Raw genomic sequence first — 72,089 nt, forward strand, 5'->3', positions numbered from 1 at the left:
GAAGAAGCTGGCTGAACGCACTCAACTGCCCCGTGAATCATACACCTCGTACATTGAGGACGTTCTTGCATTGTGCAAGCGGTAAACTCCGCCATGTCCCAGACCGACCAAATACGCCATATTATCAAAGGCATAAACACCATAGCCTTTAACGCTCTTGCTACGCAGAATCCTGCGACGACCCAGGATGTCATCACCATTTGCCAGCGACTTGAGGAACTCCAGTCTCTTCGCCTTTGCTACGACACCTCGGACATTCGTCTTCCTGCGGCCCTCGACTTACGTACGCTGATCCGCGACATCGTTCGTGAAGAGCTTCACGGGCGTTACTCTTCCTGCGCTCCGGAATCTCCTCTGCCTTCTGCTCCAAGCAACTTGCGGGACATCATTAGGCAAGAGATAGCGTCCGCGTCACGTCTAACGTGTTCCGACGGTCCCTGCACTCGTCAGGTCCCAACGTACGCCGACGTTGCGGCGCTCCCGGCAGCCACCACCGTCTCAGTGCCTACACCAGGAGACCACGCATCTGTGGCTTCGTTGACACCGCCGATGCGTTGTCCAGCAATACTACACCACTCCGCGTCCTCCTCGACCCATCTGTTACTACTGTGGCTATCGAGGACACATCTCCCGGTTTTGCCGAAGGCGACAACAGGACGAGCAACGCGGCTACGCTCCCGAGGAACGCCCAGGCATCCGTCCAACTACGAGCTACCAACGGACGCCCCTACCGACCTTCTCTTCGCCGTTCACCCTTCCTCCTTACTATGTTGACGTGCCTGTGAATTCCCGTGAGTCTCGTCGCAGGTCACATTCTCCACGTCGCCGTTCAGTGTCGCCTCTGCGACCCGCCTCCCATGTCACGAACGCCCACTCGGAAAACTCCCCGATGCAGTTTTAGGAGGGGAAACTGCATCCACCGGACAGCCACCAATTCCTCCAGAGCGCCCGTCGAACTTGTTAAGCGTGTTAGTTGCAGGTGTGCGCGTCGAAGCTCTCGTGGACACTGGCGCTGCAATTTCCATTATTCGCGCTGACTTTTGTTCTCGCCTCCGAAAGTGACCAAGCCTTACTGCGGCCCATCTCTCCGTGCCGCGACAAACGCCGTCATTCGTCCACTCGCACAGTGTACGGTTCGTGTTTTTATAGATGGTATTCGTCACCACATTGTCTTTGCGGTATTCGTGAGTGCACCCACGAACTCATTTTGGGGTGGGATTTTTTGTCGTCAGCGTCCGCTTCCATATCTTGTAGTCAGCGCCTAATACATCTGAACGCCCACAGATGACTCTCTCCCTCAGCACGAAGAGCGCATTCGCCTCGTCACCACTTCAGACTACGTTCTTTGGCCATCCAAGGAAGAAAGAAAATTATCAGTGTCAATTCCAGCAACATTGTGGATGGCGACGTGCTCATTTTACCTTACAGCCACACCCTATGTCGAGGTATTCTGATTATTCCTGGCCTTATTCGCTTCGCCCACGGGTCTGCCTTCGTTACTGCGTTAAATCACACACCTGATCCCAAGATGTTGCCCCGTGGATCAACAGTCACTTGCGCCGTGACACTCATCCGGTTGCGATTGTTGCCCTTCCGACTGTTCTACCCAGAGTAAGCTCGCCGCCACTTCATGCCTCTTCCCCACCTCTGTCGGCAACCATAAGCCCTGACCCTGACACCTGCTCAGACTCAAGATTTGCTTGCCCTGTTGAATCGACACCGTTCTTTTGTTCGACGTGAATTCGCCAGTCCTCAGCATGACTACCGCCACTACTCATCGCATCCAGACTGACGGCTCCCGTATTATTCACCGGCGCCCATATCGCGTGTCTCTGGCAGAGCGCAAGATCATCGAGGAAAACGTCTCAGACATGCTTCGACGAAACATCATACGTCCTTCCCTCGAGCCCCTGGTCCTCCCCAGTTGTTTTGGTACAGAAAAAGACGGACAGTGCGCTTTTGCGTCGATTACCGTGCGCTGAACAAAATAACGCGCAAAGATGTTTACCCCCTGCCACGGATCGACGACGCACTGGATTCGTTACATGGCGCCGAGTATTTTTTCTAGCCTTGATCTCCGATCCGGCTACTGGCAAATACCGATGTCCGAATCTGACAAAGAGAAGACCGCTTTTTCCACCCCAGACGGGCTGTACGAATTTAATGTCATGCCTTTCGGACTATGTAATGCGCCCGCTACCTTCGAACGCATGATTGACAGTGTACTGCGTGGTCTAAAATGGAAAAGCTGTTTGTGCTATCTCGACGACATAGTCGTTTTTTCGTCCACGTTCTCGCAGCATCTGCAACGTCTTGAAGAAGTCCTAGCTTGCCTTGCAAAGCTGGCCTCCAGCTAAATACAAAAAAATGCACCTTCGCAAGCAAGACGATCAAGGTTCTAGGGCACTTAGTCAGCAAAGAAGGGATTCGACCGGACCCTGAGAGCTTGCCGCCGTTCTCGACTTTCCCCGTCCACTGCGTCAAAAAGACCTCCGCAGTTTTCTCGGCTTGGCTTCTTACTTCCGGCGCTTCATACGTGACTTCGCAGCGCTTGCGTCTCCACTCCACCAGCTACTCGCAAGTAACGCGCCCTTCGTTTGGTCCGAAGACTGTGAAAGTGCGTTCCTGGCGTTGAAGCACGCCCTTACATCCGACCCGGGTACTGTGCCACTTCGATCCAGGCGCGCCCACCATCCTCACACCGACGCTAGCAGTCATGGTCTCGGTGCCATTCTCCTGCAACGTGACAACACCTCGCGAGAACGAGTCATTGCTTATGCCAGTCGTGCTCTCACCGCTGCAGAGAAGAATTACACCATAACAGAGCAGGAGTGCCTAGCTGTTGTTTGGGCAGTACAAAAATTCCGCCCATATCTCCATGGCCGCCACTTTACCGTCGTTACTGACCACAACGCACTGTGCTGGCTTTCGTCGCTAAAAAAACTTATCGGGCCGCCTTGGTCGCTGGGTGCTTCGCTTGCAGGAGTACGATTTCGACGTCGCCTATAGATCCGGAAAGAAGCATCAAGACGCTGATGCTCTATCTCGCTACCCTCTGCCCAGCCATGATATCTCTACATCACCTCCTGCCACTGCAAGTGCTTTATCCATCGCAGCACTCAGTTGGCTAAGATCTAGCAGCCCATCCGTACTTGTGTCGCACCAACGTACCGACCCATACTGCCGCACTATTTTGGAGCGCATCGAAGGTTCTTCTGCTCCTCCGAACGCCCGACTTCGTCGACAGCTTAACCAGTTCAAGCTTCACGGTGGTGTTCTACATCGCTATGTTTACCACGTCGACGGCAACAAATGGGTACCAATCATACCACGTTCTCTACAACGTGAGGTTCTTCAAGCATTTCACGATGATCCCACAGCCGGTCATCTAGGCTATCATAAAACCTATGACAAAATACGAAGCCGCTACACCTGGCCTGGCCTCTCTTCAGCCGTTGCCAAATATGTTGCTTCCTGCGTCCATTGTCAAAGCCGCAAACGACCCACGACTGCTCCTTCTGGTCTCCTGCAACCTCTTCCTTGTCCCGCCTTGCCATTCGAAGTCGTCGGGATAGACTTGTACGGCCCCCTACCCGTGACATCGAATGGGAACCGGTGGATTGTGACTGCTGTTGACCATCTAACCCGCTACGCGGAAACAGCCTCGCTACAATCTGGGGCTGCCACTGAAGTCGCCGATTTTTTTCTGCGCAGCATATTTTTACGCCACGGAGCTCCACGCGTTCTGCTCAGTGACCGTGGCAAAGTCTTCCTTTCGTCTATTCTTGACGAGGTTCTGCGCGCCGCCAACACCATTCACAAGACAACTTCTGCTTACCATACGCAGACCAACGGCTTGACAGAACGCTTTCATCGCACCCTCTCTGATATGATTGCAATGTACATCGACCCCGACCACTCGAACTGGGACGCAATCCTGCCGTTCGTCACATTCGCTCATAACACGGCTACGCAACGCACCACCGGCTTTTCTCCCTTTTTTCTAGTCCACGGCCGCTCGCCGAATTTCGCTCTGGACGTCTCGTTCCTTTCGGCTCCCTCACCCTCCGCAGGTCCTTTATCGGAAGTCCTTTTGTCTCGCCTCGCACACTGCCGTCATCTGGCCCGAATTAACACCGGCATCTCCCAGGAAGCTCGCAAGTCTCGCTACGACTCGACTCACCGTGCTGTGACTTTTTCCCCTGGAGACGAAGTTCTTCTATGGACTCCGCTGCGCGTTCCAGGCTTATGCGAAAAATTCATGAGGCGCTTTCTTGGACGTTACACGGTCGTTGAGCAAACCTCCCCAGTTAATTACCGTATCTCACCTCTTACAACTCCTTCCGATCACCGTTGCCGGGGGACAGAAATAGTGCATGTTTCTCGCTTAAAGCCGTATACCCGACGCCTTACGTAATACTGTCACGCGGCCAGGCGGCCGCTTCCAGCGCGAGGGGGAATTAGTGTGAGCGCAGCAAATCAGTGACGCTTCTTTGTCATCTCGACATATCATCATCATTGTAGAACAGCTCGAGCTAGACTCGAATAAAGCGGTTCCTCATAATATATATATATATATATATATATATATATATATATATATATATATATATATATATATATACATATATATATATATATATAATAACAAATTTCCTAATGTATCGAAGTATCTTAAGATACAATTGGAATGTATCGTATCGGATACAATCGGCGTTGTGGTATCTTGCATCTGTATCTCAAATACTTCTTGCCTGAGTCTATTGTATCGTATCGCGATACAATTTGAAAGTATCTTTGCCCAGCCCTGATACAGACTTTGGAAGTAAAATATATTCTAAACGTTTGCTACGTGCAACACTTCGTGCTGAGCGTGCTTGCTTACAGAGGAAGGCTACAGCAGGCTTTTTATAACCTCAAAATTGGGTGACACCGCGTCTTTAACGGCCTAGTCTTTCCTAGACCGGCCCGCGGTTCTCTTGTAGGCGAAATTCCATGACAAGTTTTCATCAGGGTAGTCAAAACTAAAACTGATATCCCACACTGCAGCATGCTTCATAATCATTTCGTGGTTCTGGCGCGTAAAACCCAAGAAGTCAACTTTAAAGGAAAATTTGCTCCCTAGCTTCTTCCACCCACATTATTTAAGTTATTTAAGAGGAAAGAAGAATTGTTCGAGGGGCTCATCTAACAATTAAGCTACGACGGAGGGTGCTCCCTCTTCCACTTTGTTGGGTATTTATGTGAGTTTGATCCCTGGGAGTGTTCAGGTCCGTAATTATAAGGTTGCGGGTTCGGATCCCACCGACGGAAAAGGTGCTTTTTCGCGACCACTTGAATTCCTTTCAATATGGGTTATAATTATTGCAGTTAAAAAGCAACAAATAATGTCCCCAATGTTCTATTTGGCTTAATTGGCTGTTTGTTCTCTAACAAATGAGCGAGCTCCTCGAACGATTCTTCTTTCGCACTTTCATAGCAAGGGCTTCGTCCTGCCTCGTGACGCCTCCTTGTAAAAAGAGTGTTTCACACTCGCCGCCTTAGCTACAAGTGGCGCTGGTAACACTCTCAGGTACTAAATGCACATAGATACCGCACAGAGTGGACGAGGGAGCGCCCTCTCTCGTAATCCTTTAAGGGGTTGTGATGTCCGATTTATGACAGAGATAAATAGGAACAGCAAATTATGCAAACGAACAAAATAAAGCGACAAAGTAACATATTCAACATACATACGTAAACTCAAAACAGAAAATAGAAATAAAACTAACAAAAGTTGAAATTATGACAAATGCAGTAAAGCGAATACGGAAACAAAAATACGACGCCCGACGCCTACAGACAGTTAATAATTGCAAAACACACAAAGAAATGCCATCTTGCGTTCATTCATTCATTCATTCATTCATTCATTCATTCATTCATTCATTCATTCATTCATTCATTCATTCATTCATTCAGTTTATTTAGACAAAAGGAAAGTTTGCCTGGGTTGAAGGGACTAAAGGCAGATTACCTCTGCCTGACTAGGGTCCCTCCACCCATACATTTGCTCAGAAGCAGTGCAACAAAAATACATATTTCCCATTTTTGTCGGGGGAACATAAAAGGCAAATTCAAAAACTAGAAAGCATACCTGAAGACATACAGTTTAAAATATCACGCGAGAGCCAACACCAATTTGCCCCTAGCACGACAAAAAAAATATGTAAAAAAAAACTGACACCATGAGAATATTAAGTCAGAAGACAAATTGCTATACAGACATACACATTTGAAAGAAAAGAGACTTTTACACAATATTACAAATGTACAAAAACACTAAAAGAAATATTTGTAATAGATAATATAGTTAGGGCATGGTACAAGAAAGGAAGTACACCTTAACTTTTTTCTTCAGACTCTTTTTAGCATTACTTTGTTCTAGAAGTTCACGGATATAGCTGTTGTTGTGTATTAGATGAGGTATTTGATAAGATAAGGCTTGCTTTCCGTAAGTTGTCCTAAATGAAGGTAATCGAAAGCGGTCAAAGTGTAGATCATAGGGAGCTTCGCTTGGGTAGCAATCAGTTGTCTGAGAAATTTCAAACTAGGGCGCGTTTATCATTTCTAAATTGGACATTCCGTCTCGGTTGGACATTCAGTGTCGTTGGACATTCTGTCTCGTTGAACATTCCGTCTCGGTTGGACATTCAGTCTCGCCGGTCACGTGATCCATTGACATTCAGGCTCTGAATCCTAAAGTGGTGCCAAACCTGAAGGAAGAGCGCAGCTGGGTAGCCTTTCCAATTGTTTCTCTTTATTTATTTCGACATTTCTTCTTTTTCTTTCTCTGCGTTTATCTATTTTTCGTATCTGTTTCTATTTCTTTCTCTACCTCTTTGTTCCTCTTTCTGTTATATCGTGCATAATAACTATTGCAGCATTAGCGGAGCCATCACTGTTTCTTCCATCTTCCTCCCTGAGGCGGCCGCCGAGCGCGTGCCACCTCACAGCGCCGTAGTCGGTAGCAATGCCTTACATAACCCTTTCTATCTTTATTTTCTTTCTTTCTCGCTTTCTGCGTTGCTCTGTTTTTTTCTATCTCCCTTTCGTGCCTGTTTCTATCTCTTTTTATGTCTTTCTCTGTCGCTCTTTTATCTGTATTTTCTTTCTTTCTTTTTGTCTTGCTCTGTTCTTTTCTATCTCTCTTTTGTGTATGTTTCTTTCTATCCATATCTTTCTATCTTTTTATGTCTTTATTCCCTTTATTTCTTTCTTTCGCTTTCTTCCTCTCTATCTCTCTTTGTATATGTTTTTCCGTCTTATCTTTTTTTTTTTTTTTTTTGGCTCGCCGCCATCGCTTCGCGGCCGTTTCTGAGGCTAACCGTTTCCTTCATTTTTAGCGGACCAGGGGTGAGTAGTGGGATTTACCCAATTTCTGTGGCACATACCCGTTTATGATAGGCCGCACAGTGGCACATACCCGTTGAGATGATGACAGTTTTCTGCCATCGACTTACAGGGAACGATTTGCTAAACAGCCTCGCCGTTAACAAAAATAGAAATAGATCGGGTTGAAGGTCATATGCACACTGAACCACTACTGGTCCCGTGCAGGGGGTTGGGAGTCCTCCAAGCGTCTCAAGCTTCGCACCACTGCGGCACTTACCACCACCCCGAAACCGGCGAGACTGAATGTCCAACGAGACGGAACGTCCAACCGAGACGGAATGTCCAACGAGACTGAATGTCCAACGAGACTGAATGTCCAACCGAGACGGAATGTCCAACGAGACGGAATGTCTAACGAGACTGAACGTCCAACCGAGACGGAATGTCCAACGAGACTGAATGTCCAACGGGACGGAATGTCCAATTTAGAAGAGATAAACGCGCCCTAGTGTGAAATTTATCGGACAACTCATTCATTGGGTTAAGATAGCCTAACGCACGATCGCGTTTGTGTGTGTGTGTGTGTGTGTGTGTGTGTGTGTGTGTGTGTGTGTGTGTGTGTGTGTGTGTGTGTGTGTGTGTGTGTGTGTGTGTGTGTGTGTGTGTGTGTGTGTGTGTGTGTGTGTGTGTGTGTGTGTGTTTTGCAAATATCGACTGTCTGTGGCGTCGGGCGTCGTATTTTTGTTTCCGTATTCGTTTTACTGCATTTATGATAATTTCAACTTTTGTTAGTTTTATTTCTATTTTCTATTTTCGGTTTTCGTATGTATGTTGAACATGTTACTTTATTGCTTTATTTCGTTTGTTTGCATACTCTGCTCTTCCTATTTATCTATGTCATAAATCGGACATCGCAACCCCTTAAAGGGGCCGACAATCAACTTTTGTGGTACCCGTTTTCTTGAGTGCAATGGGCAGCTTACCGGTCAGAGCTTCTAATCACGGAGTGGTAACGCGGAGAACGCCGTAAAACATTTGTAATGAGAGTTTTTCGATCTGCGGCGATTATGCAGTCTTAATATCACATGCTGCAAACAGTGAAAGGCAAGGGCGTCCGCAGAAATTTTTCAAGGGGGGTGCATCCATGGGGGGGGGGGGGGTTCACTACCGTGACTTGACCGGCAAGGTTAGTCAATAATATGTAATAACGTGCAAAGTTGGCTGCAATCCTGAAGGCCGTTTCACACGGATATGCGGACCTTTTGTGTGCTAAAGAACGTGTGCAGCTTATTGCTACTGCATAAAAAGATATTATCCGAAATTCCAGGGGGGGGGGCAGCCGCCCCCCCCTTGCACCCCCCTCCGGACGCCCATGGTGAGAGGTGAGCGCGATAGCGATTATACGCCAGCAGTGGTGACAAGTTATGCCCTAAGTATGAAAAGGCAATGTTACGTTTGCAAAGCCTGCGGTGCCGCGACTACTGCTTTCTAGCCTATTAAATTATTTTACAATAGTTACAGCGTTTTTCTGGGGCTTCTTATAGAAGTACTTTGGCCGTACACAGGTCGCTTTATCACATTTTAGTCAAGCCAAGCCAAGCTAAGCCTTCGAAAACGAAACAAGTGGTAGGATACACCAGCAGTGCTGTTCATGAAGTGGTAGCAATCCTCCACAGAACAGTAAGTCGATGGCATTTTGCGAGCAGCAGCGCAAACTCGCGTGCTACTCTTCAAAAGTCCGATACGACGAGAGCAGACGAGAGTCGAGAGTCGAGCTACGCGGGAAACGCCGCCGGACGCCGCGCGCATGCGCCGCAGCCTCCGTTTCACTGGAAGCCACGAAAGCAGCGCCGCATCTCATGCTTTACTTCTTTTACCTTAGAAACAAACGGGAATTGACAATAACATACATATTCAAATTTTCAGCCCTCGTTCTGGTGCGTGTAAAAGCATTAGACTACGTACAACAAAGTGCTTAAGACTGCATACGTCTGGTTCATGGCGCTCGCGCTAGGCGGCGCGACATACCGGTTTTTGTTACTTTTAAACGCGATTTAAAAATATAAATTCTACTCAGATCGCGAAAAGTATTCTGGAATCTGTCACTATAATTCGCGGCCTTTTCATTTCCACCAGGTTCTAATCACCCGTTCTGGCCAGTTGTCGGTCCCTTTAAAGGATTACGAGAGAGGGCGCTCCCTCGTCTGCTTTGAGCGGCATCCATGTGCGTTTAGACTAGGGCCACTCGTAGCTAAAGCGGCGAGTGTGAAACACTATTTTTGCCAGAAAGCGCCACGAGGCAGGATGAAGCCCTTGCTATGAAAGTGCGAAAGAAGAATTGTTCGAGGGACTCGCTTATGTGTTAGAAAACCAACAGCCAATTAAGCCAAATAAAACATTGGGGACATTATTTGTGGCTTTTTTTAACTGCGATGTAATAATTATAACCCATATTGAAAGGAATCCAAGTGGACGAAAAAGCACCCTTTCTGTCGGTGGGATCCGAGCCCGCAACCTTATAATTACGGCGACGATTTGCGCTGGCTAACACTCCCAGGGATCAGACTCACGTAAATACCCAGCAAAGGGGACGAGGGAGCACCCTCCGTCGTAGCTTAAGTTATTAGAGCATCAGGTGCGTAATGCGAAAGTTCTGGGTTCGAATCCCACTGAAATAAAGTGCGCTTTCTCGTGCCATTTAAGTCCTTTCAATTTAGGTCATATTCGTTACACCACAGTTAAAAAACAACAAATAACGTACCTATGCTTTCCTTGGCTTGATTGTTGGCTTTCTACGAGCCCCACGAACAATTCTTTCTTTAAAGAATGTGGTTCGATGAAGCTAGGGAGCAAAATTTTCCTTTAAAATTAAATTCTTGGGTTTTACGCGCCAGAACCACGAAATTATTATGAATCATGCTACAGTGTGGGATATCAGTTTTAGTTTTGACTACCTTGATGAAAACATTAGAGTGACGTGCAATCAGCGGTGACCTACAGCTCCGCTGCACCGGGCCAGTCAAGAGAGCATCAGGCCATCTGCGAAATGCTCATTTTTTCTGAGCTTATTGCCGAAGTAGCCGATCTTGCTCGCGTTTTGCAAAGTGCTTCGCGTGAATAATTTTTCATTGCAACACATAGCATACAGGTAATCGTCGGCGACAATAAAACCATTTTTATGTTGTTTAAAATCTCTTGAGGACTTTTCAGAACGGGCCTGAACACGAGCTTTTCTATCACTCTTCCAATGACGTCGATATTAGTTCTGTGAAACTCAAGTGAAAAAAAAAAAACTAGGTCGGGAACAGACTTGTACGCGTTACAGTGAAAGAACGTCAGCGATTACAATTACTTAAAAAAAACTAACGGATTACGACAAAAAAACTGAAAGCTAATCGATTACTCGGGCTATTCGGTTTTGCATAATTGTTGAACTGTGCTAAAGTTACAGGTACATATTCTTAGGGAGGACGCACATAACAAAGGCATGAAAAGCGCAAACTATCAACTCGATTTGTTGAAAAGGCATCAAGTTACAGTGAAACCTCGGTGATACGATCACAGCTCATACGAATTTCGGGGTGATACGAATTTTTCGTTGGTCCCGGCCAAGGCCCATTGACCTGCAATGTAATGGAGTATGCTTGTTGCGAACCGATTTTCACCCAGTGACGTTTGATACGAACGTACGCTACCGCCCAGGTACGAAGAGGTGTTGTCCGCGCTCTCGCGGAATACGCTTGGAAGACGCGCCAAGCACGTGCAAGTGCGGGAACGCAAGCGTGGGCATGCGCGCCACACTGCCTAATTGTCAGAATCACGGCGTAAGAAAAACACTTTTCTTACGGTCAGAATAAACCTTGAAAGACGCGTCACGGCCTACGAGATTGTGTGCGCGAATCTTTGAGGCTCTTATGTGCCTCCGTGTGCCTTCGCGTTTAGATTACAGAGGACAATAGCGCCATGCTTATCTTGGCGAAGGAGTCAAGCCTCACAACGTCAACATGCGCCACCGTTGAGGTCGCACTTGTGCGGGCACGGCCGTAATCTCCAAAAAAACATCGCCAACACTTCCGCGATAACAAAATCATAACATGGGGCCGTGGTTCTGTAATTTTGTGGCCTTGATCTCTCGCGTCAAAGTGCTTTTTTTTGTTACTTTCGCTGCAGTACACCAGTGTCATGCAAAAAAGCATACTAAAATTTGGAAGGGGCTACTGCTGTCGCGGATCACAATTAACGCACCTGGTTCATTAATTGAATACGTGCGTACAGGCCGTATATTTACGAGTGCTGGTATGATTGCCGACATCTAAAAACTTTACTGACACTTATTCAGGGTTCCTCCTGACGTTGCTGCGGCCCTGAAAAACAATAAATTAAAATGTACGCCAGCTTTCTTTTGACGCATGCCAATTTTCTGTGCTTTCTGATGATACGAATTTCGGATGATACGAATATTTTTGGTGGTCCCGCGAGATTCGTATCACCGAGGTTTCACTGTATATGAACACGAGCAAACGGGTGCAAAAGGGAGGTTTCTAAATATTTCTTTTCTTATTTTTAAATACTTCTTTCTTGCGTTTGATTCTTTGTGTCCTTATTTTATTCCCTCGTGTCTTTGCGCTTTCTCTCTCTCTCTCTCTATATATATATATATATATATATATATATATATATATATATATATATATATATATATATATATCCCACCCATTTGTACAAGACTAGGTATCGAGCAGTATTACGCGCCGTGCGTAAAGGGGTATTCAGACGGGGGAGGAATGCTCGGGGGAGACGGGGGGGTTGCGGATCACGTGACCACGACGTCACGGATTAGCGAGTGGGCGTGACCCCCCGCGCCTCCTCGGAGGAGACGGGGACGTTTTCCCCGAAAGGACAAACAATCCCCCGGCGGTGGGGGATGTGGCGGAATTTCTGGCTCTTGTTTGGCCACATTGTTGCACTTGCTCCTGCAGAGAGCGGCAGTGGGTGTCCAGTCTGCAGTTGGGGTCATCTGTAGCTGGGGTCATCGTCGTCGGCAGCTGGTGAAACGGGCGGTACAAGCCACAGGAGTAGTCTGGTAACACTGGTCTCCCCCCTCCGTTCGCCCCGTCCGTGTGAGTGGGGGGCATTTGTGGCGACTTCGCCTCGCGAGTTGACGTCACTAGGCTCCGCCTTTACCCCCCGAGCATTTCTCCTCCGTCTGAATACCCCTTAATACGCAGTCTCAGCGCCACGTCCTATCACGACGAAACGAACTTTCACGCACGTCGCAAATGTTAGGGCACATTCCGAAGTTTCACAGCAAATATTGGGACGTGTGGAACGAAAACGGAAAAGCGAAATTTGTGACCGGGACGGAATGTCCAACCGAGACGGAATGTCCAACGAGACAGAATGTCCACTATTGGACATTCAGTCTCGTTGTACATTCCGTCTCGTTGGACATTCAGGCCGCAAGCGCCCGAAGCCCGCTTGTACCCATTGGAAACCGGTGGGTGGCCGGCCGGCACTGGGGATCGAACCCGGTACCTCCCGTAGTGAAAGCTGACGCCCAAGCATTTCGCCACCGCTGCGGTGCACACTGAACCTTGAAGCGTGGCCTCGCAGCAGTGCGCATTTCCATTTACTAGGTTAGAATGGATGGATGCTATCAGTGACCTGAGCGCCACCAAGCTCGCAAAAAAACAAAAAAACAAAAAACATTCTTACCCTTTCTGACGCCCCTATGAAGAACATCTGCAAATGAGTCAAATCGATACGTTATTTCAAGGCACTCGATATTCTATTGCAACGATGATGTTATAATACGCTAATTTATGTGCGTTACAGTAATTATTCCCATTAAATTGTAATTAAATATCTATTTATTCTGAACTAATTCATGCGTTGTTCTTGCATAAATAGAATCAAATCTGAGGCTAGGGATAGTGCGAATTCGTTTTCGGTTATGTCAATTCTGAGCAAAGAAAAATTACTTTCAACGTGGCTCGCGGGAAGCGGCACGTCGAACTGCGTAGTGCCTTCAGCAAAGTGATCGTATGCAACAGTACACTGCAAAATGAAGTTAAATGAAGACAAATATATTATGCAGGAGCTTCAATTCATCCAAAGCTCAATGTATCTGGCTCTTTCTTAGCCACTAGTCGATACAACAAAAGCAAGTGGTGTGCACAATTCTGTACATAGCGCGTCAAAGGGTTAATTCGGCACTGGGGATCGAACCCGGTACCTCCCGTAGTGAAAGGTGACGCCCAAGCATTTCGCCACCGCTGCGGTGCACACTGAACCTTGAAGCGTGGCCTCGCAGCAGTGCGAGGCCACGCTTCAAGGTTCCTTGTTACCTTGTCTACATCAATTAATGTTCTCTTCTCATAGGAAAAAGAAAGCCCATAAATTCACCGCCTAACTTCCCAACTTCCTGCTCCTTACGACAGAGTGTCCTTCGTGTTTACATCATTTAATTTTGTCCTTCCTCCATAATTTCCCGCCACCAATCCTCCAGCAGTCTTACTTTCGTCTATCGCGGGACTACCTTTTTGCTTTTGACCCTAGAACTCAAGGCTTCGTGTAGGCTAGCGCCCGAATACAATCGGAAGAACATCTCACCATTAAATTGTAACGTGGTTTCACGGCATAGCAGCACTGCGGTGAAGCAATCCGTTCAGGCGGGTCATGCGGCAGGTCTTTTTGTTCGTCTGGCATACTTCGAAATTTCGCAAACTTTAAATTCATGTCGAAGCGAATTCGACAACTGTAGCAGGGGCGTAGCCAGGGGGGGGGTTTGGGGGGTTCAACCCCCCCCCCCCCCCGAAATTTTTCAATTTTGCTTGCGTATATATACACGCACACATACAAACGCACGCACGAACATACATGAAATATGGTTGAACCCCCCCCCCCCGAAAAAAATTTCTGGCTACGCCCCTGAACTGTAGTATTGGTTCAAACATTGAAAGCGCTCCAATATTCGCGCGTCAAAAGGCATCTGCTAGAAACTGACCGAGTGAAAGTGTATTGACGCAGCTCGAGGAAATTAAGGGTTCCCAAGGCCTTGAAAATGTTATTTTAAATTCAAAGGTTTTCAAGGTCCGCTACGAATCCTACACGGTTCTTCAGGTTGACTTAAGCACCTCGTTTCACATTTGATTGACCTTGTGCAGCAACTACCAGTTCTAAATCACTTCGCGTGCACTCACTGACATAACCGGGGCAGCCGGTTCAAACCCTCTCGAAAATGTTCAATTTTGCATGTACATATACAAACCAGAGTTGTACGTAACGCGTTACAAGTAACAGATTACTTTTACGAAACTAACTTTCTAGGTAAGTCAATAAAATTTTCTTGCAATTTATTACCGGTAATCTTTTTTTTTCAAGCTGTAACCAGTTTTCTACGGCAGGTCTCGTACCGAAAAATATGCGACCGCTTTGTAGAGATCCCCCCCCCCCCCCCCCTCCGTCTGATGGGAAGCTACGGATCTTTTTTAAATGCGGAGCATTTCTTAGTCGCACCTGCGGCGTCGGCCGCCGTCCACAACCCCAAAGCGCATGCTCGGCTCGTGCCGGCAGCAAGCCTCTCCTCTCCCTCCCTCGCATGCTCGGCCCGTGCCTGCAGCAGGCCTCTCCCTCCCTCCCTCCTCTCGATCGAACGCGGCGGCGGAGCGCGCGTTCGAAATTCAGTCAAGGGCGTCTTTAATTGGCTTTCGCTTGACTTGACGCTTTGCTTGACTCGAGTAATACATGCGATGGAAGCAACAGTACCTTCAATCAGCGTCCCACCACTCGTTGAAGGTAACGTTACCCCACCCTCCCCGTCGTCAACAGCAAGCAACGCAGAAGACAAGGCTGCGAAGAGACGAGCATACGACGCTGAACGCAAGCGTTTGAAGCGAGCTGCGGACCCGGAACTTCGTGCACGAGAAGCTGCTGCGAGACAGCAACGACGGGCTGCGGATCCTTCACTCGGGGAACGAGAAGCAGCTGCGAAACCGCAACGACGGGCTGTGGATCCTGAACGTCGTGCTCGAGAAGCAGCAACCGTTCAACGTCGAGCAGCGGATCCGTCATTCTGGCAGCACGACGCTTCTGCGAAACCCAATTACGCAACATTCACGAGATACCCCCACCACTCTGCAACGCATTTACTCGAGTTTCCCCCGCGGGAAGATGCGGGCGACATTTTTTTTTTTTTTTCACCTTTTCCTTGACCTTACTAGCAACGCCTTGCCCGAGAGCCAGCAAAAGCGAAGCGCGACGCGCCATAGAGCACATGGACACTAGCATCGAAGCACTGCGCAACTACGAGCTACACTCTAAGAAAAAATAGAGTATTTGGGGAGTATTTCTACCACACAACAATAATCATCTGGCTTTCTCGCGTTTCCTTTCTTGAAAACCCGGATCTCGTCACTTTCAAGAATGCTATGTCACGCTGATAACGCGCACACCGCTCGTGACTGGGAAGTGCCGGGGCCGCGGTGATAACTGATGGTAAATGACGATTATTGACTAAAACGCGTTCTTGGGCTAACAACTGTTTTATTGGAAAGAACATTGCATTCCAGGTAGCTTCACGCGCATGCGCGAGTCACATTGACAATCACAGTAACAGAATGACAACCTAATTTGAGTTATCAAAACTTGTCTAAAAAGTGCAATTCGTTGCGATATAAGTTCAAGGAAGGCACACTAACACATTGGGCACCCTTCTTATTTATGCAAAAAGCCTCCAACAATTCTCTGGCCACCTGGTTAGTTTGGCACCAGTCCTGTCATTTCTTGTCCTTGTTCCTTTGTGCCTCCAAATTTTTGTCAGACGATTATTGTGTGGCAGAAATACTTCCGAAGTACTCGATTTTTTTCTTAGAGTAGTTAGTGCGCAAGGTGTTCACACGTTATAGTGCTGCCTGTCCCTCCAGCGCATGGATTAAAAGTTCAGTGCACCAGCTGACCTCTCAACGAGGAAACGTGAAGAATCAGCAACATTGAAAAACAACTATTCAAAGTTAACGTGGAAAACTATACCATAGAAGCCACAGTAACCATCCCAGCCTTCGCGCAAACTTTCAGCCTTCTACCATGCAAGCCAGAGTAGTTTGTTGTAGTTTACTCAAACTTGTGTTACAGCAATACAATTTTGAAGGACAGTAATGCAAGAGTAATTACATTTCTGTAATTGCTCAGTTACAATGCTGGGGTTGTAATTGATCACTAATTAATTACATTTTAAAGGAACTAATTGTAACCTGTTAACCCTTTGTATCCCATGGCCAATCCAGCTGCGCAAGTAAATATTTTTTGCGTATATGCAATTACAATACATACGAAAGTGGGAATAAACCAAAACATGAGAAGTTTTAGCTTTAGTTCTACAAGAAAACAAGTGTCCACACATGTGGACGCTGGGAACACCAGTTACACTGGGTCCATCATCCTTCTTCATCGTACATGGGAACTTTGCTTGCCGACGGCTGTGTTCCAACACAATAATCACTATCAACATCACTACTTACCATAATCAACGTCATCATCAGTTCAATGCGTTCGCCATCATCACCATCATCATTATTAATATGATCATCATCATCATAAAGGGTCACGTGACCGATGGTTAACGGGTCTGATTCAACGCCTTCATCATCACCATCATCATCACCATTCAAGGCCCATCTGCTTGCCCACCGCTCTACTGCAATGTGTTCGTCATCATCTTTATCGTGGTTGATCATCATCACCAGTGCGTTCATGCTTACGTTCAAACTGAATGCTTTCATCATCAGCAGTAGCATTTTTCATAAGGCATTTGCTTGTTGATGGCTCTACTTCAACGTGCTAATTACCGGTGCCCTCCAAATCGAATCATTTGCTTCTGCTAGTCAGCTCGAAAATTATGGCATGTATGTCTTCATCACTGAATCCACGTCCAGAATAAAGCAAATAAATTCTAAATAACTTCTACAAGGCGTGTTTAGCTATATCACTGATAATGTTTTGGGTAGAGCCGCACAGCAACGAAGCGGGTCTTACTACCATGCGGCGTTCTATCAGCTTTTTACAAGAACTCGGTATGCCTGGTGTCCACAAACGTGGACGCCGCAGCGACAACTCAGCTTGCAAAACTTTGGTCGCTCACAGTGCAACAAAAGTCACACAAAGACTAGATAAACCTTTCCGTTTCTCGAATAAATTTCAATAATATAAAAACTCTTACGAACTTAGAGTGAACCAATAAAAAATATGTAGGCGTACACCTCTACAGGCGACTTGTGAAGAACGCCATTGTTCTGTGCCCACTTACAGCTGTTTGTGCACAGAAGTGGACACATATAGATGTTTTTATGAAATTCTGAAGTAATGCCAACATTTCAAATTGATTGTTAAGGCAATGCGTTGGCTAGCCTGATCCCACTTCACTGATATGTTTTGTCCACATATGTGGACGCTGGGATACAAAGGGTTAACTTTAGTAACAAGACACACAAACATACGCACAAACGTACATAAAGTATGAACGCCCCTCCCCCCCACCCAAATTGCTGGCTATCCCCCTGGTACTACTTAAAGGGGTCGTGAAACGTCCTCCAAAAATTTTCAACTACGTGTGTATTCAGAATCCTGGCCGTCCATTTAGTACTATACATCGGCTCGTTTGATGTCTGGGTTCGCTGAATTACTAAAAAACATGGAGGAAGGAAAACTCAGGAGAGGCCCTATCGTATCCCAATGCATTGCGAAAAGTGTGGCGGAAGTGACGTCAGATTTATGGGGCAAACAAAACAGCAGACGACCCGCGGCGTGCTCTCCGCGGTGGTTCGCTTCTGCTCAGATTTGTAGTCCCGGCGTAAACTTAGCGCGTATTGGGCGGTTCGCACGTAGTAAAACGTTGCAAGCAGACGTTTACCAGGCTGTTCGAGCGTGGCAGGCCCGAGCACTGCGTGCTGAAATTCTTCGTGGAGCGTTTTTGTGCAACAGTACAGAAAGTACCGGTACGTGCCGTAATCAAAAACATTCAGCCCCTGCATCATCGTATTCGAACTCCCCTAGCAGTGACTTACGCGTTCTGCTGGACGTTAGATCTTTCTTTTGGTTTCTCGTAGCCCGATTTCCCGATCTATTGCCCGATTAGCGGTTGCGGCGCAACGTTGGCGTAACTTCACGTCGAAAAGAGGACACCGCTGTATTGTATAGGCGATCGTGCACGTAAAGTTTGTAATTCCAGTGCGCTCACAACACAAGCACGCAGCGAGCGCATACCGAACAATACATACATCACGTAGTCCGACAATAACAACAAAAGTTTATTGCCCTTTCGTTGAACGACACAGCCTCTAAAACGTACGATGCCTTCAGCGCATGTTATGTACGGCGCGTCAGACGCCAAACACCAAAATTCACATGAGTTCTGAGTTGACAGAAGGAGTAACAAGCAACAGAGCGCACATCCGAGAGCTTGGCACGCAAATACCATGCCTTAGTGATCAGCAATGAAGCGAACGTATACGTACACATGAAAGAGTGACACCCGGTACTGTCCGCAGTGCACGCGATTTGCACCGGGTATACGCAACAGCTGGGCATTGCGTAGCTTTCCTAAAGAACACACACAAAGAGCAGCATGCGTGAATCGACTACACGGCTTGCGCGGCGAAAAACAAACAAACAAAAAAAAGGCTGCAAAGTTTCGCGATGCGCGCATGCGCTTGCAAACGTCGCAACGGAAATCGCGAAATGTTTCGCTGCGCCTTCGCTAGGAGGCGATGCGGGTGTTTGCGATGTGGAGGCTTCACGAATGTGACGTCAGGGCCTCTCCTTATTTTTCCTTCCTCCATGCTAAAAAAGCGCAATTTCGGTTTCCCCGCTCACGTTCCAGTCAACTGTGTAGCTGACGTCATTTTAAGACAGCCAATGAAAAGTCTCTGTCGTTGACAAAACATGGCGACGCAGCGATGTTTTTGAGTTTTAGTTGACCGTGGTTCGTAGCATCATACTGTTTAGATTGTGGTGCCGGCCATGTGCCGGCAACACCATAACATCATGGACACACAGCGGGCGATGGCTGACCTTCCCGAACTACAGCGTCGTCTGCTAGAGCGGAGTCGGCTGTTAGGCTTTGAGCCGTACGCCGACGCACCCATGCGGGTGCGAGACCGGCCATCGTCAGAGCAAGACAGCGGCAGCGGCGACGACGGTGAAGAAGCCTGCGCCGTGGAGGCACCTGTATCGAGACCACGTGGAAAAACCTGCGCTAGCGGAAGCCCCGACCATGACCTCACACCTCCTGAGCTTTTTCGGTGGTGCGTCGAGCAAGAGGTTCTGCGTCGGTACGGCGTCACGCTTGAGGCGAGCGTTTTTTGTGTCCAAACCGATACTCCGAAGGACATTGAGGTTGGTTTGGTAGTCTTCTGGCAGAAAGTGGTCGGAACACACGAAACCACTCTCTGAGCCCAGACCATCGGGGCCATCGCGGTTGATAGCTCGAAGCCACACTGCTCTGCGCTGTGGCTCGCTGGGCAGCTTGTGAAAGCGAACGTTGTTTGCACTTTCATAAGTTGTGCGGCACTGTCTGACGGCGCACACAGTTGGCATAGCGAGGACTAAGCCACCGAGAACACACAGTAGAACACAACTTGCGACGCTGCACTGACTGCACCGACCGAGCCCAGCAAACCGACGGGAAGGCATGGATACACACGTGAAAGAGCCCGGATGTACTTGAAAGCGGAACCGAGCAGATCACTCACTGTGATTGTACAGCTTAGAACTCAGAGCGCCAAAATAACTCTGCTGCTTTTTCTTTTTTTAGTATCCTATAATTATATTACTTCAGAGCAAAATAAAGCGAACGCTCTCTTTGTAACTTCTCTTAACATGACGTATCACTGACGTCACATTTTAGTGCTTTTAGCGGCCGACGGTCGCGCATGGTCGCTAGCGATCTCCAAAGAACTGTGATTTCAAATGGGTGTCATTAATTACAGAATGGATATTGTGCCGAAATATTTCGTAATTGGTATGTCTAATCCGTATTAAACCAGGGAAAATTGCAACCGGGAAGTTTCATTTTCGTGTCATGACCCCTTTAATGTAAGCAAACAGTTCGTGCCCTTTAAACAATGGCACATTTATACATCATATTTATGGAAGCGAAGTGCACAAAAAAAACCAAAAATTCCTACGCAAAGCCACATCTCATTGCTTAGAGTGGGTGGTCCTTATGGCTCTGGCATTAAAAAAAAAAAAGCTTTCTGCAAGCCCATTTACACGTTTATATTACAGATCTTTTTGTTCGACATTTGTCCCTAAATCAAAGCCTAGAGTTGAACCCTAAGGAATGCATGGTACCACAAAAAACCGAAGATCCAGGAAGCAAGCATTCCTTGCTTCTTGTCACTTTACTGTGTTCCAGAGAATGTATGAATGTGGAAGCTTGCATGAAAATGCTATTTGAAGTTCTGCCAAGTAGAGCAAGAGTGCAAAAATTATCAGTTTACAAGAGCTCTGGGTAGATTTTGACATAGTTGAGTCTGCACCTCTTCCATGGAATTGTCATTATTTGCATCTCAATGCAATACAGCAGGCAAGGCTGCAAGAGTGATGAAAACTAGTCTGCAAGTGTGAAATGTACGATCTACAGGACATAGGCAGATACAGGTGATGCCTCCACCTGCGTAAGCCATGAAGTATGCATTCCAGTATGATACAGTGGAGAAGTTTTATTCGAACGCCCACAGAACTCAAACCTGAGCACACATGCTGAAAGAGCCTACACATCTTGCACATTATATAAAGCAGGCTGCATACATCGCTATGCTAGCATTCAGCAGCTAGGAAGAGCATCTTCTCGCAAACGAGGGCCGCTAGCTGCCCGAGCAGTGGACAAATATTGGGAACTAGCACTCTCCCAGGGAGAGAACGCATGGGGTCAGAACTTCACTTTAATAAAACCACAGAACAGAACTCCCAGAAAATGCTGTACACAGGGTGCCATAAAACCCGAATTTTTTTTTTTTTCTGCAAGTCTTGTTCAGTGAGCGCGCAGTCCTTTGAAGACAAGAAAAACAACTGAAGGCGGGCAAAATGGCCGAACCAAACTTGTTGGCAGGTAGGTGGTGGTAAAGGGCGAGGAAAAAAAAAAAAAAACCTGTGGCACCCATGTCTAAACGAAGCTTGCACGGGAACCAATATCACAGGAGAGCTCACTTCTCTTCACACCACTCGTTTTCCTTGCGGACCTGAAACAGAAGAAATGTGCCAACAATGAAGACATCCAGCAATATTAAGAAATGTCTACACATCGCACAGTAGGTGAAGTTATGGCAATTTTGCCAGACAAGGAAAAGAGACAGATGAGCCACACACACACACACACACACACACACACTTTGTTTGCAGCGCAGTACTGTCACGAGTCACTTGCTCCTATGTGTTCGTTGTGTTATTCAGTGATGCTACCGAGGACTTCTGATTTGGAGCAATTTTTGGAGCAGCAAAATTTCCGTTTTGGAGCACTTTGGAGCGGCGAATTTTACATCCTGGCCTGAGTGCACTACAGAAGCATATTGCAATAACATTCAAGCACCGGAATATTACTATGGGGCTCTTATCAAGGCTAGAAATATTTCGATTCATTGCAAATCTCGTGGAAAAAAATCTCAGGAGTACTCCATATTTCACTCTCTAATGAAAAATAAAGGCTCATGCAGTTGAGTGTTCTGGATTAACCTCTTCGGCGATTACTTCCGACACTAGCAAATAAACAGAATACCAGATCAATAAAATTGCACTTTATGAAATAACTAAATGCATCTATGTGGTTATCAGCAGACATTGTAGACAAACACCGTGATGTACAGAAGTGCCTCAATGCCAAAGAGCCAAACTATCCATAATGCATTCCCCTAAGAAAACACGAAGGCGAAAGCCTGATTATTTTTCTTCTCGATCGACGGGTTGATCCTCCCCCTCCTTCTCTGCATGCTTTCTGCACCTCACCTGGTTTTGCGCTAGCTCCATGATCGGCGCACCGATTACGGAAGCACTGTAAAGCGACGATGTCATGTGATGGCGTCATCACGTGACATCACGATATGACGCTATGATGACGTCAGGTTTTGACGATCTACGACGTGATGATTATTTTTTGCATCAATCGATTTACACCGCCGACGGTCAATTTTCGTGTTTGATAAAGCATCTGAGGCTTTCGCATTAATATTGCGTATTGAACGTTAACAACCTGGCCTTACATACCAAACTGTCCTCCACCATGTCACCTCTTTGCCATGTGCGAAACAGCTTCGCTTATGCACTCCACAGAGTGAAATGGCTCAACTTTTTTAAATTTTTTATTGTGATAACAATTATATGGACACTCGCCGCGGATTTTTGCTGTCGCTATTGCCGTAATTTTCTGTATAAAGACCAAATTAATCACATCACCACGCGCAATCTAGCCGCGGGTAAAAGCTCGCAAGCGCTGGCGACGAACGCGGCTGAAGCGGAGATTAAACTAGCCGGCCGTCTGTCTCCGTCGCACGGACAGCGCATGAGATAACATCTTCCCGTGTGCGGGCCTGCCGTCGATTGCTCATCAAACAGAGAGGAAACGCCCCACCCGTCTTTCGTAAGGAGCATGAAAAGACGCCAGGGGAGCGGAAGGGGGGGGGGGGGGACCGCATCGTTCGAAGGGCGCAATCGCTTGCGTGCGCGCTATCTCGAGGCATGAGGAGACTGCTCATAAACTTGCTGTGCTCTCAACGCTTACTTCGTGTTTAGAGAACTCAGAGCAAGAAAATGCTTCGGTTCCTGGAGCGGCCACATTCCCTTAAACCAGTGTTTTGTTGAGTTACGCGAGATCGGATCCAAAATAGTTAGCTGCTAGCCTTACTTCGTTTAACAATACAATTTGTTGGTATCGCATTCATTGCTTCGCCCTTAAGCGAAAGTTTTTTTAACCGTCAGCTATTCACACTCGAAAGCGAGGGGCGGACGTGTAACATGGGGTAGCCGCTTCAGTGTGGGCCATCAGCGACGGGCCCGCTACTGACAGCTGCGCATTTGCGGCTGCTCCGACCAGTGGATATGCTTTTATTAATGAGACATTTTTAAAAACCAAGCACAAAATTCGAATTGGAACCCTAGCACGTGAGCTCGAAAGGGCAGGGCCTTTTAGGGGGTATTTACCGCAGAGTGATTACAAACTCGGACGTGCTGGTATAATCAATTACGAAAAAGCTCTTCCAAATAAAGATCCATGGATGAAGTATATCTGAGGAAAAGTGTGAACGCATTTCCACCGTTCGCGTGCTCTTCCGTAAACGCGAAGCAAGGAAAATTCGATATTGTCCCATATATCTACTGCTAGCGATCCCAGATTTCATTCCGCGATGTCCGGAAACAGAATTGACACATTTTAGCAGCACACATGTAGTTATAACTGAACATTGCTTTCCTTACGTGGCGTACGACGCTTGAAACGCACTATCAGCAGCGTTTCTAGAACAGACGACGTCCGCCGATGAATCGCAGTCGCACTTTCTCGCTACCGATAGGCCTAGACGTCGCGAGCCTGTGCGGAGAGCGCGTTTTGCTGTCGAGCCGACTTCCAGAACAGAAGCTGCGTCTGCACCGTGCACGGCATCGTGGCTTACTCGGTACGCGCGAGCGCTATTTATTCAGCGGAATAATTCTTGGTCCATGGTTGCGACTTTGGCAGCCCCAAGATCAAACTGCACATGTTCCGACGCGCCGGCCGTGCGATTGCCGGTGATAAACGCCCCCAAACCAGAGACTGGCGCAGTTTGGCGCAATTTTCGTCGATATTATCAGGATGGCGCAGTAAATACAATTTGGCGCACTTGGCGCACGAGTGGAATCACTGGTTATTGCTGGAGGCTAGGTTCTCTTTTTTTTGGGAGGGGGGTCACAAATGGTGTGCTGTGCATGTGACATTTTTTCATAAAAGCAGTAGCAAGCACAAGGTGACAAGGGAACATAGAGCAGCCAGAGGGCTCCTTGTGGCATGGTAGAGAGACCCCAAATACTTGTTTAAACCTTAATAAAACGAGGGTGCTGAACCAAGAAGGACAAGTGTATAGGTCAGATGGGTTTCTATTGCTCGAAAGTTGAGACTGCATATTTTTGGCATGTGTATCATGCACAAAACTGAATATATTGCAAACTCTAGGCATGCAGTTGTCTTTAAAAGAACCGTGAACCATGCATTTAGAAATTGTAGCTGGGGTGTATGTAAACTGCAACCAATGCAGGAAAATAAGACTATGGTGTCAACCAGGCTTAGCAAGCTGTAGAGCTCATGAAGCACTGTGTCGACTGCATTGCGTAACAAGATCTGGGCAATTTGTCGGATGGCCGACATTTCAGAAGCAGTCAAGGCAGCACTGTGTGCCCCAAAGATGTAGTGCAATAATGACCGAAACTCTTTCCTGGAGTTAGATTCTACCCCTACACCGGGTTTGAATATGCATAGATAGATTGTACCACCACAATGCATTTTGGAGAGCTGGTTCAAAGCTAAGAATACCGAGGGTGCTTGCAGGAGCCATGCTACCTAAAAGCCTGCCGACAAGAGAACACCCGGTGTATTGGAAAATCTTTATTACCAACATTCTTGTGGACCGTAGTGTTGCTGGGGGCGGAAGAAAAAAAAAAGCATGCATTTGCTTGGACAACCACATACCAGAAATGCCAAGGAGCATGTTGAAAGCTTGGCTTCCCTGGAAACTTGGCGGCAGAGCCAACAATTTGAGCAGGTGTCCATTACACGCGTGTACAGACAAAAAATTTGCAATGCTTCCCTGAAACTTGCCACATGCTGCTGCAGGCTGGAGATACACTCCAATATGCACACAACCAAGCTGCCCTAAGTGTTTCTAGCATTCCCCAAGAAATGGAGTAGGCATGGGCTACAATAGATGCACTAGCGACAATGGCAATAGACCAGAGGCCAACAACCTGTTAAGAATTTCTGCCATGCTGCGAATCTGAACAGAGTTCATCATCAGAATCTGACATCTTAACCACTGGCAATCGAGCAAACAAGTTCTTGTGCATCTTATCTGTAAAACCCTTGAGCTAAATAGGTATGAAGAGGAATTGAGTGCAAGAAGGCTAGAACTGTACAGCGGACAAACAAGGGTTGCTATGGGAACCTTTGTCACCACACACACACACACACACACACACCAGATTGGTAGCAGCACCAGAGGAACCGAATACAATCCGCCATTTTCATTTTCCTGTGCTGCCCTCTGCTGTTTTGGTAGAGGCTGGGACAACCGGCATTGCAAGAAGGAAAGCCCCATGAAATGATGAGACGGTTAGAGACTTTTCCCGGTAGGGGAAGGGTGCATGCACAGTGGCATCGTGAAAGAGTAGGATTGACGTCTTCAAAGTGAGAGTCCCTTCAGGGTCAACTTGGCAGAATGATCCACTGGGTCCAATTAACTAAGCGGCTGAATAAAAAAAAAAGTGGGGGGGGACTAAAAACCACTCCCTAAATGAGTGCACACCTTAATGGGTCCCCCCCAAGCACAAGATAAGGATGACTGGAACAGCTAAACAACGCAGTGATGGAACATTCTCTCAATATCCCTGAGCGAAGAACATGCCCAAATTGGAGAGCAATGAAAAGAGTCGTCACAGAACCGGTAAACTTGCCAAGTACCACAAAGCGAGATTCTGCAAGCTTTTGGAATGTGCAGTTAACATGTACGATGACCAGCAGAGTTTGAAGTGCGATTACAAGACTGAAGTTTGAAAGTTCAGTCACGTAGATATTTACATCCACAGGGCAGGACCTCCAGTCAACAAAAAAGGGACTGGCAATCCTTGGAAATGAAACCAGTGACAACACTACTAGTGGAACACTATATGAGGGACGGCATCGTGGTTATGAGGGTGGCCATCGTGGAGGGCACCAGAAATTTAGACCATTTGGCGTTCTTCAGTGAACTGACATAGCACAGTACACTGGTCTAGCATTTTGCTTCCATCGAAATGAAACCGCCGCAGGTGGGATTGAACCCACAACTTTCAAGTCAGCAGCTGAGCCCCATAAGCACTGCTCCACCGTGACGGTAAGCCACACAAGAAGATCGTCAAGCAAAAGTTATAATGCATGCATTTAGTGACCAGCTTCAGCGTTTATGAAAGCGCATGGGAGCAAGGCTACACAGGACATGCTGGAAGTTAGAATTTGAAGGAAACCGAAAATGGTCAGAAGCAACATCATGACAAAACTGCATTATGGAATTGTGTTGTAAACAGCTGAAGAAACGAAAATTGCGCATATGTGCTCATCAAAACACATTGCTGCGAACACAGATCTTACGAGAGGTATGGCCAGCCTCCACAGGTTCGCACAGCATGCAAGAAACTGGGAGAAGGGGTATAGAATTCAGATAAAGAGTGGTTGTATCTGTATGCAACTGGTCTCGAAAGAAAGGAACACGAGTGCTACACCGCAATATGTGCGGAGTGCATTTCTCTTGAAAGAAATTTCATCTAGTAAATGGAATCTGCCCCTATGAGGCCCAATAGGATGCCGACTAAATATTTTTACTCCTGGCATATGAACGTTGCGGACAGCAAAGCTTAGTACACCAGAGGAGTTTCCCAGACTAAAAACACTGGGGCTCTTCGATTTTCAGACCGCTGGCAGTTCTCTGGCAGCCAGAGCTAGCCAGAGGGTAAGCTAGCTAGTTCCGGTTGGGACAGGAAACAGTGTTCTGGTCATGTGTGTGGGAAGCCCGAGACAACCCGAAGATTGCAAAATCGAACGCTGGGAGAGCCAGCGTAAACGTAAACAAACGCTACCGCCGTGGTAGCAAACGAAACTTGCGCCGCGTGCACGTTAGCTTTTTCTGCATTGAATGCTTGAAAATATGAGGCTAGGTTTGCTGAAGAGCTGAAGAGATATTCTCGAGCATACGAATTTGGGATACGGTCACGTACGTTTGCAAAATCGCGCGCAACTCGCCCCTTCCGCGAACAAAACAGCCAGCTGGCGCACGGCGCCACGAAAGCGATGCAATGCGAGCTGCCACGCCGCTAACGGCTTAACCAGCTCACGTCTGCGTGGTACGTGTAACAGTCGCTGCACAACACGACGTGAAAATCTCGTGAAAGTGATCGTGTCCCCAAAAGGGCTCGAGGATCTATCGCGCACTACGTCGCACGTGCACGCGTTGACCAGCTTGCGTTTTGTCATAACTTGAGAGATGCGGCGGTATCTGTACCACGAGTGCACGTTATATCTAAAAAACTTCTGTTTGACGCGTCTTCGACTCGTTTTGGCAGATGTTGCCCGAGCCTCTTTTCCAGTACTAAGTGGCACTCAAAAATCTCATGTAGCTCAGCTTTTATTTGAGCTACTAGGTGATAACTGCGAACATACTACATGGCATTATTACTACGAGGTGGAAGAAGACAAAGCCGACGATGAAATAAGCAACCAAAGTATGTATACATTTCTGAATTCATCTCTTTTTTTTCACATCGACGCGTCGTAGCATAACATAATACCATACCTCGTATACTGGCCCGTAGATCGAAGTACGCTCGCACGCCGTTCGCGACCAACGAGCATCACACAAAAAACAATGTCGCGATCGCTTTTAGCTAATCAGTGCATTTTATCAACATCGAAGACCTAGTTGAAATAGTTAAGTTCTGACGGAGTTCACGCACGCAAACATACGACGGAGCGAAATAACTAGTTCAATCACAATCGCCTTCACTAAGTGCACAGAAAGCACACACGACACCATAATCGAATACTGCTACGAAAAAAATACACTCAAAAGGTGTCTCCATGCGTGCGTACGAACGTGTACATAACTTTTGGGACATGTACACAGGCGTCCACTGTTAAAGGGAACATCGGAGCGTGTGGCGGCAGCTCGGCGCCAATGCCGGCCAGCGGCTGCAATGAGTTTCGCGCAGGCGCAGTGCGCGCTGTGAGTCGTGCTCTTTCGTCGTCTGCTGCCGTCTGCTTCCGCACTGCGAATTCGCGAAGCGAACTGCTGACGCGACGAAAGAGCACCGGGCAACAGTGCTCACTGCGTCTGCGCGAATCTCGTTGCAGTCTACGGTGGCGCCGAGCTGCCGCCACACGCTCCGATGTTCCCTTTAACAGTGGACCCCTGTGTACGTGCACAACGCACTTAGAACGCCACAGTTCGCCGCGTTGTTCACGGAAGGAAACTTCCCGGGGCACACAAGAAAAGCAATAAACATTAGCTCCAAATGCTCGCCGCAACTCGTAATCGTGCCATCTCGCACGGCGGAACGGCGCCGAGCGTAAGCACATGCGAAGGTGTGTAGTCCCCAAGCGCCCGCATTGCAATCCGTCGAGTCCTCACAAAGATGGCGGCGAGCGCGTGTCACCGCTTTTCGGCGTCTGCTAGCCCGAAACCTTCCAGAGAGCGTCAGCGACTAAATTGTCCTGGAAGCTTCTGGGGACCCTCGGGCTACCCGCAGGTCGCCAGAACCGTCCAACCCGAGAAAAACGCCAACCGGAAGTGTGCCGGGGGGGGGGGACGAGCGCGCTCTGGCTGGCTCTGGCAGCCCGCAGGTAGCGAGAAGTAGAAAATCGGAGAGCCCCACTGGTGTGAGTGGACATGTAAATGGCATACACATCTACCACAACCACTAGCAGACATTACTACAACCTGGGAGAAAAGCACCCAGCACGCAAGATTTTCCTAACAGGCAGCTGCAACTTAGCCCGTGAAAAGAGACTTGTCTAGAGACTTAAAATGGGGACATGGTTTTTAGAGATAGCATAGGTTATTTGTTGGCCAGAAGAAATAAAACTGAACAACGCAGTGCAGTTTCTTCAGCCATCCAGTTATATTTTACACAGGTCAATTATTTGCAGAGATACTCATCTCATTTTATTGTTTGCCGAAACAAAAAAATTATGCAACGGAACATTATAAACCCATGTATAGATACCAAGAAGCCTAAGGAGAGCAATACAAGCCGATTGGAAGGTGAACAACTTCTCTATTTACAGCATTAACGAGTTCATGGTCTGCACCTAGCAAAAAAAAAAATATTAAATGAAAATTTTGAACTGCAGATTGAAAATCTCAGCATGGCTTTCTATGCACATTTAGCTACGTTGTGCAAAATGAATTGCAGCTCAGCTGTCCTAGGTAGACTTGCAGAACAAGCAAACAAGGGAAGTAGCCAAAAATCCATGTTCTGAGAAAATGAGCAAAAAAGGTTAAAACTTTGATACTGTTTATGCTGTAATGCTAAATAAAGGCACACATACTTTTAGTCAGTTAATATGCACCAGGCATATAATCAGACAGTGTTAGCATGAGCATGCCGTTTTTTTTCAAGTTCCACTGCAAGTTATCAGCCGACGAGCGTTTGCTTGAAGCCACGGAACGAGTGCAATCCTTTTCAGCCATGCGCTTGAAACTGCAGGCACACTGAAAGAGCTTGGCCTCAACCCTGGCAACCAGAGCTCTCATTAGCCAAAGCAGTCATGCAGTTTTAATGCTGGTACAGTCTCTTCAACAGCAAACAATGAAGCATGTCGGTCCTTTGGCGCAAGTGCCCATATCGTGGAGTGTAAGCACTCATTGCCGTTTTAATCAGAAAGCCTCTGATAAATGGGCAATAACATCTCTCAGACGTTAGGAGGCAAGCTGCGAGTATGCTTGGGTGCAGGCTCGCCCTTAGCGTCTGCAGCATTTTGCGGACACCACGAGTCTGTCCCTGTTGGGCAAAATGTGTGGTTGGCCACTTCATTTGGTGTTACATGGCAATAAGTGGCCATCACTGCCCTTTGCAAGGCATCCACATCATCACGAGGATTTCAGGGCCCATCCATAACACGAACTTAACTTATTGATGATCCCCAGTCAGCTGGCCTTTTCCAGAAAGGCTCTCCAGGCCAGTGCTTTCCTTGTGCTTGTCCACGAAATTGCTCAAGACCGTACCCATCCGCTTCTTCATTTGATTCAGTCTTCCTTGGTGATGGGAATGCAGCCGCACACGCTCTCTTCGTGTAGCGCAAGCTACGTCCGGCTGTCGCCATCTGAAAGCACGGTTGTGTACCTGACATTGTGCCGCTCTAGTGATCTCTTGAATAAAATGAGGCCAGCCTCTACTTCCATTTGCCCACCTTTGTTGTGTTTCGATGGCACACGTGGCTCTTTCCACTCTTCATAAGTGAGGACCCCTTCCTTGGGCCCGACTCACACCCGGCACAAAAGTTGCCGAGGACGTAGTCAAGAACTAGGTCGCTTATCAGTTCAATGACTACCGATGCCAATATGCGACGAGTGTCCACGAGTCATCCATGATCTGTCTTATGACACTGCAATGTTTCCCAGGTTGTCCGCATTGAAGTCCATGTAGCTGTCGAACCGAACTTGGCACTCGCAAGTTTCGAGACCGTAAGAGTAGCGGCAGGTGTTTGCTTCATCATGTACGCCTGCCACGTTTTTGTCTGGTGGCCACGACGTGTTATGTTCATTGCAAATACACTCAAACCTCTTAACAAAGTCACATCTGCTATGAAAATAACTTGGTTACAGTCGAACCCGCTTATAACGAACTCGAAAGTGTCGCGAAAAGTGGTCGCTATATCAGTAGTTCGTTGTATATGGACTCGCCCTTAAAAACGTGCGCCGAGCGGCTAGCCGTTTTTTTTTTTGTGCACTTTTATTGAAGTGCTAACAACCCCTCCGGTGACAAGCTATAAGCCTTTTCGCGTCGTGAAGCGACGCCCGCTGCGTGCTCACGAGTGAATTCACCGCCTTTGCTGTGAACCGACACCGTTTCACCGAAGCGCTGTACCGCCACATGACGTGGGCCTTATCCCTGGCTAGTTGCGTGCAGCGCGTCGCCTACTCGGCTCGCGGAGTCACTGCCGGGCCGCTTGCTGAATGCCGTATGCGCGCGCTTTTACGTTCTTCATGCCTGCTTCACTCCGGACCGTGCACGGGTGCGGCAAGTAGCCTGTGCGTTCAACGCGGCGAAGACAAGCATTTTACAGGCAACACGCACTCTACATCTCCGCGATGCTCTCGCGGCCCTGCACAACGACGCGTGGTGCACTTGAGTTGTCACCTAATCAAACACGCAGTATACGCACTCGCTGTCAGTGCATCGACGTTTCTCGGTGCCCGTGCCGCTCAACAACAGCGAGCTACTCTGGTTTTAGAAAGCGAAGCTCACTTTAAAGCGGTCTCGCACGGCGCGGCAGCGGCGAACTTGCGAACGGCAGCATGACGCGCTCGTACCGCCGTCAATCCGCACAGTGTACGGCGTACACCACACGCGTGGCCGAGCAGATATCTACAGATGACTGTGATAAGGTTGTCGGCTATAAGTCATAATGGCACGTTCGTCGACGGCCTTCGCTCTTTTCTGATGCTTATCCGCGAAGGCATCGCTGCAATCGCGCGGAAGTCATAATCACCGATTGACCGGTCTCTGCCGTTACCGAAAAGACGAACAACATTTTGCGGCACATTGTGGTGTCGACGAGTTTAGGGACGCAGTGAACCTATATGCGATGGAAAGTTATCGCTGTTATCTCTTCTTGCATTTATGCCTTCTTGCGTTCCAAGGCATGGCTTGGTTCATCGTAGGCAGTCTTAGCTGCAGAGAACGGCGTCAGGAAAGGTTACCGTGAGAAAGCTGACCGCAAGGCTTCATGGTGCCTCTTATTTTTTTCTTCCTCACTGCCATCCTGCCACTGAAGAAACAGCTGGAAAGTGAGCTACCTCGTTCGCAGCATCCGAAATCTGCGTGCGGCGCTCGGCGATCTTAGTCGCGAGTAAAATCGCGACTAAGATCGGCGACTAAGATCGCGCGTAGTCGCGAGTTTACTCGCGACTACGCGCGAGCGCTCGCCCCTCTCATGCTTTAGAAGGCCTGTTCTAACTTTTTTTTCTCTTCGTATGCGCTATATTTTTACTGCGACCGCGTCTGAAGTGTTCGTTGTGAAAGTAGGAGGCTTTGAAAAGTGTTCGCTATATGTGGACGCAGCTTCAATGGTTAACATAGGAAAATCGTAAGTGCACCCAAATATGGTCGTTATAACCGATAGATCGTTATATGTGGGATCGTTATAAGTGGGTTCGACTGTATATCCGAAAATTCGTCATAAACGTTTCTAGCTGTTAGAAGACTATGCATTTACAGCAGAACCCCGCTGTTACGTTCCTTCCTGACAAGTTTTCCTGCCTGTTAAGTCATTTTCTGCTGGTCCCGGCACAGCTACCGCAAGGTACAACGTATTGGGAACCCCGCTGTTACGTCGAGACTGTGGGACCGTTGCCGTACGATACGTCGCGAAGTGCGCTCCGAGCCGACCGAGTGAGTACCTAAGAGAGCGGCCATGGTGACTTTTCACACAGCTTGGCCTGGTTTGACCGTAACATTAGCCGCATGAGAGGCGCAAGCGACACTTTCGGTTGACACAAACAAAAGCATAGCCTTCGAGATCCGTATTTCAAAGTATTGCTTATTACTTGCGAAAGCAAGGCCTCCGAGATAGGCATTTACTTCAGCGATCGCGTTGGCGCAGAGTTTCATACAATTATTGTAAGAAACTATGTGTTGGCATTAATTTGTCCGAGTTGTCCGAGCTGGTTGGTGTTCACGTGGTCATGCGCGTGATTCGCTGTTGGACTCGCCGCGCTGGTCGTGCTTGGTTCTTTCACGTCTACAGCTGTTGGTGCTAAAAAAAATCACGGATGACGCTGTGCCCAGCTCCGCATTTCTATCCGTCGACTAGACCGTGGCTGAGTGCGCCAATGTGTGCACCAGTGACGAAATTTAGGAGTTTGTGGAGCCACGGTGGTCCGACACTATGCCAGTGGTCCTACAGTATAGCTCAGCGACACCGATGCAACCGGCGACAATCTCGCGAAGGTATCGCCATAAGCAATCGTTTGTCAGGTGTAGGCCATGGTGGCACTAGATTTATGGAAAGGATGAGACTGCAGGTGCTTGAAAAACTTTTGTGCTGCTCAGACATAAGTAAAAGCACCAGGCAACTTTAGTTTTTTTTCATGCGTAAGCATTCAAATAAAATTCTGTACCACTAAATATTTTGTAGTTTCTCGGCTTTGCGTTTCCAGTCTCTTTTACGTTCATTTCCTACGGTGCCTTCAAAAACGTATCAGCGGGGTTTTACTGTACTTGTTATAACCGATAATTCATTATATCCATGTTTGTTATACCGAGGTTTAAGCGTACGTCATTAAAAGCAGTCTGCCCGTTGCCAGTAGCCAGCACTGCGTGGGTGACGAGCCCGTTCACTGTGAACGTGCTGTACGTCGATGTGCGGGAAGCTCCACTTTGACCATAGAGTTTCCTACAATACTTACTAGAGGGAACTCTGGCGCTAGTGTCTATGGGAGCTGCAACGCAAGGCACTTCAGCCAGCATGGGAATGATGGGTAGTACAGGGATTTGTCTTAAACTTCGTTCTTTCGGCTCCGTTTGGCTACGCGTTGCCTGGATCAGCTTTGTAGCAAGACTAAGTTCAGCAAAATGTCAGCAGTTCGATTTTACCACCACGAATTCAAATCTGGTCACGACGTTCACAACGATCCATTCTTTTATCCGAAAGAAAACCAAAACGCAGCAATAAACAAATGCACAAGTGCGTTCGAAGCCAGAAAGTACCAAGACTAGGCAAATCTGTGTACTACCCATCATGCCCATGGTGGCTGAACAAATGCAGCACCAGAGTCCCCTGTAGTTTTTTTAGGAAACTATGACCGACGACTCGTCACTGCAGTTCCCACCGCGCAAGTTTGACGGCAAGGTCGTATTCCCACTCGCCTCTCCCGATCTCTGCGTCTCCATTGAAGATCTTGCACTCCAAATGCAATATTATCAAAGCATTTACCACCTCTAAGTCCAGGATGGTGAAGGTAGTTTCATTAGATTGGGCACCTGTGGCGTCGGCGCGTTTAGCAATAAGGCTGCGCTTCCGTTCTGTCGCCGCAACAGATGAAATCTCTTGCAGCATCTGGTGGGGCTGCAGAATTTGTGCGTCGTGTCGCACACTGCCGCTTTCCGCAACTTTGTCGGCAACTGACTGGCTCCGAGGTCTAGCGTCTGCTATGCCTGCCGCGCTGAGCGCTCCGCTGGTCGCTGCAAGTTTGTCATCCTTGTCCTAGGTCGTTGCGAGGCGCTTCCTGAAGTTGTCTGCTAGTGATCACCTCAGCAACTTTCCAAATTTGTGTTTGGTGCGGAACTTCTTGATGGCACAACCCATAGCTGCACAACACAAAGACAAAATGGCCACGATCGGGCGCGTCTCTGCAGTGAAGCAGATGCCGGAAACTTCGCTTGGCCAATCAGATGACTAGTTACTGTCACGTGCCCCAAGCAGGCAATAGAATTGTGTGCTTGTACTTTTCGACGATGCGTTTTTGCTAGAAAACCAATGAGCAAGGCGAACCAGCAGTGGAGGGAAATTGAAGACTAACTGCTCTTCCAAACGAGACCAAGATGGACACGATAGCCCGTGTGTACCGACAACGGTTCGGCGCGGAAAAAGATTGTGTCAATTTGCATTCCGAGACCTCATATTGGTGTTGAATTGAATTTAAGTGAAAATAATGACAATAGAAGCTAGTAACTTAGCAGATTTCTGCAAAAATAGATATAGATGCTGAAAAATGTCAGCTTCAAAAAAAGTAGATTTTTTTCGCGATTTTCGGCCTTGCAAGACCCGTGTCCCCCTTTTAACGGAAGCTGTGTTCACAGGCTAAAGGAAATTGATCATTGATTCAACAGTGACTGAAGCTTAAACCACGGTGTTAGAAGTACAGGTGGAACGACGCAGCACCGGCGCCGTGCGCTCGCTGCGTCGAACTTCGGTTCCTCCGCACCGTCACGCCGCGAGGTGGCAGGAGCAGTCAAGAGGCTCACAGCGGCGCGCGCCGGCCTCTCTTCCGACCAAGCCACGGTTAGGGTGGCTACCACGGTGACGAAGCGGTTGTCGCCACATTGCTTCCTCGTTTAATTCTTTTTGTGCGATGGCAGGTCATGCTATTCGAGTGAGAAAGCCGTGAAATGGGCAAAAAGTGTTTGTGCCGCGGTGCAACTCTGTGTACAAGACCTGCACTGAAAAGTCGATTTTTCTGCACCCTGAAATGCGGAACGCCTGTATGTTTGGCGCCATGCGATTCCGCGCAAGGACCGCGTGCTGCAGTCGACTGATTACGTGTGCGAGAAGCACTTCGAGCCGAGGTACATAACGAAGACGTGGGAAGCAGTGTACAAAGGGCACGTTCTTGTGAGCACATCATGAAAAGGCGGCTCTGGCTAATGACGCTGTGCCGACGAAGTTTTGAGTTCGTTTTGAGTTCATCGTCTTGAGTTCATCCACGCCGTGAGTTGGCCCGTTTTTTTAACACCTACGTGCGTGTGCAGTCTTTCTCTCTCTGTGCGAAAGCTACGCTTGTTAACAATGAGAATATATGGGGTTTTACGTGCTGAAACCACGTTATGATTATGAGGGACGCCGTAGCAGAGCTCCACAAATTTCGGCAATGTGGTGTTATTTAACATGCACTGACATCGTAGAGTACACGGGTCTCTAGCACGCCGCCTCCATCAAAATGCGACCGCCGCGGCTGGGATCGAACTAGGGAACTTCGGTCAGCAGCCGAGTACCGTAACCGGTGTAGCATCGCGGTTGACTGGCTACGCTCGTAAAGACTCCGCACACCGCGATCGACGCGTTCCTTGAAAGACGAAGTAGTAACGCTGTCTTCGGGTGACTATGCGAGACATAAACAGTGAAATATATTCCTCAGTTGGCAAGAGAGAAGAATCTGAAACATATATCCACCATTCATAATGTCTCCCCTTCTCGCAGTGCCAAACCAGGATGCTTTTTTCATATCCTTCGTCGGTGCCTCAAACTTAGCTGCTGGCATTCGCTAAAATTCAGTATTTTATGCACGACCAGCTAAACAGTCGTATTCGTGACACATTTTTTTATCCGCGATCAACGACCGCAAATTACTTCGAATGTTCGCGACAGCAAAGACACTGTGCATTTTCTGTTGTAATACTACGGCTAATGCGGTATTTTTTCTAACTATCTAAACTATACTTCTACAAATAGAACTAATTTTTGTCATATTTCAGCGTGACGTCACTGTCATATCTTTAATTGTCCGAATGAGGAAAGCATATCCCTTTCAGTCACGAATTATGATGCACTGTCTGCAAATGCTTCAAACTTCCATGGCATGATTTCAAGGCACTCAGTATTACATTTCAAGAAATAAAATGAAGTAATGTGTTGTTTTGTGTGAGTTACAGTAATTAATGCTAATTAGCGTGTAAATAAATATCTAATTATTCTGCAATCACTCAGCTTCAATCCTTGCATAAAAAGAACCAGCTATTAGGCCCAAAATGCATGCACAGTTTGTTTTTTGGTTGTATGCTTTTCGAGCGAAGAAAAAAAATACTCTTGACGTTGGTCTTGGAACGTCGCACGTCGAACGATCGTCGAACATGGTAGTGTCTCTAGCAAAGTAAGAATCTGCAGCAATATACAGCATAATGAAGTTAAATAAGCGCTAGTTGTCCACTCAGGAAGCGTGCCCGAATGTGCACACAAAGTTTCAGGTCATTTGAAGAAACACGCGGTGCGTGATGCGACTTCGAAGTTGATGTGTACATATGTACACACCGTGACTGAAAGGGATATGTTGAATTTGCCACCGCCAACCTTCGCGGTGGCAAATTCAACATATTCAACAGGTAGCGGCTGTATCGTCCAAATTTCGATTTATTCGAAGCTATTATTTATTTATTTATTTTTGCGCTCGTTATAGCGCGAACGCAGTTTTTTTATTCATTTCGAGGGGCGGTCGCGGCTCCGAAGCGACCACGCCTGATACCGCTCTTGAGCCACCAGTAGTGTAGCGCCATCTAGGGCCCTGTGAACAAGACGCCACAAACCGCGGACAAAAGTTCGCCGCTTCTGGAGGCGCCGTCGGTCCACCTATAATACTTCTAACACCGTGGCTTAAACAGCATGGTCATGTCTATAATTTCCCTCCCAGAACCTTGAAAACTAGGTACCTGTTCTTCCTCGCTCGGGGTGAAGTCGTTCTTGATGTTGAACTGCTTCCGGATCTCCTCTGGCGTCTTGCCCTTGATCATGTTGGCAACAGTCTTGCAGGTGACATCGAGCAGACCTTTGATGTCCAAGTAGTTGGCAGCCTGGGAAGAAAGGAAAATGAAACCCGTAAAACGATTGTGAAAAATAACCCCACGCACCTATGGCCATTTAAATGCATGGAAGGGTATGAATGATATGCGAGTGGGAGGCGCCACAGCAATTCCAGCCACGTAGGGTTCTTTACGACATGCTTAAAGCACAATGAACCTGCTTTGTTTTTAGCAACTTAACAGCCATCGATGAACAAGCGGGGAATAAACCTGGAACAGCCTGCACAAGAATGGTGCTTACACCAACGCTTACACAGTACGCTTCGTTTGTGCTAGCATTCTTGAAGGTATATACTGCGTGCTTTAGGGCTATACAGTAAAAGCTCGTCAATTCGGATTTCACGGGACCGGAAAAGCAACATTAAAATCAAGTTGGAGAAGCATACCTTTATTTGCTGAAGTATTTTGCAATGGTCGTCTGCGTTTTCGTGCAATTCCGGCTGACATTACCATTTTTCTTAGCTCTTACAAATTGCCAACAGCACGCCATCTGTTCGGAAGTGCTCAGGCAAACGTCCTCTAATATCAAAAGCACCTCAGACTCGCGAGGTGCAACGAGGTCATGGCTGCATCTCCTCGCATGACTGTCAGAATCGTGGTCTTCTTGGGTGCCCGTGACATCAATAATTTCTTGATCGGTCAGGAGACCAGTTGTGGCGACACAATCATCAATCACGATGTAGTCCTGAAGGGTTACATATGTGGGTCATAACGTGCTGTCGCGATGCGCCGTTCATCAGGGCTTCCAAAATTTCCACTTTATTCGCCAAGTTCTTTGCTTCATATTTCTGGCGCTTTTCCGGCGTTGCCATCACTGTAACGCACAATGGTGGTGACATGTAAACGCTGTCACAACGGAAAAAAAAACTCCGCAAGAAGATACGGTGCCGACACAACACAAGGGAAAATGGCGTCGGAGGTGCAGTGGAGCGAAGAAAGAAGACGCCGACGTTCGGCGACTGATCGCCCCCCACTAGTTGATGACGATGCCACTCAGGTTTTGCTTTCACTTCAGTGGTGCCAGCGCTACCTTACCACACTTCTGTGTAGCAGCAGCCGTCAGCATTTGTCCGAATTAAGCGGTGTGCAGCAGAATTCTGATGAATTAACGAAGGCTTGGTCCCACAGATAACCATGCGCTTTGGCCGGGACCAATAGGGCCGTCCGAATTATCCGAATTAACGGGTGTCGAAATAAGCTTTTACTGTATTGCACATTATTTCGGATGTGTTCACGAAATCTCCGCGTAATTTGCACAACCCATCTTCGGAGCTCTGAATCCGCAAAAAAATGCACGAATTATGAGAGTAAATACAGCAATCTGAAGAGACTAAAATGGATGTGCTGAACTAACAGGAGCAAAAGTTGAAGCATTTTGAACATTAGCAATTGAGTATATCCAGCTGGGACATAGCTCAATGTTGAAGATGACAACTTTTGTTGAAATTTAGAACAGGCATTCAGTCCTGAAGATTATCGAGAGTTGCAGCTGTTCAGGAAAAAAAATCTTGCACCCAACATTTTAAAAACATTGCAAAAAATAATGCATTTTTGATATCTTGACTAATATACATAAACAATTTTTGAAGCACAGTGCCCCTTGATGCAGCCTAAGGAACTACAGTAGACTCATTAAAACTGAACCTCAAGAGACTGGGAAAATATGCTCGATTTAACAGTAGTTCCGTTTAGCGAGGGATGAACAGGGGTGCAGAATACAAAGGTGGAAGTGGGCTTCAGCCTTTTAGAGCAGCTCAGGGAGCAGGAATAATGCCGTTTTGGAGCAGCTTTGCAGCATCAAAAAGTGTGTTTCTGAGCAATGCAAGTTAGTTTTGGAGCAGACTTCTTGGGTCAAACATGACTTAATTGAAATGTTATTTCTAGTTAACAAAAAATTACGGCGGTTTTTGCTAAACACCCAATATTATGAGCCGACCCGATTTACCACAGGTGAATATACATGTACAGTGGAACCCCGTTCATACGTTTTTTTCCCCCTGTCCGCTGAAAAACGTAACAGCCGGGAAAACGCAAGAGTGAGGAAAGCTCCGAAAATGAATGAAAACAGGGCCACTTTGAATTCAAACAATGTATTTCAGCAAGGTGAGCCTAAGACTTAAAAAAATCGAGTATGGTAGACTGCCGATTCTTTCGCTCGCTGGCAAGCACCACGCGTCTTTCAATAACCTGAAAGGCTGCATTGCTGTCGGCGTCGCTTTCACGTGCGACGTACCTGCGAAGGAGGTCCAGGGCCGTGACTGCTTCTCCAAAGCTTGGATCGGCTAACTCCGCTGCCAACTTTCCAGGATCTTGTGGCTCGTGCTCGTCGTCGTCATCGCAGTCACCGTCTTCACTTGCGACCGAGTTCGCAACGATCTCTTGCGATGCTCTGGCACTCCGACGTCACGACGGCCGCATCCACGGCGACGAGGTCGTCGTATGTCACTCCCGTGGCACCCAGCGCATTCATAGCGTCTGTAAGCTCTCGCTCACAAGAGGCTGCTTCCGGTTCTTCAGCTTCGATAGAAGACTCCACTTCGCCGTCCACACGGAAGCCACACCTCGCGAAGCAGTGCTGTGCAGTTGACGCGTCCACTGCAGTCCACGCTGAAGCGACGTAGTGCATGGCGTCGAGCACAGAAATTGTCGTAGGCTGCTGTCCACGATCAATGCGCGCGAGACAGCGCATCACGATGCTTTTCCTGTACGAATGCTTCAGGTTTTTGATCACGCCAGCATCAACGGCTGCAAGTGGCTTGTAGTGTTCGGCGGGAAAAATACAAGCTTGACGTTCCGTAGAAACAGCAAATCTTTCGGGTGGGCAGCACGATTGTCCAGGAAAAGGAGAACACTCCTGCACTGCGCACCCATCTTGTTGAAGTATCGGAGAAACTCTTCAAACAAAGCACAGGTCATCCATGCACGATGGTTGCTCCTGTAGTGACATGGCAGCAGACTTGTGTTCTTGAAGCACCGTGGGTTCCGATACTTGCCGATCACCCACGGCTTCAGTTTGTCCGAGCCATCCATGTTGCAGCAAAGTAGCACTGTCAGTCTGTCTTTGCTGCATTTGCCTCTGTGGCCCGCTTCGCTTTTCAAGCTTAACGACTTCGATGGCTGGACCCGAAAGAAGAGGCCTGTTTCATCGTCGTTATAAATGTTACGAGGCTCGTACCCCTCAATTATACTAGACAGTGTGGACTTCCAATCGTCGACCGTTTCCACGTTCACACTTGCCGCTTCTCCGCTGACAGTCTTGTAGGCGATGCCGTGCCTCTTCCTGAAACGGTCGATCCAGCCATTTGAAGCCCCAAAGCCGGTGATGCCTAGTCTGTCGGCTATCTCCATCGCCTTCTCGCGTAAAATGCTGCCGTCGAAGTTAATACCGGCAGCGCGAGCTTGTTTGAACCAGGTGAGAAGAGCCTCGTCGAGGTTCCCGTACTTGGCGCCACGAGCCTGCTTGGCTTTCGGGCCGAAGAGCGCGGCATTCCCTTCGATCTCTGCATGCTTCAAGACTATGCTGTTAAGCGTTGACGGTGGTAGTCTAAGGTCTTTTGCAATGTCGACCCTTTTCCGCACTGGCTGCGTGTCGACTGCGTTGAGTACGTCCAGCTTTTCCTTGAGGGAAAGCGCCTTGCGCGACGCCATCAAGGCACGACGAAGATCGCGGTGACAAGTTCAACGGTGGTATTCGAGAGGCTTAATACACAACGGCGATTGAAGACGAGTCACGAGACCGTTCCAAACGTGCGACGGTACTTTTATATGAAGGCTGACTGTTACGCACTTCAGGCATTCCATAGTGAAACTTCCGTTGCAAGTACAGTGATGATGGTGATAGCACTTTTCGCGGATTGCCATCTAGTGGCGGCTTTTCCAACTCTCGCTTGCGCTCCTTGCATCCAGTTTGGTAGCCAAGCCAGGCCAAGACTCAAAAAGTCAAATCAAAATGGCAGTGCCCGGGCTGGTTTGGCCACAGAGTTTCTTAGTTATCTAGAGGGAAAACTAGCGCTTTCAGCTGTTGTATGCATGGAAATGCTGGGATATGCGAGACTTTGCTCGCTTTCGCATCGTTCGCGAAAAGCCCGGACACCTCGAAGACGCGTCTGGCTTCAGCGCCTTCCTTGTGTCAAAATAGTCGATTTCGTAGTAGTAGTAGTACTGAATAAACACGTAAAGCCAGTTTTTTTATCACTGCACAAAAACGAGTTTTTATTTAAGTTTGAGAAGCGAAACACGTAACGAACGGCCGCTAATCTTGGAAGGCAGACAATGCCAGCGTTCACTCTGCGACTGTGTCGTCTGTTTTGTTTTTTCGCAGTTTAGTTATGCCGTACAGGTCAGTGGACTTGTATTCTAAAATATAACACGTGTGAATAAGATCCGTTTATAGAAGTTAATTTTTAAAGAAGCTTTATTTGCGCAGTTGTATCCGCATTTTAGCCGAAGCCTTGCTCAACACAAGCACCGCGATTCCCATAGCGGCAACGGCGCCCCTTAAGGGGAGACACTGGTCTCGAAACGAAAAGTTTTATTATTGGAGATATTGTAATGAAATTGGGTGTGTATATGTATTTCTTCCTCCTGTTTTCAAAAATATAATTAGTTTTCATGTACTTCAATTAGTTATCAAATTGTGAGAGCATAAGTGAAATCTAATTAGGTAATTTCTTACGGGTCATTAAGACACTTTCCCTCAGTATTTTTAGGTTCTGTTTAAGATGCAGCTGTAGCCAAAGACCTGCCATGTGGAGCTATGCTATTTATATTGTCACTGAGATATATCATCATATAAGAACTTTCAATTGTATTGACATTGTGTAATCTTGAAATGCAATTAGCTCACATTATTGTTCACAAAATTTCATATGTTCATCTTAGCCACAAAAAAATAGCATAGCTCCACAGTCCTATTTCTTACGAATTCAACGGTATAAAATTTATCAAAATTACCTTACAAAAACATAATGAAAAGATCCGTAAGGCTGGTCAAGTTGGCAAAAAATGTGAAGCTGAGAAAATCGCGTTTGAAGATTGACACGCACTGTATAAATTTCTAAAAGGAACCTTTAACCATAAATTTTATTCACATGTTCCCCATCTGTTTCCCTTCAAAACAAAACAGAAAGTGTCTTGTTCCACCCAAGGAATCATATCTAAAAAAATTTTCCAATGTGCAAAGCATGATCAAAACCCCACCATGACAAGCGGCTGGGGGGTTCTGGAAAAGCCATGGGGTATGAGGCTCAAGCGACTGGCTGCTCATGTCTTTTCAGTCTTTAGGAAGAACCTTCTAGATGTTAGGCAGCATGTTACCCTGGGTAATAGGTTGCTATGCTTGAGAGAATACCTTCAAAGTAGTCCAGGACTGTAATCTTCAGTTGCACCCGTTTTGTGTCTCCTTGCAAGAGTCTTTTTTGTGTTGGTGCTCTTCAGATGAGTTGCATTTGCCTTGCGTAAACGCAGAGAGTCTTTTTCTAGGCTTCGTCGAACAAGGCAATCCCCAGCAATATAGCCCAAACTTGCAGCAATGGACTCGTTGGTTGCCCTTCTTCCTTGGTTGTAGATGGCAACAGCCTCAGCGGCAGCTCGCTTCACACTTTCCAGCGAAGCGTTCCCATTCTTTAAAGTTTGGGTCCAGATGACCGAATGAAGACTCTCACTCGCGTTCTGGGTCTTCCCTTCACAGCACCGTGCCAGCAGGCTCTCATCACTGAGCCTCGCAAAGACTGGCTCCAGAGCAGCCCCAACACAAGCCGGCAGGGCATTCTTGTGTGAAGGTGGACTCTCCCCATTGGCCAAGGCTCTATTGTACTTGCACCAAGAGCTAGCACCCTCGGGGCACTTTGAGTGCTTTGGTGCATCATCTGTCGATGTCATGTGCAGCAGTGTAGCTTCGACTGCCCTCTTCATAGCTGGCACGTCATTGATATTGCTCCTCAGGGCATATCCGTAGTAATTCGCGATCTTCTTGATCTTCTCTTGTGTGAGCTTTCCTCTACCCCCAAGAGACTCACCCTGAGCCTCCTTTTTGTCCACAAGGTTCCGTAAAGCTGCACCCATTCGCTTGTGGACATGGTTGATGCAGTCCTTTTTGTCTATTTGGATAAAGCCGTACACCTCGGCTTCGGACAAGGCATGAAAAGTGCGGCTGTCTCCATCAGAGAGCACAGTCGTGTAGCGCAGACCATGCTTGGCCCAGGACCTCTGAAACATGGTCAGCGCAGCCTCTACTTCCATGCGGCCAGAGTTGCATTCGATGTTTCGTTGGCACTCGTGGGTTGCCAGCCAGTCGGTGTACCCTTCGTCTTGCGGCTGTGGTCCCAGGGCACAGCCGAGACAAAAGTTTGAGTAAACAACATGGTCAATTACAAGGCCAGTGTAGAGCTCAATGATGCAGCCCACACCCATGTGTGAGCTCCGACCTCGCGTCATCCATGAGCCGTCGAACACAACATCGATGTTCCCTATGGGGTTCAGGAAGTCTGTATACAGCTCTTTTATTACTGCCACACTAGCAGCTTCACTTTCAGTCGCTGTGTTTTCGCAGGCTTTCACTAAACTTTTTAGGTGTCCCTGAAACGTCTTGTGGTGCAAGCCTCGGTGCGAAAGGTTCATACACGCACAAAAGTCCGAAAGGGCAGTAACACCTTTGCCTATCATCTGTATCCCCTTCATGGCCCTCATGTTGACTTCGAAGGGAGTGATGGTGGCAGTTCCGCTCACTCTCGGAGAAGAAAATTGCTTCTTCTCGAAATCACAACTGCTGCAAGAAAAAATAAGCTTTACCGCAAGGCCGTACTCCTTGTCCGTTGCCTTCCTCACGCTGAGACTTTTTGCGTCGCATTTGTCGCACTTCGCTTGTGCAAAAAAGTTATTCAAAACTTTCATATCGACGAGCAAAAAATCGGTCCTGGCGTCACCGGTCTGGCACTCCGCGCTTACTCCAAGAAGGTCGAACTTGCGCTGGGTAGCCGACTTTCCAGACAGAACGGTCTTCGTTTGCGCCGATCTCTCAACTCGCTGCGCCTGCTCCGCCGTTGAGTAGTACGCGGCATCAACCCGAAGTGTTTCGCTAGTCGAACTTGGTCCCACGGTGTCGTCAGTTGAAGTTCCCGGCAGGTCCAAAGGGTCCGGCCGCGACTCCAACTCCGCTGCCGACGGTGCACTTGTAGCCGGCGCCTTCTTGTTCCAAGCCCGTTTTTTACGGCTTCCAAAAGGTCGTTGCGTCGATGGTTTCAGACGAGAGTCTCCAGGCATCTCGATCGCGTGGAAAAACTACCGGCACAAAGTAGAGACACGGTCCGTCGAGAAACACGCACGATCGCAAAAGCAGGCGCACACAAACGGACAGCCACGGCGGAGAACCAAACACAAAGAAAAAAAAATGACGTGTCGGTCGCGCCAGCCAATGGGAGACTCGGAAAGGCGCGCTTGAAAAGCGCGCCGCGTGAGAGCCAATCAGTGGCCTGGAAACGACCTTCAGAAAACCCGCGACGGCGGCCGTTCTGCTTGAGCGACGCCATTTTGAGATGGCGCAAAATGTGCACAAAGAAAACAGCTTCAAATCTAGCCCAAGATGGCGGCGCTCGGCCCGCTGCAACGCTCATGGCGCGCGCGGGAAGTTCGAACAAATTTCGTCCTTTTGGGGACATTTTAGTGCTGCCGGGGTGCTTTGAAAGCCGATTTTATCGCGTTTCCCGACCGAATTTAGCGTTAGCAATTTGAGAGTAGGTGCTCAGAAGTACAAACGCCTCGAAAATAAGCTTTGCGAAAAATCGATTTTTTGACCATTTTTGACCGTTCCAAGACCCGCGTCTCCCCTTAAGGGGGGAAGCGGGTCTTTGAGACCGAAAATCAGAAAAAAAATCTAATTTTTGAAAATGTTTTATTTGGATTCTGCCGCTACTGATGCATAACCTCGCCAATTTTCATTCGTCTTAGATCAGTATTTTAGCCGTGACAGCATTTTATGTGCCATCAGCGAGCTAAATTTTTAGCGATGAACGCGTAAAAAACTGGCTTATTCAGCGCTGCGCTGTTGCCGTTCTACGTTCCCTACGGCAGCCATCTTGGTCGCATTCGAAAGAGCCGCGCTTTTTCTTGAATATCCCGCCGCCCTTGTTTCCGTCCACTCAGAATTCATGTAGAAAATCCGCGCCAAAAAAAGGTCCCTCCGCGTGAGCCTATTGGCACAGTGAGCCCATGTGACTAAATAACGCCTTCCGATTCGTCGGGCCTCCCGCGCTGTCTGCTACAGTGCACGCAAAGCGGCAAGTGATGTCGCCGTAGTATAATTGGTTCTCGTCGATTTTCGTCCGTAAAGTTCCAACCCGCGCAAGCTGGCAAGAAACTGGAGCAGGCGTTATCATCCTCAACAAAGACTGCACGTTGCGGCGGCTTACTGGCACGGCGCCAAGCGAGCTAGACAAAGTGCGCCGCAGCCGCCGGGAGTGAATTAGGCCTACGCTCTCGGCCGCGTTTTGGAACTTTGATCATGGCGAAGCCACATCGAAAGTTGCGCAGCGCTCATAAATTCGAAAAAAAAAAAAAGCGAGATCACGGCTCGAGTGCATCAGAAGCGCATCTAGCGGAGGACGGCGTGGCGGGGGAACGCGATTCATCGGTCGAAATGCCGACTTCACCTGTGTCGGCGGCCGCCTCGACGACGTCAGTGATAGGCAGCGTGGTAGAAGGATCGACACGACGTTCTTGACTAGCGCCGATCGTGCGCAACAGCAGAAAAAGACTGAAGATAAGATCTCCGGCTTATCGGCAACTTCCGCTAGCGAGCGCAAGCTGCGGACACTCGCAACAGCGTGCGAGGGCTCTGACCCGTCGGCGGCTAACTACGGCATCGTCGACTTCTCCGCAATCAACAAACTGCTTGAAAGGACATGCACTGGGGCAGTTTCGATTGGAAAATGTGATAAACTACTCTCCTGGTGTCTTCTAAGGCATTTCCAAAGTAAAGCATTTTTACTTGTGCAGCGCTCCTTGAAGATACAGAGCTTTGTTTTTTGCTTTTTTCTCAGTTTCAATTTTTTGGCCACCTTTCATTTTTTTAGCGAGCGTTTCTCAGCTTTGGTGCACTTGATTTTGATCATTTTTGTATTACTGAAAAGCTGGATGTTTAGTGAGCGCAACAAAGTGTCATATGTTACTATAGAAAAGCGTAAGTTTTTACGAGAGAAAATAACAAATATATTTTCTCGGTAATCGAATGGCGAACTTTGAAGCTTCTAACTTTTGTTGTGGGAAAGCTAGAACCATAAAATTTGCTTTTTGAACTCTGATAACTGTAGAATGCAATGACATTTAATTCAGCAGGATCCGAGTAGCCAATATATCAAAAAGGTGATTAAACGAAATTTTAATGAATGATTAATTTAAAAAATTGTCATAAGGGCTACATAAAAACCGAGTTCATATTTGATGTTTACACATGTAAATACATGATCACCGAAGTTTTCATCATCCTAACTTAAATAAAAAGATGCTTCATGTCAAAGTGCCTCTTCCCCCCTTAAAAACAATGCTTTCAGTCTTTTCTGATTTTCTCAGTTTCATTTTTTCAGCCAGTGTGCAATCTTCTGATCACGTTTTCTCAGCTTCCACAAGTCCAATTTTAATCATTCTTCTTTTGTTTAGAACCTAAGTGTTTGGTAAGTGCCGTACTACTACCAAGTAATGCAAGATAATGTTATTTATTAAAACAAATGTCACTTTTGATCAAAGTAATTGAGCTGGTACTGCAAACATGAACTTCAAATGCCTACAACTTTTGTTCTAGACAAGCTAGAATGACGAAACTTGTTTGGCACTCCTTGGTTACAGTAGGTTATAATGACATGGAGTTTAGCAAAAACTATGCAGTACATTTTTTTGGAAAGACAAAAGATTTTTACCAAAATGTCTCTGTTAAGGAAGAATGGTATAACATACATTAAAACAAGCTGTGTATTTAAGATCAGCATAGAAAACTACATAAACCTTGAAATTTTCATCATTCTAACTCAAATTTTGAAAAATGTTTTTCAAAGGCCCACATATCCCCTTAAAGGGGTACTGACACAAATATTTTCAGTTGTTTTTTTTGCATCAAATGAAAGGTCAAGACCCCAAGAGCCTAGAAAAGGTATTGCTAAGCGCGACTGCGCCTTGGAAAAGTAATTACAGTATGTTTTTAAAAGCTAGTTTCGGTTCCTACTGTACCCTGACGTCACAACACGATACGAGCTTCTTGTCAGGTGCTTGCACAATATATAGCGACGTTTCCACGGCCGCTCCGCGCCGTGGCTCCATTGGTGACGTACAAGCGGCCATTTTGGAAGTTTTGATGACGCACAAGCGGCCATCTTGGAAGTTTTGGTACCCGACGTCACCACAACTAGCCAGACCGCTGCATGAAGTCACCGGAATTAGTACTGCAGCCTGACGTCGAGCTAGTGTCGATGTCAGTAGATGCGTCATGGAAAAATTGACTTTAATATCAAATTAAAATATCTTATCAGCATTTGCTGAGCTTCACACTTGCTCAGAGCCGTCTCTACATGCAGGAGGTTGGTATGGCGGAGTAAACTCCTTCAAAAAAAGGTGTCAGTACCCCTTTAAATTCGCATAGACTGTGGCGCCAGGTTTCCCTCTAGGTATTATTGTGAGAAATTATATGGGTTCGGCGTCCCAGGTTGCGACGCATCATGCCGGAACGGGCCCACAGTTGCGACGTAACAGCGGGGTTCGCAATACATGGGATCCTATGGGAGCTATGCCGGGACCGATGAAAAACAACGTAACAGCCGGGAAAACTGCAGTGAGGAACGTAACAGCGGGGTTCCACTGTACACATGATCCCATCCTTAAAACATCACAGATGACAGAGGAATACTTGGAGAAAAAGAGATAAGCTATGCTTTGGATCGCTACACTTGACTAGATGAATGAAGAATGTTCATGTCAATAAAAACATACCCGAAATGAACCACGAGCTATCCCAAATACAACGTGCCTGAATGACACTGGGCATGGATGCGGCTGCGTCCTTTGTGTAGGCAACGCTCAGTGTTGCTCGGTCGACGCGATAAGACTAGTCGATTTGGTGCTTTGCACTGCCAATGGTAAATTTTCACGGAAATTGCAGTTTGTGCCCGGCAGGCCAGATTGGTGCAACTGGGGCAGCACTTCCGGCCCCGAGAATACAAGTACGAGACCAATCATAGCGGAGGCAATAGTTCCATTTAAACAGCGGTTCTGTGTAACAGATTTCCACCCACCAAGAGAGTACAGTCGACGACCGATAATTCGGACTCCACGGGGAACGTAAATAAGTCCGAATTATCGAATGTCCGAAAAAACGAATGCGCCAGAAAAAAAAAAAACTTTTATTGACACTTCAAGGTCCCGGTGGCCGAAAAAAGTTGTCAATGCGTTGCTGCCCGCACTTCCGCTTACGTGCAACCAAGTCCGCCTGTATCTCCGCCAGTGTGATGCGATCGCTGTACGATGACGAGCTGGTTCCGTTCGTGAAGGCAACGCGTCTGTGCGGCGCACTTAGCGGTCCCACAAAGAGGCAGCATGAATGGCGGCGCGGCGCGTTTGGGTTCTCGCCTATTAAATGCGTGCACTACGCATGCAACTGCCCCAGGCCACATGCACTATCGAGCAGTTGACTGAAGATGCTTATCGTAAGGCTCGTCAGCGAATGAGCCGTACTGGCGCATCGCGACAAAGCTGACTTTCGGACTCTGCTACTGTCGCAAACAGGCCGACTCGCAAAAGCGCTGGTTCGAACCTACGAGATGATAGACGCGGCAGAGATGCGGGCTTCAATTATTGCCTTTCGAACCTGCAATTTGGGCAGAAAGTCCGAAAAATCGGACGCCGAAGAGTTTTAGCGTCCGAAATTTCTGACGTTCTTGACCACTGACGTCTATGGGGCTGGTGACGGTGCCGCGAAAGCATCCGAATTTTCGAGCATGTCCGGATAACCGGGCGTCCGAAAAATCGGCAGTTGAATGTATCTGCCGCCTTTCGTTGTCGGCGCGGCCTTCGGCGCTGGCTGTGAGGGCACCGTTGGCACCATTTAACTCAGATCTTTTGAGACAGCAGAGCGTAAAATAAAGCAAGTTGCAAGATAAAAATGAACGCGCGCGCAGAACGCTTTACCGCAGACGCATTCGACAAAATGGCGGCGATAGCAGCGCAGCGCGGGGATACAGGAACCGGAATGTAGGATGTTCGCGATGTCGATATGATTTCCCACAGTTGACCAGTGCCTCCAAGATCAGCATTTCCAATCCCAAATCTGAGGCATAAAGTAGCGATCGAAATAGAGCCTCATAGATCTCCAATTAGCTTTCGTTTTGATCTCTGAGGCCATACTTTGCATGGTATGGGTGCCGGAGGAGATAATGGCTGGCGATTCGGCGTGCGCGACAGTCTCGGACAGGGTCCGGATTATCGAATGTAGATCTCGCAGCTGTCCGAAATATCGGTCGTCTTTACACATTACAGTGGAACTTCGATTATACGTCCCCCGGTCCTGCGACGACCCGCGTTTTACGACGAATTGGCTTGGTCCCGGCAAAACCCCCATAGAAATAATGTATTAAAAACCTCAATTGTACGACGCAATTTTACGCCGGCCCCGCCTCGTACGACGCTTTGCTGGACTGTCCGAGAAAAAAAAAGACCTACGATGACGCGGGCTGGCACGCAAACACACTGCGGCCGGGCGAAAAAAGTCGGGAAACCGAGGAACCGAGTTCGTATCCGCGCTGCCACCACAGGGCCTCTTCAATTTTTCGACACGCGGTCGGCCATAGCTAGCCAGAGCCAACGTTGGCCGGAGCCAGCCGGAGCGCATTCGTTTTGTCGCATTGCACTGCGCACTTCCGTTGTCGCCTTTTTTTTTTTTTTCTCTCTCTCCTTTTGGGTGGTTTTGTAGTGACCGTGACCGTTGTGACCGCAGTGACCGTTGTGAGCAGATAACATGGCAGATAATCTCGAGCTCGCTTTCTAGTATACGATAACTTTCACTACATTTCGTGTCGTTATACCGGACGTGTTGAACGGCGATTGTTGAGCCAATGTTTGCGACAGCCGCGGGAACCGGAACTCGCCGCTGTCTAGCTACCAGAGGGCTGGGGCGTTTTAGCCGCTCGCGATTGGTCGAAGCTTGCAAATCGAATAGGCCTACTGCCGTGCTGCCATTCAGCCATTCCTTCACGTGTTTGCCTCATCGGTTGGTTGTGCTGCGCCGCAGCTGCTGTGTCCACGTGCAAAATTTTCTGTGTTCGGTCATTGGTGTGCGAGGAAGCTTTCGAACTTTTGGTTGCGAGTGCTGCGTCTCGCAATGTCGCGGAACCGAAAACCGCTGACGCTCGGAGAAAAGCTTCGCATAATCGAGGAGGCAGAGAAGCGGAACGGAGCAACAAAGGCCAGCATTGCCCGCGACCTGAACATTCCCGAGTCGTCGCTGAAAACGATCCTCGCGAAGAAGGACAGCATCCTACTAAATGCGGCAAAGTTCGGCCTGAACAGGAAGGCCGCGAAAGATGGCAAATATGCTGCCATGGAGAAGGCCCTCGTTGAGTGGTTGCGTCAGGCCCGCAGTTCAGGAATCGCCGTGGATGGCGCAATTTTGAAGGAGAAGGCTGAGACAGTTGCATTGCGCTGCGGCATTGACGACTTTAAAGCCTCCAATGGCTGGTTGGATCGCTTTAAAAAACGCAGTGGAGTTGTGTACAGCCGCTGCTGTGGAGAGAGCGCGTCAGTCAGCTCCGACACTGTAGAAAAGTGGACTGCATTGCTGCCGGAATTGATACGGGAATACAAACCGTCCGACGTGTTCAACGCAGACGAAACTGGATTATTTTATAATATGCAGCCAGAACAGACATTGGCATTCAAAGGAGAGAGCTGTCACGGGGGTAAGCGAAGCAAAGAGCGTCTTACCGTATTGCTTTGCGCTAATGAAGACGGCTCTGAAAAGCTTCCTGCCCTCGTGATCGGCAAGTTTGAGAAGCCGCGATGCTTCAAGAATTTGAAAAGGCTGCCGTGCCAGTACACGTTCAACCGGAAAGCCTGGATGACGGCTGCTATGTTTTCTACATATCTGCAGCAGCTGGACTTCAAAATGGGGGCTAAGAACAGAAAGATTCTTCTTCTGCTTGACAATGCGCCATGCCATCCATCAGATATGTCGCATTTGAGAAATGTGAAAGTTGTATTTCTGCCCCCCAATTGCACTAGCCAGCTGCAGCCACTTGACGCTGGCGTCATCAAGTGCATGAAACAGAAATATCGGAAGTTTCTGGTGCAGCGTCGGCTGGCGGGCATGGAACGCAAGCAGTTGGATAAGAAGCTTTCTGTGCTTGACGCAATGCACTACATTGCTAGTGCATGGGACGCAGTCACGCCAGAAACTATCGCCAACTCCTTCAGGCACTGCGGCTTTAATAGAAGTGGTGCTTGTTCTACCAGTGAAGCTGCACTGCCTGTTGACGATGAACCAGAGTTCGGCAGCCTGGAGCTGCCTGGATCTTTCGCGGACTATGTTGGTGCCGACGACGACGTTGCAGTGTGCAGTGAAGTGTCGCTGGATGACATTATCGAAACTGTGCGTCCCGACACTGCGGGAACTTCCGACGAGGAAGAGATGGACGACGCTGCAGAGGCTAGCGTGTCCGTTCCGACTTACGCGGACGTGTTGTGCTACGTCGACCACATTCGGCGGTTTGCTTGCGCACGCGATGAGATCGGCGTCTTGCTGCCAGATGTTGCAGCTATCGAAAGAAAGCTGATGCGTCGTGGCTGGGCAAACTCTCAGAAGAAAATCACAGATTTTTTTAAAAGGTGAGAAATAAAGGTTCGTTCACACCTCCGATAAAATGCGTGGTTGTCATTTTTTCAATTAATTTAATCTACGTTCCTCGGAGCAGCGTACGTTTGTGCCGCGGACTTTCTTAGGCATTATGTGCCCGCTGTTGTGGGGCAAAAATGACCGTCACTGCCTATATTCTCGGTTTTTCGATTATACGACGCCCGGATTATACGACGATTTTGCGCGGTCCCCTGAAAGTCGTATAATCGAAGTTCCACTGTACTTCTATGGGATCATCGGCGGTGCCGCGCGACTGTCCGAATTACCGAGCATGTCCGAATTATCGGTGTCCGATTTATCGGTCGGCGACTGTACCGTAACTGTAAGAGTACTGTCTGGGCAGAATTAGTGCTATCTTGTGAAATGCAAGTGCTGAAGCACCGCACGGCTGGCCACGAAGCACTTTTATCTGAATAGAATATAGTTTTGCTACCTAAATTTTTGGTTCAGCTACTGCACAGAAGAGGACGCTCTTTTTCAACAATGTCTATTACGAAGAGAATACCGACCAGAATAAGCTCGAAGAGGGTGCCTTGGTCCACCTTGAGAAAGTCTGCGTCCCAGGAGGAGATGTCATCCGTGCGCTTTTCCTTGTTCTCGTCATCCTCTGGTGGGGGTGGGTCCTCCTTGTGGTATGTGGCCCAATGGATCACCTTCTTGAGGATGGCCGAGTTGACATTAGGCAGTGGGACCACCTCATCTTCGTCATCATCCATGCCCAGGTCTGCAAGACGACGAAACAGTTAAGACACAGCACACAACAAAGCTAACAAAGTTTCCAAGCTCGTCTATGTGAAACCAATGGTACAAACTGCTAACAGCAGCACGCAAATTCAAATCCTAGTGAGCAGAGGCAGAGTGGCATGGTGCAAGGTTTTAATCCACATAAGTTACAACGCAACTTGAGTAGACAACTTCCTACCAGACTGACTGCCATTGGGGTGAGAGAACACAGGAGAGCATATCCATGCTGTCTGGGTGGGTGTGCGCACACCGCTACAAAGCGAACGTGGTTCAACAAGCCATGCTAAGGAAGCTTTAAAATGCTGGAACTTGGGGTGGAGGGGCGATACTTATCTGATGGTGTAGGCTTTGCAGTTTCATACTGAAGACAGCTATAAGCTTTGTGTGGCACCCCGCTTGGCGAATGGTTTGCAGCAATGTATACAAGGGGAAACATTACATCATTAAAGTGCAAGAATGAAAGGGGACAGGAACATGACTTGTTGAAGACCGTGAAAAAATAAAGGGCTGCGATTTTATGCTGTAATCACTACGTCTAGTCTAGAATTATTTACAACATGCAGCCAGCACACTATTCGAAGGCTATCCCGGCAAGAAAGCTGCAAGCATACAGCTGAACAAGGATAGTGGCTACTACCCACAATAGAATAGGTGCAGTGAAGTGTACAACGGCAAAATAGACTGCGTATCACCAGACAAAAGGGCTGTGCATACACACCACAAAGCATCAGTATGCCTATGCACACAGCAAATACGATGTTGAACAACCCACCTCTACCACCACAAGGTGAACGCTACTGGTTGAACATACAAGGAGGGTGCTTTGTTTTAGATGAACATCGACCGAGGCAGCTTTGCAAAAAAATTTGCAAAAGATATGCATGCACACTCACCAGGCCTTGTCAGTAAGGTCTGTCCAAAAAAGCACAAATGGTCAAACAAGCATGAGAAATAGGCGGTTGGGTCCCTGCCAGGAAACTGCTGCAGTGGCAGGAGCTAGGGCACACATGGCCTATAGTTTGTGGGAGACTGCGCAATCATACCAGGGTGTCTAAATTTTCGTTATTCCCACAACCTTGCCACCTTTTTTTTTTAAAGGGACACTAAAGAGCAAAAAGATTTCTCGCATTAGTAAAGTAGTCTTCCACGATACCAAAAACACCACTCGTCTTAATAAGCGAGAAAACGCGCATAAAGAAAATACAGGTGGCGACGCCACCTTGGAATTCCCGCACCATTTGCCGTGACATCACATTTTTGACGGCGCCTGCTTGGTCCTACGTAGTTCCTAATCTGTTAAATAGAAGTACATTGTCCTCCGAGGGGGCCAGAGACTTGACATAACGAATTTGTGGAAATTTTGTCGAGCCAGTGGCGCCAAAATACGCTAAATGCTCTGAAATCCTTACGTCACGAATTGCAAAGCGCGGTGCGAAATTTAAAAATGATACTTTGAACTTTGTTTTCTCCTCCAATAATAAACCTATGGTGGCGAAATAGACTACACAAGAGTTCTCCGAGCACACTATCAATCTAAACCAATTCATTGTTTCTCTTTAGTGTCCCTTTAATGATGGTTTCGAGCATATTACACAACTGGCAAGCCTGCTCGGAAAACTGCATCATTGTGGCAGTACAGTGCAAAGTATGGGACAGTGAAACACAGGACAGTGCAGAGTCCCGTGTGTTTCAACATCCCGTATTTTGTGCTGTTCTGCCATAATGTAAATGAACCAACTAGCCCACTTATGAACCCTTGCGACTATCTGAAGTGGAAACGAGCCAGGGTGGCGGTAAGGAACTTTCAAAAATTGAGTGCAGAACCGAGGACACCTGCCATTGCACAGACACTGAATGCACTTGATGTGGCCCGGCAAGACCCTGCTCAAAGTGCCTCTGGCCAAACCAGCATGCCTTCAAGCTGTGCAGAGGTCACAGTCAAGACAAAGGAGGACAAATTTATCGGCATGAGTAACGTGAACAGTATGCACTGCCTGTTTTTTTACGCTTCTGCTGAGCCGTTCACAGCAGCTGCAGAAAAAGGCATGCTTAAGCATTGATCAAAGGTGAATGTTTTGACAACAGTTGCACAGACTGTCACGAGTCAAGTTTCCATGATCCAGACAAGTTTTATAAAATTCCGCAAATTTTCCAGGTTGGTAAACGCCTACGAGTAGGTAAGCAGATACAAAGGCAGGTGGCAACGCTTGCGAAATTTGTAGGCACTCGTTTACAAAGCTAATGACAGCCGCCAGAAAGGTCTATAAACCACAACGAATGTCCACACTTATTAGCCCCCCCCCCCCCCTGTATTAAAGGGGGCTACTTTTGTGAAGGACAGGGGCACCCAAAGGCGGGCAAAGCCGCCTTTGCAGCACTTTTATGGGAACCCACCCATGTACACAGGCGGCCACTGTTAACGGGAACATCGGATCGTGTAGCGGCAGCTCGGCGCCACCGCCGGCAAGCGGCTGCAACGAGTTTCGCGCAGGCGCAGTGCGAGTGTGCTCCGTCTGCTTCCGCGCTGTGAATCGTTGCGAAGCAAACCGTTGACGCAACGAAAGAGCACCGGACACGGTGCTCACTGCATCTGCGTGAATCTTGTTGCAGCCGACGGCCGCCACACGCTCCGATGTTCCCTTTAACAGTGGACCCCTGTGTACATAACCCAGCACTTCTAAGGTACTACACGAAGTACAGCTGAGGATGCAATAAACAAGCGCAGTACGTTGAACACAGGAGATTGCAAAACTGATCCAAAGTGAACCTGCTACCTATTTTCTTTAGAAGCAGAGACTAAAAATTGCGACATGGCAAGGTTTGGAGCAGAACGCAGTTTTTGAAAGCAAACAAGACAATGAACACTACGAGTGAAATAGGATGCACATCCTGGAACAGCCCATCGCAAAGTTAACATCCCGTATGGATTGACTTGCTATGTGCAACACGCCTACGGCTCTCCACGCATTTCCAGGATTAATGCTTGCCACAAAGAATGTGGTGAAGGGCATGTATGATGTTTGCATGTGCGAACACACTGCATGAACAGAAAAGACCATGTAGCTGGTGGCAGTTAAGTTATCTAAACCAGTTTTCATTCAAAGGGGACAACAGGGGCACCCGATGAAAGCTAAAAGCCTAGCACAGATCATGTTGGAGCTATTGAATGGTTTCCGAACGGTCAGAGGCATACTTGTTGCAGTGCAAGTATGAAAAATTGGTGGAAATGCACGTGCATGCACAGATGAGACTAGACCAATAAATCGCAAAGCAGAATATAAACCTGAATGTGTAGACTTAAACGCGCAGCTAGGCTAGTGCTGGCATCTCTTAGAAAAGGCACAACAAGAACACCGACATGAAGGACAGGATGACTGCCACCCATGGACGTGAAGGCAGCCGCCCTGTCCTGCATGTCTTGTGCCTCCCTTTCACAGAATGTTGCTCAAGTGGCAACCATGTGAGTGGTTGTCAAAGCTGGGGCTCTTGAAAGCCAAAAACATGCAGACATGGCATGCAACAGTGGAAACGAACAGTTAGTTTGAATTGTCCATGACCATGTAGCAACAAGGCCGACGAGTGCACGACTGATCTAGCGAACTTATGGGTGGACATTGCAGGGCTTCCACACTAGACACTTTATGAAGTTATGGCTCCAGTCGATTTATCGGAACGTCTCATTCGAGTCAGGTGGGCACAAGCATGCCTGTGGCCAGCATTACCGCGACCTTCAGGAAGGAGCACCTAAGGTGCTTGGTGAAGCAGCAAACCTACGATTACCAGGCTCACGAAGACACTGGCTGACCCCCTCCACCAACATGAACAGCGACATTCACACTAAAAACTTGACACATCTGTGGCAATGTGAAACGAGTAGGTTCGCCTAGCGTTGATGTTGTCAGTTTTTTGTAGGAACTTGTAAGTGCATTCAATGAATGAATGAATTGCACAGGCATTGGGCTGAGAATGGGAGAGAATGGGGCAAAGCTTTTGAATGCGTGCCAGTAAAGCTATGGTCGCAGCAAAATCTACCGAAGTCATGACGCGAATGTGCGACCCAAAACAAGAAATACACAAACGCACAAGAAAAAAAGAAACAGACACCCCTGTGGTTCAGTTTTGTTAGCTCGCCTCGACATGTCACGGACGCTGGTGCACGCGGCTTCGCGCAGCTTGTGCGCTGAAAGCCCCGACGACTACATTAAATGAACGCATTGCACGCCAAATGAAGACAATGAATGAGCTGCGAATACACTTACCTTCCAGCATAGTCTTGATGGTGACGGACGCCTTCGCTATGTCGACGTCAACGTCGAAGACTTCCCCGTCGGAGCTCTGAAGCTTGATGTTCGGCATCTGAGAAAGACCAAGGCGCGGTTGTAAGAAATAGCAGCTACAGGTTAGCAACCGCAGTGGCAATAAAAGCCAGAGTAGTCCTTTTCCTTGGGATCAGATACGCGTGGTAGAAACAATAACCACGTGGGTTGACTAGTCAACGCGGCCATTAGAGGCAACACTAGCGCTGTCACTGCCACTATCAGTCACCGGCGCTTGAAACGAATCGAAATGTAGCCAAATTTTGACAGCGTGTTGCAATATCGGCGAGAAAAAGAACTGTCGCTAGGTAGCGGCCATGACAGGAAAATAACGCAGTGTCCACTATCGAGCATGAAATGCAACACGTCAGGCGCGTCGCAAGAGCGGATAAGCATGGACGGTAAAAAAACATTGAACGCAAGACGCAGTGGTCGTGCACCGCACCGATAAAAGGTAAGCTTAATAAGGAAGCGCCAAGTCATTCGGTCAGAAGTTATTAGTAGCCCCCCCGCATGACAAAAGCCAAACAAATGACTTCTCGTAGCGGCAACGTCCAAGAGACAAGCGTTAACAAACAATGCCGAATGGAAGCCAGGAAAGAACAAAGGGGTGAACACTAGACCTCATATTAGAGAACACGATAACATGGCTGAAGACTGCACGCGCAGACAATAGCACGAACGGGTGTTCCAATTCAGTAGGTTAGGCTTAAAAAGAAAACCAATAAATGAAACGCGCCACTTCAGGATGCCTGCTACAGATGAGGTGCTCCTTCAGATCCGTAGAGGTGGAATGCAATACTCACGCTGAAGTCTTGACTATTCCGAGCCCCGGCAAATTTCCAAGAGCACAACTTCGACACTGCAAACGATCAGCGACGTTCGAAGGGGGTTTATGAAGCCTTCACAGCTCGGCAGCCCTCTGCTGGTTTGAGAAATGACTTCCTGTTCCTGTTCGAAAACCCGTCTCATCGCAATGCTTACCCAATGATGCTGAAGCCAAAGAAGCAGATTAGAAGGAATTACATAGGTAGCGCCACCTTCTCAGTTTTGTTTATATTAAAGTTACTAAACATAATTATTGTTACTCCAAATTTACGTTCGCCCAGTTTGCTTTAAAATAATTATAATATCTGCAGAAAGTGAAAGTTATTAATGTCTAAGAACGCCAATTACAAAAAAAATTATGTTTGAGAACATAGCGCCGCTACTGTGCGCTAATGTCCCTCATGCAAATAGGAGCTGAAAGACAGGCATAGCAGATGTATGAGAGGGTGCGCGTGTTCGCATGCAGCGCTCGAGCTACTGTAGCTCGAGCCATTCTCAGCGTCGTCGTTCACGGCGAACAATTTTACTATGGCCAAGTGCTACATATTAAATCAATTTATTGGAATAATGCGTAGAGTACAAATGCCAAAAAAATGCGGCGCTGCATGCATAGAAATTAGAATGTTTCGAGTGTAGGCCGCATACACATGGTTTTGCGCTGTGTAACATCGCATTGTTATTTATTTCAAAAAAAAAACAAATGAACAAATATATTGCTATTTTTGTAGTCTGCGTGGCGTGCGTACCGGAGGCCTGCGAGTAACATACAGCACCGCCGCTGGCACCGCTAGGCCCAGCTTGCATGCTTTGTTTGTTTGGAACACGTGGTTTTATTATCGCCGTGTTCGGAATGCTCAGTTGCAAGCGGGCTTCAAGATCAAAGCGCTTGCTCTTAGTATATTTGTGCGACTTTGCAGACTCGAACTGTATTCGGCGTTGTCAGGTACATTCTCAGAAGGGGACGGATTTCTAAGCGCATTTCTCAGCCGTACCGGTAACTGCAGGATACGAGGACGGACTGGATTAACTGTTCGAAAGCGAGGGGGTGGAAGATGAGCAGCTGTAATTGAGGGAACGCAAGTGTATTTCGAATTCCACGCAACACTATGACTACAGTGATAAGCACTTTTGACCAGGGACCTTTTCACCCTCGTTGGGGCAGATATTCTCTAATTACAGCTGGGGGTGTAGTAAATGGTCAGACAACGCGATAATGTGAAAAAAAGAAAGAAGGAAGTGAAAAGCAGGTAATTAAAACGCACACTATAACATCCTACTGTGCGAGCCCATGGCTGTGAGCTAATGTTACGGCAATGGCAACGTCAACATTCTCACGTGAGAGTTCAAGTTATGGGTAAGAGCAGCTCGTTTTTTTTTTTTTTTTCGTTTCTCTGCAGTGCCAGGTTTTCACAGCATTAACTATGCTGTGTAATTACATTACTGCCCGCACTGCGAAATATTTCTTGCAAAGTTTACCAATTTGGGCCTTTTCTATCATTTTGCAAGCGTAGTGTCAAGATTCAGAAAGAGGTAGTTCTGTTTGTGAAACACCTTTACTCGTAAGTGCGGAACCATGCCCTTTTAATGTCAGTAAAAGGACAGTCAAAGAAGTGCTTGCCTTGAACGAGTTCATTCATACAAATTCCTGAAGCAGCGAAGTTAACTACAACAGGTTGCTGAAAAAGGCAGCGTGGTTTAAAATGAATGTATTCCTGTTAAGTCTATGCTGATACTAGTTTGCTGCTGCTTGTGAGCCACGTTTAAAGGTAAACTATCATTGATAACGTGAGTACATACCCCATAAAAGTTTTGTTCTCAGGTTTATTGATTCTAAAATGCATGCTATTCCCACGCGTATCACTAGAATCTTTACAAGCTTTAATCTTTACAGGTTGGCACCTGCCACATCTGGCAAATTGGAATGGCCTGTCTGATTCTCTGAGTTGGATTGCAAGACACTCCAGAAAGCATGCACCAACTGAAATGTGACTCACTTTCTTGAACAGCAAAAGGGAAGCAAATGACAGCCAAGGACAATGTCCTTTGACGCTCAAGCGAATGCCACGTCATCACGCAAGAGGTGAGAGTGGTGAGCCGGACAAAAAATGGTGACCTATGAAGGCGATCGCGACAGTGGCGGTCACTTGCAAGAAAGTGCTGCACAAATTTTCAGCACTGTGTTAAAGATGCTGTCGCCCTTTGCTTCTCAACTCAAGCAAGACGAAGATGTCACCAGTGGGAAAATCGCCACTTTGCTATCGTCAGTTTGATGCGCACAAAACATAACAGCACACTTATTAAACCACCTCGATGGCCGAGCAGACACCACATATGGTGCGCTAACTGAAGCTGTGTAGTGCTTGTGATGCAGCAAACAAGCCAGATACTGCAATTTCTGTGAATTCATTGGTGGACACCACTTCAGTCGTATTTCAGCAACCTGAAACAATCAATCAAATGCAGTTAGTGCTTTCTTTAGACCAGAATTGCCAGGTCAAAACGAGAAAAAGTAGCCAACTTATGCCAAGGGCAGTAAATGCTGTCAAAAGTAGCCTAGCATGCGTGAAAACAACTGTGACAATCTTATTTACATGAATAAATCCAAAAGCATTTTGCCGAAAATGTGAATTTGTTCAACGTGATCACTTCGAAATAAGAATTGAGGATATTCAAGGATAAATGGTTGACTTTAGCAATTGTTTCGCGCAGGAGAACAATGTTTCTTGCGCTGTACCGAAAATTAAACTCTCTTCATGTGTCCTGCGTAACTTTTCTTAGAAGGACTAGAAGTAACGGCTGTATTGTCAAAATCAGTTGCTCGATCGATTTAAACACAAATTATAGTCAGTTTAGCAATCATTCCTTGCGTGATGATGATATACAGGCAGTAAACATTCCTTAGTCGCAGTCTCCACTTAACCCTAAGAAATTGCAAAGAAGTTCATCGGGTATCCGACTTCTAATGCCGATGAGTGCAGAGCGCCTTCGATGCAGAGCGCTTTCAATTGTCCTGTTCACTTCCAATTACGGCTTAAAGTAGCATTCAGCAATAAGTGGTCTGCAAAATGAGGCCAAGAAACAGTCCTCGAGTATCAGCCACATATTCAAAAACCTTTCCTTTATGTAATGCAAGTACCAAATTCAATTTTGGGGGCTTGAAAGACGCCTAGGTCACCGGGTTTTGTTAGCGCCTACTCGAAAGCCAGTGGCTAAAACATCACCAGGTATTGATAATCTTGATAATTTTGCTCAAATTGGAGAGAACAAGACACACTTGAACACTATCACACAATTGGAATCGCAGCTGCAGTTCAGGTGTAATATGTTTGCGTTAATTTTGGCAGTCATTCACCGGGGATATCAAAGCTGGAACTGTTCCTCAGTCCTAATCCCAATTTGATCCGTAGAATCGAGACCGACAGACTTATCATTCTTTTCCTGAGGCCACTTGTAGTCAAGGTTGTCAAGTAAGAAAAGTCGCTGGATCTCTGTGTTTAGGATCAGCAGGGCAAGCTGCTTAATGGCTCTCTCTGCAAGATGTGCCATAGGATTTCTGCCGGGACATTTCTTTGTAGCTTTATATCTTCGTCCAGAAATTGACGATTGGTTTCATACACTTATAGCTTCCGCTTGTAGATTGCGCAACTCCCGTTCTAGCTGAAACTGCAACATACAAACGTTTCGATCATTTGGTTGAAATGAAAGTGCCCGCGTTGGATTCGCAGTGACGATGGACAGCCTGAAAAAGTAGCCATTTTGATGCAAAGTAGCCAAACCTGGCCACCCTGCTGTAGACAACCCAAACAAGATGATTATCTCTGGAGCACTCCAAAATGACCACCCAAAGGTGCTAATAGTGATGATGTAGGAGCAAATAGTACTAACACTGTTAGAATCAAACTCTTTATTGAGTAAACTTGTGACCAGAAAAACGTGCTCTGCACTCAAGTCACAAAGCAATAGTTGCAAATGCAGCAGTCGAATCTCCATCGCATGGTTTAAGTCTGTCATCAGTCTGAATGTGTATAACCATACTTCGGAGAGTAGTAGTGTTTGGCAGCTCTAAATAATTTGTGACAGGTGTGCACAGTTCTCGTCACCTGATTCCTTGAGAAGCTGAAACTACAGGTAGTGGTTGTGTGTGGTCCTTGTACCGCTTGTTGTCTGCAGCCACTTTTAACATGACCTGTTGGGTTATGGTATGTTGCAGGATTCGGACCCGTCATCACCTTATAAGCTGATGTCAACATTATTAAATTGCATGAAATTGAATTGGAGGGCATCTTGCATGCGTATTGAAACAAAAAAAAACAGCACGAGAAGACACGGACAGAAGGTGACACATATTAGCACTCACTCACAACTGATTTTATTTCCTGTAGTACATGAAATATTCAGCATACACATGAAAACGAAGAAATGCCCTACTGCCGTGTGCACTGCAGCAGCTCTATTCCAGCCCCATATTGCACTTTTTAATTAACTCTGTTGAAAATGTTCTTACACAGGATGATCACCAAAACTCCTTCTCACGTATACGCACAATGGAAAGTGTGATTCCTTTCCAAACGTTTTAATTTTTCAGTGAACATAGTAGTTTCAACAAGACTAGATAACCGCGATGTCTTCAAGTAAACAGGAAAAATGTGTTGTAGAGTAGTAATGATGGATAATTATGGTTGTAATGATTCACATTTATGGTATTTTATGATTATGATGAGGCAGATATGGCAACTACATGCGGTACATATTTCATTGCATTCATAATTACGGCTGGGCATGTGGTGTTGTTCTGTGCTCACTTCAGCCACATAGATTATTTTTTCCCATCTGTGAGCTAGGTTTGCTTTTCAGGTGTATATTGCAGCAGTTGCTTTGCAGGACATTGCTACAGTTAAACTAACGTGATTTTTCCTTGTGGGTTGTAGACTGCATGAGAAAACAGTATGTTGTGTGTGCTGTATATTCTTAATGCAATGTAATTGCAGTGCAAAGAGTAGTGATGGTCATATTACTAGTGAGCTGAAAAACTGGTGACCTGATGCTCCTGTAATCTTGCGTCTTCCAACATGTAGTGGAGGAAACAGTTAAATGCACTGAACAAAAATAAATAAAAAAAAAAGTGAGAACACATGCACGTTGCATTATGTTCACATCGTTTCTTCTGATGCTATTTGATGGGTTATACGTTTCTTGAGCTGAAACATTGAAAAGCATTTGATATTTATTCCAACTTCTTGTGGAAATGGGATAGATTCATAATTGAATTGACTGTATTTTATTGTATCTTATTGTAAGCAATTTTTTCTTGTCTGCAGTACTTCTCTCGCACTACTTCAGTAGAATCTTGTGACATCTGAAAATGCTCTCATATATTTCACTTTTTTTGCTAAGCAGTGGAGAACTTGTGAAGCTTATTTGTAGGTATATGAAACACTGTTCTGAGCACATTGTGAGATACCAGCTGTGATGCATGATTCATTGTGAGTTTCTTAACGATGCAAGCCTACTTCGGCAAATACATTACACTGTGTGCCTTCATAAATATTGGGAAGTGAAATGTTTCTAATATGCCCTCTGTCCAGGAAGGAAAGAGATACAGGACACACAGATGACTCAGAATGTGTAGATCCAGCTCAGTTTGCACTTCATTGGCTATCTCGAAACGATTATTCAGCACTTCGTTGGTGTTTCCTGGAGCGAGATGGCTTGCACATTCCATGTTTATTAATCTTTGGCTCTGCTCCGTTCAGTACTCCTCGCAGCAGTCTTTTCCAGCTCTGTAATATAGCGTACTAAAGAAAAAAAATTACCTTAGGACTGAAGTTGATAGTGCAAGTGCTAGATTAGAAACTGAACTTCATTTTTAGATCAACAACAAGTGTTGTAGTGCATATGCATGCTGAGAGCCAGTCAATCTTGTATGGAATGTGAAATGTGGTAGGTGATACGGCAGTAAATGCAGTCAAGAAAATGGGATTGTGTTCCTCAGAAAATGTATTACTTCTCTTCAAAAACACGCTTATACTAATTAACAATTTCTTTCTGCATATTTTAATCAGATTATAGCAGGGGCGTATCCTGGGGGGGGGGGCACACCGGGCCCATGCCCCCCCTCCCTCCCGAATTTTTTTTCTGCCATGGTATACAGAGCAGAAAATGACACTCGACCACACTTATCTGGCCGGACCTCACGTCGGATCGAGAATGTGCCCCCCCCCCCCCGAAAAAAATTTCTGCCTGCACCACTGGATTATAGCCATGATGGCAACTGACGTGTAAAAAAATGTACTGTGATTGAAGAGACATTTTTTTATATAAAATTCATCATAAATCTTTTTCAAACATTTTTTTAAATGCGAAGCATTTCTTAGCGAACTTCTGCGACTTTGAGCGTATCTATCTATCTATCTATCTATCTAGCCGCCTACGACTTTGTGCTCTCCTGGTCGCTTGGTTTATCGAATGTGCACCAAAATTGGTATGGCGTAACATGACTGCATGACGAACGTGAATGACAAGTCATAACAGGAAAATCATGACACGCATGTCATGTACAGCATGATTTACATGCTACGCTCATGGTGTGCTGGCGGCCGTTTCGCTAGCTTTATATACACCAAAATTGGTATCTTGCGACGCGACCGTGTAACGAACATAAATAACACGAGATAACATGAAAATCATGACACGCATGTCATGTACAGCATGACTTATGTGCCACGCTCATGGTGCGCTGGCGGCCGTTTCGCTAGCTTGATCTACCACAAAATTGGTATTGCGCGACGTGACTGTGTGACGAACATAAAAACACGAGTTAACATGACAATCATGACACGCATGTCATGTACAGCATGACTTACGTGCCACGCTCATGGGGCGCTGGCGGCGGTTTCGCTAGATTTATATACACCAAAATTGGTATCCTGTGACGTGACTGTGTGACGAACATAAAAACACGAGTTAACATGACAATCATGACTCGCATGTCATGCACAGCACGACTTACGTGCCACGCTCATGGGGCGCTGGCGGCCATTTCGCTAGCTTGCTCTACCCCGAAATTGGTATTGCGCGACGTGACTGTGTGGCGAAAATAAAAACACGAGTTAACATGAAAGTCATGACATGTATGTCATGTACAGCATGACTTACGTGCCACGCTCATGGGGCACTGGCGGCGGTTTCGCTAGATTTATATACACCAAAATTGGTATCTTGTGACGTGACGGTGTAACGAACATAAATAACACGAGCTAACATGAAAATCATGACACGCATGTCATGTACAGCATGACTCACGTGTCACGCTCATGGGGCGCTGGCGGCGGTTTCGCTAGATTTATATACACCAAAATTGGTATCCTGTGACGTGACTGTGTGACGAACATAAAAACACGAGTTAACATGACAATCATGACTCGCATGTCATGCACAGCACGACTTACGTGCCACGCTCATGGGGCGCTGGCGGCCATTTCGCTAGCTTGCTCTACCCCGAAATTGGTATTGCGCGACGTGACTGTGTGGCGAAAATAAAAACACGAGTTAACATGAAAAGTCATGACATGTATGTCATGTACAGCATGACTTACGTGCCACGCTCATGGGGCACTGGCGGCGGTTTCGCTAGATTTATATACACCAAAATTGGTATCTTGTGACGTGACGGTGTAACGAACATAAATAACACGAGCTAACATGAAAATCATGACACGCATGTCATGTACAGCATGACTCACGTGCCACGCTCATGGGGCGCTGGCAGCGGTTTCGCTAGCTTGATCTACCCCGAAATTGGTATTGCGCGACGTGACTGTGTAACGAACATAAATAACACGAATTAACATGAAAATCATGACACGCATGTCATGTACAGCATGACTTACGTGCCACGCTCATCGGGCGCTGGCGGCGGTTTCGCTAGATTTATATACACTAAAATTGGTATCTTGTGACGTGACTGTGTAAAGTACATAAATAACACGAGTTAACATGAAAATCATGACACGCATGTCATGTACAGCATGACTCACGTGCCACGCTCATGGGGCGCTGGCAGCGGTTTCGCTAGCTTGATCTACCCCGAAATTGGTATTGCGCGACGTGACTGTGTAACGAACATAAATAACACGAATTAACATGAAAATCATGACACGCATGTCATGTACAGCATGACTTACGTGCCACGCTTATCGGGCGCTGGCGGCGGTTTCGCTAGATTTATATACACCAAAATTGGTATCTTGTGACGTGACTGTGTAAAGTACATAAATAACACGAGTTAACATGAAAATCATGACACGCATCTCATGTACAGCATGACTTACGTGCCACGCTCATGGAGCCTGGCGGCCATTTCGCTAGCTTGCTCTACCCCGAAATTGGTATTGCGCGACGTGACTGTGTGGCGAACATAAAAACACGAGTGAACATGAAAATCATGACACGCATGTCACGTACAGCATGACTTACGTGCCACGCTCATGGGGCGCTGGCGGCCGTTTCGCTAGTTTGATATACACCAAAATTGGTATCTTGCGACGTGACTGTGTGACGAACATAAAAACACGAGTTAACATGAAAATCATGACACGCATGTCATGTACAGCATGACTTACGTGCCACGCTCATGGGGTGCTGGCGGCCGTTTCGCTAGCTTGATATACACCAAAATTGATATCTTGCGACGTGACCGTGTGAGGAACATAAATAACACGAGTTAACATGAAAGTCATGACATGTATGTCATGTACAGCATGACTTGCGTGCCACGCTCATGGGGCGCTGGCGGCCGTTTCTCTAGCTTGATCGACTCCAGAGTTGGTATTGCGCGACGTTACTGTGTGACGAACATAAATAATAGGAGTTAACATGAAAACCATGACACGCATTTTTCTCAATGACATACAAGACGATGTATGCAGCTCTTTGCTGGCTGCTTCGCAGTACATCGATTCCCACAATGCGTGGGATCTGCCGGCTTTTTTTTGTCTTGGTAAGTAGTAGCATGTGCAAATTAGGTGTACACCCAGATTCAGTGTAGTTGATAAGTTTATTGCCAACCATATGTGTCTACTGCTGGAAGCTGGTTTCGATGCTCATTCATCTTCTCATTCGCACAGCAAAACTTTCAGGCTAATGTTGGCTGTGTTAATAATTGTTGGGATTTAACGAATGTCAGCTGTGTTGTGTAACAGTGTTAGGTGATAAATAACAGGCAACTGCTTACTCTACTAATACAGTACGTGCCATTTCTTATACTGCAACCAATACAATTCCAATACAGCTAGCAATTTCACATTACCCTGAGATGACCAGCCTAATGATGCCATGATGGTGCTTAAAAGGCAAGATGTCTGGCTGAAGTGGAGCAGGCTTTGTAAAACAAAACAGCACTGCTTTTTCTATCCCTATATATATAATTATGACATCATCAGTGCTGGCTAGGCATTGCATGTGATAGATGGTTAACTTATGGCACCTTTATTCTGTCGTTTTTTTTTTCTCAACATTAATGACTTTCATGTAAAGCATTAAAAAAAGTGAGAGTAAATAGCAATGATTACAAAGCAAATCCTCTCCTAAGTTCTAACAGAAGAACCAACATCAGTGTGGCACTGTCAGTTTTCCAATAACCAGCCTTTAGTGGCTATGTTGGCACTCCCGTCCACGAGACTTGCACGAGATTTTGCTAGACTTTGTGAGGCCTGCAAGGTATTGCAAGGCCCTGTCCAAACACCCTCGTGACTTTCTCCATGGTGATGTCACAGATCACCAAAATCATTTTGACATCGTCGATCGGTTAAAAGTGGGCCAGTCCTGGAGGCACTGCAACGCCGTGTGTCCTGCAGAAAGCTTCAGTGAAGGGGAGGAACAGGGGCGTAGCCGAAGGGGGGGGGGTTCACCCCCCCCCGAAATTTTTCAGTTTTGCTTGCGTATATATACACGCGCTCATACAAACGCACGCACGAACGTGCATAAAGTATGGTTGAACCCCCCCCCCCCCCCCCCGAAAAAAAATTTCTGGCTACGCCCCTGGGTAGGAACATTGCAATCAAGTGATAATGTCAGAGTAATTTATTGTGTGTCTCTGCGACTCATTGGCTCTTGCAGGAAGTGCGGTGCAAAATTTTATAACTTAATGCATTACCAAGTGTGGAGCAGCCTTTTGCCTTCAAATGTTAGAGTGTAACGTGCTGCCAATTGTTTCGTATAATTGCGCAATGCAAAAAAAGAAAAGAGATAAGCTTGCCAATGTGGTCTAATATGCGGTAAAGAATTCTGTGACTTACTGTGTATCGAGAGTCTCCATAAAGTCACTCTGCACGATCTTCCTTACGGGCCGTTGTACAGTCGGCGTCAAAAGTTTAAAGACCACTAGGTCTGAGAAAACCTTGAATTTCTCCGCAATTTGTGATTACATTCGGTTGAAACGCACAATACATGTTGTTAGCGCATTTCAGAACAGGCCGGAAATCTAAATTCAAATCTGCTTGCTGAAACGGTGGGAATATTCTGCTCTTTTACTTGCAGATATAACTCTTATTGCCTTTTGCTTTTATGTTCCTTTTCATACTGATTGTAAGCACTCCTTTCTGTAATAGTGCCTGGCCCCTGGGGTAAATAAAATAAATAAAGAACTTCTGTCTCAGATATCACAAATTCGATGTACACAGCTGTGCCTGGAGTAACACTTTCAGCCCAGAAGCTGCAATCTTTCTGAGCATGTGCGCAGCTATCCACACTTGTTAACATTAGAATAGTTATGGCTGGGCTTCACTTAACACTAGAATAACAGAACTCCAAAATAGACTAATTTTTCAATGGACTTGTGGATTCATATACCTAAGGTGATAACGCAATACTTAGGATTTTTGCATTGAAAAGGTGATAGCAAATCATTCTATGAGGTAGTATTAATGTTTATGCCAGTGAAATTATGCTTGACCACGGCGCCGTGGTCTCGTGTCCTTTCTTCTCCCGTCTTTTTAGCGTTGTTTTTATCACTCACTCTGTCTCCTACTCGCCAAACTTCTACTGGCTCACTGTGACTCACACTCGCCACTCTTGCTCATCTGGGCTCACTTGGGCTCACGCTCAATAAATTTTACTGAACCGGACCCACTGGATCTGTCGGACTCGCTCAGCAGAATCCGACAGATCAAACTTCCAAATTTACTACACGTACATGTCAATCAATCGGCCTTCGTAATCATTCGAACACATCGAAAATCAAAGGAACTAATAAAAACCTTATCTAAACACGTGCAAATGGTTTATGAGCACTAGGCAATAGACGGTTTAAAGGGACTGTCTACCGCTCCGAAAAATTTTTCTGATTGTGGTGAAAATGAGAAGATCGTTCGTCACATCGGCGGCTACAAGCATGCTTCTGCCCCATAAAAAAAGAATTATATATTTTTAATTTGATGTTGAAAATCGTGAAAGAATGACCGCTAGCGTCACCCAACGGCGATGTGGTTCAATCCACTGCTATGACAAGAAATCCTCGAAAGTAGACTCATTTTGCTTAAAAACAAATATGTATAACTTGAAATTGTATTTTACGAACTTGAGGCACCTTTCGGCTGCGTCAGAGAGCATTTTTTTTTTGCCTTTCTTTTTTTTCTCGCGCATCCGAAAAGGCGCCCGGTGGCGCTGCTTGCGGCGCCGTCTTCGATTTCTTCTGCTTCAACTCGTGCGCTATGCCATGCGGCTCTCCGCGCTGGTCGTACTGTGCCACTGTATTGTAAGGATGTCTCACATGTGCTGCGCTGTGAAGACGCGCATATATTAACGCGATAGCGTTAAAGAGCTCGTATCGCAGAAATTCCGCCGTCGGCGTCGGCGCCGTTGGTTGTGAGCGAAAAATCATCTTGTCCGTGACCGAAAAATCGAAAAAGCTGCAAATAAAATAAGTAATAAAAATGTGTGGTCCGAGTGAGAATCGAACCTAGACCGTCTGCGTGGCAAGCAGGTGTTCTACCACACAGCCACGCCTCTGCTTGGAGCTGCACTGAAAGTAATTTTCATGCTTCCCAAAAATACGCGCCCTGTATACAGGTGCCACAGTACGAGATGTAATATCGCAGTAATATTGCGTGGTAGAAGCGTACATTGCCATCGGGCGTCACACCACGTCAATATCATAACGACTTGGTGGTTTAAAGACATCCACCCATTACAAAAGGCACACACATTACTGCCCGTATTCCCTTAGGACCACGTAGTGGGTGCATCTCAACTTCGAAAAAGTTTCTCGAGCATAATTGCTCCTGGTTTAAATCATGCTACCCATTACATAAGGCACACACCTTAGTGCGCGCATTCTGTTAAACATTCGAAGTGCGTACTATAGGGCAGGATATCGCTATCGCATTCAACTCTTAAAGGCGAAGCTTAAAGGGACCGACAACTGCCCAGAACATGAAATGAGATGACTGCACTGATGGAAAGATTGTCCGTCGCATTGACTCAAACCAACCCAGTTTATCTCGTGAGAGGCGGATTTATATTTTTATTTCTTCATTGAAAGTCGCGAAAAATGACCTTTGGCGCCTCCATGGCGGCAAAATCATACACGGTCCGATGAAGGCGGTCACGTGACCATTGTTTGGTGTATGCGTTCGATTACTTTTCTGTTAGTACTGAAGTATTGTTCATTTCTTTATATTAAAAGATATTACTCCATAAAAATGTACATATAGGCCTGCGTTAGTTGTGTGCAACAAAGTGGCGCTGCCTTCGCTTGGCGTAATGATCCCATGCCGCGAAAAGCCATCCATGACACAGGCGCAGGCAACCTTGGTTGCAGGCGCGCACAACGCTGTACAAATACCGAGAAGTTGTATAAAGCTACATCATCTCATTGTAACAGCTTGCTATTTTCAAAAATGGCTGGAAAGCTCAAAATAAAGGTGGTTAAGCATAGCTACAGTAACTCCTGCGAAAGCAGAACGACGACAGCTTTCACAAGGGCTAGCGGCATTGCTATCAATTCTCAGCGTTGCTGGAGCAAGCCTTCATGCGTGTTTGGAGCCTTTCAGATCGAAAAATACTGCTTATAAAATAACTACGTGCTTTTAGGATAAACCACTGCAGCTACAAACGCTACGAAGGGTAAGCTTCCTGTCGCGCCGTAAAAAGCTGGGTCGAGAAAAATCAGTTGTCGGTCCTTTAAGCGTCCCCCAATTTTGTCTCTTTTTGATGTATCGACTTGGCTTAGATTGCGGCAGCAGTGCTAAAATAAACGCATTGACTGCGATTACAGAAAAAAATTTCACCATCTCCCACTAAAAGGAACCATGTGGGGATGCGAAGGAACGCATGGCTCGACCTAAAGTTCCGTTCATCACGGCCACCTTGCCCGATGTTAACGAGTCCTTGCATGTGGAGCACACCATGAATTCATTGTAGTTGCAGTTGTTGGAGCACGCCACGCGGGTTCATCGCGCGTTTGCAGAATCTCGTTACCCGACGACATCACGTGGTTGCTGAGAGAGTGCAACGGGGAGAGGCCACAGCGTCTTACCCAGACCCTTCCTTTGGCCCGAACGCGCTAGCGCGTGCCAGCACAGGTGGTTTTGTCTGCGTTACGCCAAGCTAGGACAGCATACGGCAGCCCGGGCCTCTAAACTGCTCTGCACGTATCATCGTGAAGGCGGTCG

General features: G+C 47.0%; 1 protein-coding gene across 2 annotated transcripts; it reads right to left on the reverse strand.

Annotated features, from left to right (window-relative positions):
• Nucleotides 1-21,077: 21,077 nt before the first annotated feature.
• LOC119383624 (S-phase kinase-associated protein 1) lies at nt 21,078-58,561 on the reverse strand. 2 transcript variants are annotated; one of them, XM_037651883.2, is made up of 5 exons: nt 58,398-58,561; nt 57,535-57,631; nt 53,041-53,255; nt 37,498-37,638; nt 21,078-21,611 (listed from the first exon to the last, which is right to left on the reverse strand). In XM_037651883.2, the coding sequence occupies exons 2-5, from the start codon at nt 57,629-57,631 to the stop codon at nt 21,576-21,578; spliced, it is 489 nt and encodes a 162-aa protein (XP_037507811.1). In that variant the 5' UTR covers nt 58,398-58,561; the 3' UTR covers nt 21,078-21,575. The 2 variants fall into 2 exon arrangements, with proteins under 2 accessions (XP_037507811.1, XP_049268556.1); XM_049412599.1 differs by having other exon boundaries at nt 58,394-58,515.
• Nucleotides 58,562-72,089: the final 13,528 nt, after the last annotated feature.

The sequence above is a fragment of the Rhipicephalus sanguineus genome, chromosome 2 (genome assembly GCF_013339695.2).
Source record: "Rhipicephalus sanguineus isolate Rsan-2018 chromosome 2, BIME_Rsan_1.4, whole genome shotgun sequence".
In the NCBI taxonomy this organism is placed as follows: Eukaryota; Metazoa; Arthropoda; class Arachnida; order Ixodida; family Ixodidae; genus Rhipicephalus; species Rhipicephalus sanguineus.

Bases quoted from the DNA above. Each gene is read 5' to 3' on its own strand.
- LOC119383624 (XM_037651883.2), bottom strand. From the start codon at position 57,631: ATGCCGAACATCAAGCTTCAGAGCTCCGACGGGGAAGTCTTCGACGTT. The intron at 53,256-57,534 runs GTAAGTGTATTC...GTCGTCTTGCAG, and splicing joins CATCAAGACTATGCTGGAAG to ACCTGGGCATGGATGATGAC. The intron at 21,612-37,497 runs GTACCTAGTTTT...CTTCTGTTTCAG, and splicing joins CCCCGAGCGAGGAAGAACAG to GTCCGCAAGGAAAACGAGTG.